Source organism: Phragmites australis, chromosome 5 (genome assembly GCF_958298935.1).
Source record: "Phragmites australis chromosome 5, lpPhrAust1.1, whole genome shotgun sequence".
NCBI lineage: Eukaryota > Viridiplantae > Streptophyta > Magnoliopsida > Poales > Poaceae > Phragmites > Phragmites australis.
The window spans coordinates 11,121,229-11,193,160 of record NC_084925.1 but is presented as its reverse complement, the minus strand read 5'-3'; the positions used below and the strand labels follow the sequence as shown (position 1 = coordinate 11,193,160).

At 44.5% G+C, this 71,932-nt stretch overlaps 3 protein-coding genes across 4 annotated transcripts; 1 reads left to right on the top strand and 2 right to left on the bottom strand.

The window, feature by feature from the left end:
• Positions 1–13,353: 13,353 nt before the first annotated feature.
• On the bottom strand, positions 13,354–16,848 carry LOC133918751 (F-box/kelch-repeat protein At3g61590-like). 2 transcript variants are annotated; one of them, XM_062362791.1, is made up of 4 exons: positions 16,459–16,848; positions 16,316–16,389; positions 14,218–15,415; positions 13,354–13,790 (listed from the first exon to the last, which is right to left on the bottom strand). In XM_062362791.1, the coding sequence occupies exons 3-4, from the start codon at positions 15,381–15,383 to the stop codon at positions 13,781–13,783; spliced, it is 1,176 nt and encodes a 391-aa protein (XP_062218775.1). In that variant the 5' UTR covers positions 15,384–15,415; positions 16,316–16,389; positions 16,459–16,848; the 3' UTR covers positions 13,354–13,780. The 2 variants fall into 2 exon arrangements, with proteins under 2 accessions (XP_062218775.1, XP_062218774.1); XM_062362790.1 differs by lacking the exon at positions 13,354–13,790 and having other exon boundaries at positions 14,015–15,415; positions 16,459–16,847.
• Positions 16,849–32,838: 15,990 nt separating this feature from the next.
• LOC133918750 (BAG family molecular chaperone regulator 6) lies at positions 32,839–39,721 on the bottom strand. Its single transcript, XM_062362789.1, has 7 exons — positions 39,488–39,721; positions 35,756–37,689; positions 35,439–35,636; positions 35,096–35,284; positions 34,590–34,736; positions 34,267–34,500; positions 32,839–34,173 (listed from the first exon to the last, which is right to left on the bottom strand). Exons 2-7 carry the CDS (start codon positions 37,619–37,621, stop codon positions 33,031–33,033), a joined length of 3,777 nt encoding a protein of 1,258 aa, XP_062218773.1. The 5' UTR covers positions 37,622–37,689; positions 39,488–39,721; the 3' UTR covers positions 32,839–33,030.
• A 14,169-nt stretch (positions 39,722–53,890) lies between these two features.
• Positions 53,891–56,367, top strand: LOC133918749 (large ribosomal subunit protein bL21c-like). The gene is made up of 5 exons (XM_062362787.1): positions 53,891–54,255; positions 54,759–54,839; positions 55,645–55,746; positions 55,827–55,901; positions 56,038–56,367. Exons 1-5 carry the CDS (start codon positions 53,950–53,952, stop codon positions 56,119–56,121), a joined length of 648 nt encoding a protein of 215 aa, XP_062218771.1. The 5' UTR covers positions 53,891–53,949; the 3' UTR covers positions 56,122–56,367.
• The last annotated feature ends 15,565 nt before the right edge of the window (positions 56,368–71,932 follow it).

The following is a 71,932-nucleotide window of genomic DNA, read 5'->3' as shown; positions in this document are numbered from 1 at the left end:
GAATCAAACATTGAACGACATTGTCACAAGGATGAACGATATGAGAGCAAGCATTGCTAATCTAGTCACACGGGTGAACGACATTGAGCTGCGGGATCCACAGGAAGAAGATGCTTCTAACAATGATGATCCCAATGCTAGACATGAAAATGATGATGCTGGTGTTTTGGTGGGACAAGATTGGAGGGCACAACTTCAGCGCCGGCCGAACAACAATAACAACTACCGTAACCACCACATGGGAGGTAATGTTCGAGGTAATGATGATCACTACGCTAAGGTCAAGTTTAAGATACCCTCTTTTGATGGTTCATATGATGCTGATGCTTATTTAGATTGGGAAATGACGATTGAGCAGAAGTTTAATTCTCACATGGTTCCTGACATACATAGAGTTAGACAAGCCACTAGTGAGTTCACTAATTATGCAATTATTTGGTGGAATGGTTGGTAAATGCTAGATTAGAACCTACTACTTGGGAGAGATTAAAGCATGCCATGCGTAGTAGATTTATACCCCCTGAGTACAAACGAGATTTAAAAAAGAAATTGCAGCGCTTCAATCAAGGTAGTCGATCTATTAATGAATATTATAATGAACTACACATTGTTGTCCTTCGCTGTGGTATCCAAGAAAATGATATGGATACAATGATTCGTTTTTATTCGGGGTTAAGACGTGAAATTCAGGACTTGGTTGATTATAGAGATTATAATACCATGGATAGGTTGTTCCATCTTGCTATGTTGGCAGAGGAAGAATTGCAGGGACATGAGCCAAAGTCGCGGAACATTGGGAGTTCATTTTCCTCCATATCACAATCGGGCAAAGCCAAATCAGCCTCGTTCGCTCCGGCACAGTCTGCTGCCCCCTCCGATAATAGGGCGCGTGCAGCAACACCGTCACCACCAGCACCACATACAACCGAGGTGAGCAAATCTGTTTTTGTGCAGCAACCAGCAACGAAGACGACTCCTTCAACTGGCTCCATGAGTAGTTCAGCGAGTATTGTGTGCTGCCGTTGCAAGGGCATGGGCCATGTCATGAAGGATTGCCCCAGTCAACGCGCTTACGTTGCAAACCGATGACGGTGGGTACATCATTACTAGTGATGTTGAGGATGAATTTGTGCTTCAAGCTAACCTTGCAGGTGATCATGAGACCGATAGCGATGGTGATGAGATTTTAGGTGCCGCTGCCACTGAGGACTACAAAAATAGAACATTTGTTGTACAATGGGTTTTGAGTGCTCAAATGGAGCAAGCGGAGTAGCTTCAACGCCATAATTTGTTTCAGATGTTTCTCATTGTCAAGGACTGCCGTGTTCGAGTTATAATTGATGGTAGGAGTTGTAATAACTTGGTGAGTTCAGATTTTGTCAAGGAGCTTGGCTTGGCCACTCGCACGCACCCTCGTCCATATCACATTCAATGGCTCAACAACAGTGGTAAGGCAAAGGTAACACACACTGTTCATGTTCATTTTTTCATTGGTTCCTACCATGATTATGCAGATTGTGATGTCGTGCCTATGCAAGCATGTTCCCTTTTGTTAGGCCGTCCTTGGGAGTTTGATACTAACGCTACAAACCATGGTAGAAGTAATAAATACACACTTATGCACAAAGGAAAGAAAATAACCTTGCTTCCTTTAACACTGAATGAGATTGTGCAATGTGATAAAGCGATAGCTGAAAATGCGAAGAGAGAGCAAGATTTACAATCTGAAAATCAGCAAGTTCTAGTTCCACAGGCATTAAATTAAAAGGTGGTGTTATGCTTGTTACAAAATCAGATCTTGCTGAATTGTTCACAATGATGTTCCTTGCGACGCTTTGGTATGCAAAAAGGCTTTATTTTCACTTGATGATATACCTTCCTCTTTGCCTTCTGCTGTCACTAACCTTTTGCAGGATTATAAGGATGTGTTTCCAACTGAGATACCCCCGGGGTTGCCACCTTTGAGAGGAATCGAGCACCAAATTGATTTGATCCCAGGAGCGACTTTGCCAAACCGTGCAACATATAGGACCAATCCAGAGGAGACTAAGGAAATTCAGCGGCAAGTCCAAGACCTTTTGGACTGTAGGTATGTACGAGAAAGCCTTAGTTCTTGTGTTATTCCTATTCTTTTGGTTCCTAAAAAAGACGGTAGTTGACGCATGTGTGTTGATTGTAGAGCCATTAATAACATTGCCATAAGATATCATCCTCCTATCCCTAGGCTAGATGACATGCTTGATGAGTTAAGTGTTTCTATTGTGTCCACAAAGATTGACTTGCGTAGTGGTTACCACCAAATAAGAATGAAATTAGGAGATGAATGGAAAACTGCTTTTAAAACAAAGTTTGGTTTATATGAGTTGTTAGTGATGCCTTTTGGTTTAACTAATGCACCTAGCACGTTTATGAGATTGATGAATGAGGTTCTACGTGCTTTTATTGGTAAATTTGTGGTGGTTTATTTTGATGACATTTTGATCTATAGCAAGTCACATACACAACATATTGATCATCTACGTGTTGTTTTTGATGCTTTGCGAGAGGCACATTTGTTTTCTAATATTGAGAAGTGCATCTTTTGCACCGATCGAGTTGGTTTTGTTGGCTATGTTGTTACTCCACAGGGAATTGAAGTGGATGAATCAAAAATTGAAGCCATCAAGAGCTGGCCGACCCCGGAGACTATTACACAGGTGAGAAGTTTTCATGGTCTTGCAGGGTTTTATCGGCATTTTGTGAGAGATTTTAGCACCATTGCTGCGCCCCTTAATGAGTTGACAAAAAGGGTGTTCCATTCCATTGGGTCCAGCACAAGAAAAAGCTTTTAACACGCTGAAAGAGAAGCTTACACATGCACCTCTACTCCAACTTCTAGACTTTGGTAAGACTTTTGAGTTAGAATGTGATGCTAGTGGAATTGGAATTGGAGGAGTGTTACTTCAAGAAGGTAAACCCGTTGCTTACTTTAGTGAGAAATTAAATGGACCATCTCTAAATTATTCGACTTATGATAAGGAGTTGTATGCTTTAGTTCGAGTTTTAGAAACATGACAACACTATCTTTGACCTAAGGAGTTTATTATTCATTCTGATCATGAATCTTTGAAGCACATTAAAAGTCAAGCTAAACTGAATAAACGACATGCTAAATGGGTTGAGTTCATAGAATCTTTTTCATACATAATTAAACACAAGAAAGGTAAAGACAATGTCATTGCGGATGCATTATCTAGACGTTACACCATGTTGTCCCAACTAGATCACAAAATCTTTGGTTTAGAAACAATAAAAGGGTTGTATGCAACTGATTCGGACTTTAAAGATGCTTTTCAAAATTGTAAAGAAGGGAGAACTTGGAATAAGTATGTGCTGAATGATGGACTTCTTTATCGCGCTAATAAGCTATGCGTTCCAGCTAGCTCCGTTCATCTTTTGTTTTTACAGGAGGCGCATGGAGGAGGTTTGATGGGACATTTTGGAGTGAAGAAAACTGAAGATGTGCTAGCCACTCATTTATTTTGGCCAAAGATGAGACGCGATGTCGAGCGCTACGTGTCACGTTGCACTACTTGCAATAAAACTAAGTCTCGCTTGAATCCACATGGTCTTTATATGCCTCTTCCTGTTCCTAGTGTACCTTGGGAGGATATTTTTATGGAATTTGTTTTAGGATTGCCTAGGACAAAGAGTGGGAGGGATAGTATATTTGTAGTGGTGGATCATTTTTCTAAAATGGCACATTTTATACCTTGTCACAAGAGTGGTGATGCTACACACATAGCTGATTTATTTTTCAGGGAGATTATACGCTTACATAGTGTCAAATACCATTGTCTCTGATCGTGATGCGAAGTTTTTGAGTCATTTTTGGAGGACATTATGGAATAAATTGGGGCTAAAGCTGCTGTTCTCTACTACATGTCATCCACAAACTAATGGATAAATTGAAGTTGTTAATCGCACATTATCTACTATGTTACGGGCTATTTTAAAGAAGAATTTGTAGATGTGGGAAGAGTGTTTGCCTCATATTGAGTTCGCTTACAACAGATCTGTCCACTCCACCACCAAGGTAAGTCCGTTTCAGGTAGTGTATGGTTTCAATCCCCGTGCTCTGATGCTACATAATGTGCTGAATTTATTCTAAAGATGCATGAAACAACTAAAGAAAATATTTAAAAAATGAATGAGAAATATAGAGCTTATGGTAGCCAGGGTAGAAAACATTTAACTTTTGAATCTGGTGATCTTGTTTGGTTACACTTACGTAAAGATTGATTTCCTGAGTTGAGAAAATCTAAATTGATGCCTCGAGCTGATGGTCCTTTTAAAGTTCTTGAGAAGATTAATGATAATGCATATAAGCTTGAGTTGCTTACAGATTTTGGGGTTAGTCCCACATTTAACATTTCAGATTTAAAACCATATGTTGGAGAGGAAGATGAGGTTACGTCGAAGACGACTCCAATTCAAGAAGGGGAGGATGATGAGGACATAACTCATTTAGATATACATGCTACAAGTGATCCTCCGGTGATTGATCCATTACAAGGACCGATTACACGGACTCGTGCACGTCGTTTAACTCATGAGGTGAATTCGTTACTCGCTGTCCATACTACTAATAATAAGGATGGGATGCTACTCAATTTTTGTGAATTTTTTATGCTTAGGAATATGGGAGAAGCACCTATGGAACAGCCAAGTCAGACAGGGCTCAAGCCAACTTCAAGCCGGAGTCGGAACTCGGTTCGGATTCAGCAGACAGCGCCGCACTAAAACGGCCGTAACTTCTTCATATGGAGTCTAAATAAGGTGTTCTTTGATGCGTTGGAAAGCTAAGCATGATAGCTTTGTTTTGGTACTAATCTTAGCTCCAGATTCACGGTGGATTATTTTGTGTCATCAAAACAATGTGTTGTGTCACAATTTTAGGCCATATCGGGCCTTGTAAATGTGTTTGGGTCTAAGCCCAAGTTGTGGATGCCCCCCTGGTCGCCCAAAACCCTAGCACACCCCTCTTCATATATCTAGCAGCCGTCGTCATAGATTTTTTGGGGTTTTGCTTAGATTAATCTGTCATTGAACAGTTTCACCGTCGTTCGGTTTGTGAAACCCCAACTCGTGATCTTAATCATATTTGCAATTTCAGATTGTGTTCTTCCGTGTTCTTGCTTGTGTTCTCGATTCGCTTGCCAGAATTAGTCTTTTTGGTGAGGTCAATCATGCCGCGTGCGGTTGATAACCAACGGAACAGTGGTGTAACGATTGCGAGGGTTGCGTTCTATCCTGATCGGAAGCCTTGGATCGTCAACGTCGAGTCTCCACCAATCGATTTACCATTACCTAACGGAAGATCGGGCCTAATCCCCTCATCAGCTCTCCTCTTGTGTTGGGGATATATGGCACGGTAAAAATCACGAGTTGTCTTTTTACGGTTATCCAGATAGCTTGACAGGACCATCGGATGATGTTTACTGCACGGTGCAATCTCATGATCCACCTCCTCTTTATCAAGGTATGCCTCCCATGAACATCTCCATGTACTCTATTCCCAAAAACAAATTCATATCAACTCCCATTAACATGGTACAACCAACATAGCACATCGAAACAAAAAATATAGATAATATGCATAAAACTAACCATGTCATTGCCAACCACATGCCTGCAGTAGTACCCCACACCGAGTTTGGAGGGCACTATCTCGTATCGAGTTTTGACACCACAAGTGCACTTCCTTAGACAACATGGTTCTATCACCATATTCCCCTTCACTTGATCCTGGACCTCCTCTATCCATTCATCTTCAGGACCATATAGTAAATCCCGAAAGTTACAAGTAGTACCATGAAGCTACATTCAAATTCATGATACAAGTTACATGACACCCAAATTTACCTCAATCAACTTGTAAACAAGCAACCATGCTCAGTTTTTACCTTTGTCATCCTTTCACAATGGAAGTAAGGAGAACCCACAGAAGGTTCACAAAGCACGCTTCACTTCCCACAGTTGCACAATGGAGGATCTGCTGCACGTCTTCTGCTCACTTCCAACTTCTCTTTATCTGTCAGTTTTGGTGGATTCGGTGGAGGAGGGACCCAACAAACAAACTTGTCGTATAGCTTCGGATACTAAGTAAACCATTTCACCTTCAAAATCCTAGGATCATACATCTCAAGCCCATCAATCCATTAGAAGCAGTAGCACATCTTCCACTCCTGTAAATTATTAAAACATCATGTCAGCAAAAGTCATGCCATATGCGTCTACCCTAACCCATAATAAATATACACTCATATGATAATCCTTACACATGTAGTAAGCGCGAGCAACAATATCTTCATGTAGCGACTGAAGAACCACAGTAGGCTTACCGCAGTCATAGGTCAGGACGGGGAGAGCGGGATGAACAGGGGCATCTTTGCTACTAACAATGGGATACTTCTTGTCTATATGTGTCAACTTTTGCTTACGCCACAAATTAGAAGTCATACTGTACAACTACACGAATGCAAATCCATTACGAATTTAACATACACCAAACACTATTACAATCAACACTACCATATATGATTTAATTTCTCACGCTCAAATAATTGCATGCATTAAATTCCACACGATACACATGCGTAACTATATATCCATAGCACGATATATGACATCCAATCTAACCCGAAACGTACAAATTTCATAGATCATCATCAACAAAATCCTAAACCCTAACAACCCTTCAACTAAAAATGCAAGCAAAAAAACCAAAAATACTTAGAGGGAATGGGTAAATTACCTTTCTACGACACTTTCCTGTAAAATCTCCCTCGAATCAGGTTCGATTGGAGGAGGAAAGAGTGGGAGGGGGCATCAAAGCCACTGCTTGTGCTCACGCACGTCTGGAGGATAAAGAGGAACTATAGGAAAGAAGGGCCAGGGCGGCCCCTTGTATGCAGCTGAGTCGCGCCAAAATGATTGGCGTGACAGGCGATCGCGCCAACTCTCATGGCACGACATCAGCGACACGTGGCACGGCGTTGGGGCAGCTGCCAGCGTGGCTCCTTGGTCACACCGACGAGATTGGCGTGACCAAGACGGGAGTCACACCAGACTCTTTGGCATAATCAAAGGAGCTACTTCCTAAAATTTTATATTCTCACATACTGCTATTAAAATATTAGTTTAAAATAGGCCAAAAAACGCATGCCTAGCCTAGGCTGGTACAGGTGCTTACCTCCTTTCTTTTTTTAGCCGTAGCACGAGGTAAAGTGTAAAATCTGAACACTCGTCACACTCAACACATGTATACCTTACACACTCGAGATCTATAATCTATACACGCACGTATACTGAAGAGGATTATAAAATCTTTGACTCCATTAGCGATAGGCACATCTTGTTCCTATTATGATCCACATACGTCTGAGACTATTCAAAATAAATCACTCCTCTCCTCTACAGAGACGTGCAAGGACAGGCTCGAACCCCCACCGCTTCAGCTCATAACGAGAGCATTCCTACCATGCTACCAGCATGTTCAAGCTTACCTCCTTTCTTAAGAGTGCGGGAGAAGCTCCCCGTCCGTTGCAAAAAAGAAAGTACGTACTACTATACTTCTCTCTACTCACCACCACACAAGAGACGGGCAGTAAACAAACTAAAACAACTCTTGTTTGTGGAAGAATTTCTCCTAAAGAATTGTGCATGATTGCTCAACATGTTGTAACAGCCTAATTTTTCCCCTCCCTCTCTCTCGAATTGGACCCACAAGTTAGAGTCGTCCCTAACCTCTTGAATCCCCTTTCTTTTCTATAGCGCCGGTCGCCCATTCTTGAATCCTACCAAGCCCGCACGCCAGAAAAGAAACTAACGGCCAAGGAGTGATGGCAGACTTCATTTCTACGAAGATCTGGGGAGAGAAACAAGGAAATTGAAGCCCGTTTTTCCACCAACGTGTTAAGACTCGAGCCAACCGATTTTGTTCCGCCCCCTCCCTCTATAAATTCAAGATTCCTCCCTCGACCAAGCTTCCACTACATGAAAAAAAAAGTCATAAGTGACAGCTAATAACCGTCGTGGGTGACAGGTCCCGCACCCGTCACTCCGAACGTGTCACTAATAACTAGTCATAAGTGATATGACCCGTCACTTATAAAAAGTCATAAGTGATATGTTTTAGTTATGATCCGTCACTTATGACTGATGAACGTTTTTTTTGTGTTTTTCGGACACGAAAAAAGTCAAAAATATATTTTTTTCACTCGAGTCATCCTAGCGCAGGGGCCATCACCACTCGTCATGTGTCACATGCTATTTTTCACACTATTTTTATACTCTGCATTCCGTAGAAATCGAACTCGCAACCTCCGCTCTCGTGTGTTGTGCCCCCTTACCACCTCACCATCACGTACGTTCTAAAGGAAGCCAGATATTTTATCATTTTAACATTTTTTTACCGATGATCATAAGTGACGGGTCACGATTATGATCCGAAGTGATCTTCGGTAAAATAGGTATAATTTTTGTATACGGACTCCAATTTCGATATTTTTTTAACTCTACGAATATCTACATAAAAGTTACATCTATTTCTCCCTGACTTTGTCTGGTTCGCCAAAAAAAAAATTGAGGCCAAAAATGGCCTGGAAGATTGAGTTCTCACCCGTGATATTTTTGCACTATTTTCGGAACACGCGTTTGTGTCTATAGCTGCCACCCCTTACATCAAACTTGAGCAGAAATATACAATGACTCGTATTCTAGTGCTACCAAGGTGAGAAAAATAAAATAAAAATAAAAAATTATAGCATCATGCTATGTACATATTTACTATATAAGAAAAAATTAAGTAAGTTGCGATAGGAAACTAATTAACTACTACATCTAATGATTGATTAATTAAAAATTCCTTCACCTGCTCTATTTCATCAAACTGGTCATTAGTGACGGGTTACAACTTAACCTGCTCTATTTCACTAATGACTTTATAGGATGACCTGCCACTAATAAGTTGGTTATTAATGATATGTCACAACATGACCTGTCACTTATGACTGTCTAAGGATAACTCGTCACTTATGACTGATAATAAGTGACAGGTCACAACTTAACATGTTACTTATGACTAGCCTAGGATGACCTATCACTTATGACTAGTAATAAGTGACGGGTTACAATTACGACCCGTCTCTATTATCATAATTGACGTGGCATATTACGATCCGTCACTAATTTTGTGTCTCATTTGTCTGTATTTTACGTAATATTCTTTGTACTCCACTATGCCCAAGCCTCCAATTTTTTTCAGATTTCGTCCACCAAAGAGTCCTCGTGCTGTCGTCGGACTTCCTCCGCTCCCCGCTGTCATCGTCGTGCCGCTCCAAGCCTCCCCGACATCGTCCGAGTGCGCGCCCGCGTTCTTTGTCCGCCCCTCATCATCCACTTCTATTCACCATAAAGCTTCGCCGCCGCAACTGAATGCTTGTCGTCGCCGAACCTCCACCAAAGTGCACCGTCGTCATCACGCGTCTCTGAGTTGTCCCGAAGCCCGTAGCTGCCTTAAGCGAGCTTGCCACCCTCATATGGTCAAGCTCCTCCATCTGTCGTCGTCTCTCAAGCGCTACAGAGTCATCACCACCCTTCTCCGGTCGTCCTCCATCGTGCCTGATTTGTCGTTGTCTTCTCTCTCACCAGAGCCAAGGTAGAGTCGCTCTCCTCCATCCAATCTTGGTTGTATAGCGTAGATTAGATGCTAGATACCCCTTCATGTTAGGTGATCTCGATCGTTCGATCCGAGATCAACGGCTCCATTTTAATAAAGTGCCACGTCAGCTCTGTTGCCTAGTCAGTGTGCCACGTGTGCGGCCACATCGTCGTTTTGTTCGACATGGCAGATCCAGTTAGCACTCTCTCGTTGAGTCAGTAAACAAGTCAGCTGATGACACTATCGCTTCGCAATAAATCGAATTTCCTATTAGAAAATAATTCACAATAATCTGATTATTTCGGAAATAGATTTTTTATTTAGAAAATTTCAGAAATTAGAAAATGGTTTAGATGAATGTTTCTAAATGTTTTTAGATCTATTTTTTATTTTTGTAAATGTTATTTAATATTTTTCTAGTGTAAAAATTGTTGCAAAAATGTTAGAATAAATTTTTTTATTCTGAAAAATGGTTTAAAATATAGATTATTCTGATAATGTTTAAAAATATTTTATTTGATAAAATAAATACTTTTAATATTTTTTGTTGCATATAAAATTAGTTTTATTTCCAAAAATGTAAACAATATATATAATTGTTTTAATTAGTTTTATGCTATAAAATAATTATGCTTAAATAAATGTTTTTGATCTTTTAAAAATTATATTAAATTTCAAAAAAATAGTTTTCGTCATTTTTAGCCATTTAAAAATTTGTTTAGCTATAGTTCTCTCATCGTAGCTCGGATTTAAGCAATTCTTGCACTTGGCTAGTCTTAGCGTTTGTTTGTTGTGTTAGTTTCGTTTGACGCTTGTTCTTAGTGTGTTGTTCTCTCTGTGTGTAGACAATCCTGTCCCGGAGCCATTCAAGAATTTCCAAGACCAAGACTTCGGTGACTTTGAGCAGCATTTCGGAGAACCAAGTGTCCTTCAACATATTGCACCTAGTTTTGGAAAATATTTGTTTTATAAATTGCATGCTTGTCAAATATGTGTTATCCCATGGTTAGGATTTACTAGTTTTCCACAATTTTCCTTGTAGCCATAGTTTGGTTTTCATGTTATGGGTAGAATGTACTTAGTCGTGCTTACTCAAGGGTAGCATAGGTAAATGTTGTTTTTGATTAATAATGTGAACCGTGGTGATAACCTTGGTAAAAATGCTTAGACTTGGAAAGTGGAATCTAGGCAAGTGTGGTATGATGGTTGCCATGTGGATGTGTTCTAGGCAGATTGTTGGATTTGTCGGATATTGGTTATCTCCCTGTGTTGGTTGATGATGGTCTTACCCAGACCATGTGAAAGATCAGTTCGTGCAGCAACCACCCATGAAAATAGTACAACCACAAGTCTGGTATGGGATGGGCCTAGGCGAGTAATTCTCTATTCTGTCAGCATTGTGAAGATAATTTGGTGGTGTGGGGACGAAAGGGTGTACTTTTTGAAATTGTAAGGCGCAAGAGGAGGCTTCTGAGGTGGAGGATGTACTCCACTTATGTACGACGGTGAAATCTCAGCGGGTCGACACGTGCTGAGAGAGGTGTTGAAAAGGTTTTGCAGTGGATTACTAGCACACACCTCGGAAGTATGTAAGAGTCACCCGTCGGCCAATGGATGCTTGGCAAAATAGGAAGACACGTCTTGTGGATAAAGTATACTATCTCTGCATAGTAAAAACTGATATATCAGTTGTGCTCACGGTCATGAGCGATATGAACTCCTCACATGATTAGTCAGGTGGTTTCGAATGGTTTGGATGATTTTTGGTTAGTTCGGATGAATCACAATGGTGGGAACTATGATTCGACCTTGGCTTTGAGTAGAGGTGGTTAGAACTTCGGATGAGGAGCAAGGTGGTTGAAACCTTGGCTCAAATTTTAAAAGATCTTTTACATAGTAGCTATGTTATTTTATAACTATTTACTACAAAAATAGTATTTATGCAGATAAACCTCTAGGTTAAGCTATTCTTGATATTAGGGTATACCTAATTCACACATGTGCGGAGTGGAATGCGCAACTTTTCCGATGGCCAAAAAAACTTTCCTTTTTTTGAAAGTTTTCTCTCTGTGAGTTTCCCTTTTTGAAAGGTTTTCCAAAAAAACTTTTCTACTCAAAAGTTTTGAGAGAGAAGTTACCAAGAAAAATATTTTGAGAAAAAATTACCAAAAAAAGTTTTGAGAATGAGAAAAGGTTACTGAGAAAAAGTTTTGAGAAAAAAAAAGTTACCAAGTCACCGATAAATTTTTTAGCACAAACTTCCTCAACAATTTTTTTAACACAAACTTCCTCAACAATTTTTTCAACACAAACTTTCTGAACAAAAATTTTAGCCCAAAAACTTTAAAACTCGTCAGGACCAATATGGCCTAGCTGGCCTCAGCACGCGCGCAAGCACGCGACCAAGTAGCTGCAGATCAACATAGGTCCGTCGGTCGTTCGAACAGGTCATCCACGCGCTCATGCACGGGTCAGAGTGGGTCGCGACTTCTAAGTCAAGCGCACACTCCAAACAGTAATTTTGTTGATATTAACCCACATGTCATACTCTCCACACTTGCTAAGTATTTTATGTATTCAACCTTGCTATACTTAAACAATGTTGCTCAATCGAGGAAGATTTTAAAGACTTCACACAAGATGATGTATTCTAGAATGTGTTCTACATCAATTGCCTGTAGAATCGTCTAGTTGAAGATGAAATCTACGCTTAGTTTGCTACAGTGTTTTGCTTTTTTTTACCCTTCCTGATCCCTTTTATAAGATCGATCAAAGGTATATTTAAATTAATCATATTGTTATAGAAGTTCACTTATGATGTTTATATATATATATATATATATATATATAAAATTTGATCTTAGCATACATATAATTTATATTTAATTTGATTTTAAAATCAGGTGTGACACATGTTCAGTTGCATGTGCAAAGAATCTTTCTGCCTTCACCTGTTCTATACTTAAAAATGACCATGGCAGGTGAATCTATTTATAAAGAGATAAAAATATGGTTCTTGTACTGTGGCGTGTACTGTTTGGCATGCTTATGTAATAGTACCACGTCCAATTGTCCAAGGTGACAAAAAGACAAAACACTGATATGCTTACATAACATTGGTTAAAACATGGAACACATTTAAAGACCTGGAGAACCTTATTCTTATCCCAGGATCAAATGTCAGATGTACCAATCACCAATTGTGTGATTATTATGGCTTTCTTTTGGCAGAGACATTCGAATAAACACATACATACCCACATACACATGTTGCATGCATATACTCTAGTACTAAAATCTGTCTACCGAGAAGAAACTGAGATTCAGCTTAACTGCACACCTCAAAAAACTAAAATTGCATCCTTCCTTGCAACATGTGGGAGCAGTGACAGCAGGCAAGAAGATAGGCAGATGCTGCTTTCTAGGATGGTACTACTGCCAGCTTTAAGTACATAGCTCAGATGGGGAAAAATAATGTAACGTTTCCATCCAAACCAAGAGGCAGAGAGAAAGCCGCCTCAGATGCACATCATGTACTCTGAAGCATGCTTCTCTTTGCACAATCACATGCAATGTATGACAGAGATGCAGCAGCAGAAGCAGGCAAAGATTCTGGTGCAACGTGAACTGCAAAACTGATGTATGGTACATTTCAGAAGTATGATAAGAGAACATTAGGCATTACAGTTACAGCATTGGCTGCAAATGATTTGGAAGAAACTGAAGCAGGCTTAGTACAGTAAAGCAAAAGACAACAAATTCACACAATTTAACAGATTAAAAGCCAGATATTGTACACTGTTCAGTTCCATAGGCAAGTTTTAGTTAACTGTCTCCATTTGCATTTTTTCTATTAATAAAATAGCTGGAGATTAACATACAAGAAAGCGAAACTAAACACTTCGGTGACTCGGTGTTTTGACTAATAAAGATTTTATTTGTACAAAGGAGAGGAGGAAGTGACCATTAAAAGGCTCTGCTGTTCATAAATGGCTCCAAGTTTCACAGCAAGTACTCTGCATCAAGTACTGGTCCAACAACAAAGGCTAGCTTCGCAGCTCAGATGTATCATGTATCTTAGCAATTGCTGTTATAATAAAACAAAACATAATTCAGTAGCCGCAGAAACCAAAAGGCATATGAAGAGAGAGGAAGACTTAAGGACAGTGAAGCATAAAACAGACATTTTTTTTGAGACACAAGAAAGCACTAAGTTTGCAGGCAACAAAAGAAAAGCAAGTCAGAAGCAATAGTTCATGTTTAATTGTAGGTGCCCTCCCTCTACTATCCAACCAAGTCAACAAAAAGATCGGCAAGTTAATTTACCACTTTGATTAGAAGATATACCCAATACACCCAGCAATGAATAGAATATATCTATAAAATTGAACATTTTCTGTGTTCAAATGGCTTCCAATGGTAAGAATTCTGGTGGAAGTAGAACAAATATAAACTAGGAAGCAATGTCCAGCCTTGGCTCGAAAGAAAAACCAGTAAACAGCTGTAGCGGAAACCTCTTCGTCAAAGGGCTCTTTACCGACCACTTCCACAGCTTCTGGTTTATTTCAAAGGTGAGAAGAGCTGGCGACCCATAGCTCTGGATGTAGATAAGATCATCCGCCCCGCAGCTTGCAAAAACGTCATCGAACTCACCAAATCCTTGAAAAAACTTGGGAGGCATTCGAGCAACCTCATTCCACACCTTGTTATGGAGTTCCCAAATGCCAATTCCCTTGATGATACCAGGTCTATCTAGCTTGCCAATGCCACCTACCAGCACGAGCCTCTCACTTAGGTTCATCAACCGACCACATGTAAGAGCACATGGCACTGGTATAGCCATGCTCATCAAAGAAGTGCGGTTCGGTCTTGCAGCGAGATCATACATGACAAGACAATGGCGATGTTCATTATTGTTCACCAAAACTCCTGTGGAGTACACCAAATAGTAGAGGACTCCATCACAGATGACACACTCGTCACCTCCTCTCCATCCAAGCAAAACTCCAGTAAAGGGAGTCACCCAATTACCAGTGACCGACTCATACAAATGGATGGTAAACTCCCACTGATAATGCTCCGATGGGACCTGGTTGCTCCTTGCAACAGCCACATTGTATTGATGAGAACTCCTGTCCACGGAAAAGGCAAGAGCACTGTAATCAGCTGTTTTGCCACAAGGAGCATCACTAAGCCTCTTCCAGTCCTTAGTGATGGGGTTGCACACCATGATGCGGCGCCTGTTCTCACTGTCCATCAGGCACACCAACCCAGCCGACGAGGATGTAGACCAGTTGCTCTTCTCAATGCAAGGGAAGTCGAATCCATACCACTTGCGGAAGCTCGGATCATAGACAAAACCTGAAACCAATTCCTCGCTGCAAGTAAACATGAAGTACCATGGCTTCTGAGGCACCATTTTGCTCCATATCTGCCTCTGGGCGTGCACAATCTCTTGCCACCTCTTGCAAACAGATCCAGATCTTATGATACTCGCAACAGGTAAGAATGAAAGAATCTTCTCCAAGAGATCATCAGGGAGAGCAGAGTCCAGCGACACTGCCACATCTGCATCCCAATCATTGTCGCTGTCTTCAGTAATCGGTCTGTATTCTATGACCTGGGCACCAATGTAAGAAGAAGGATACAGCTCCCACTCTTCTGATCCCATTGCCAGCATCCAGTGAATAACACAGAAGCTAATACAAGATCCTGCAAGTGATAACATAGCAATAAAATAAGAAATGATGTTATATCAATATGGAAATCTCTAATGCTGAGATACTCAAGTAGCTTCAGCTCAAAAACATTTTTTGTTTTCTGAGAGTATGGGGTGCATGTACATAGAACAGCAATTTTAAGGCCAAGTACTCAAGTTTAGCCTCCATATGCACATCAATGAAAAATAAAAAGGCAGGTGGAATGGAATGCAAATACGATCAAAACATCTTAGTGGTTGTCTATATCTCAGAAGTGGATTTCACCAGCTTATCACAGCTGACAAGAACCAAACACCAAAACCGTTGCCATTTTTTTAACAGACTAAACTCGCCTAAATGAAGGGGAGAATAATAAAACCTGACCAATCTAACCTTTCAACGACACAAAAGACTGTAATATTAACAAGTAAGGGAGCTCTTCTCGATTCTTTTTTTTTCTTTACAAGATTTTTTCAATCCTAGTGTTTATTATCTGTCATGATAATTATACAAAGGAATGTGAAAAACAGCTTATTAATGAAATGGATCTGAGGGGGGGGGGCGATAGTGGGAAACTGGACACTAACGTCTCCATCACAAACGGAACCCTTTTTTATCGAAGAGAAAACATGGATTTTTTGGCACCACATTCAATTTGCCGCGGAAAGGGCCACATCGCGATCATTTAAGGCATAGACAAATAAAGCAACCAACGCAGCCAAGATAGCCAAGAATACCACTATCTACCTAACAATTTTTTTTACCAAAAATGCACCAAGAAACGCATGCCCAATAACTATGAATCTTTAACGCCCGCACAAAATCAAGCACTAAATCACATATTAATGAAAAAAATCCAGCCCGTTCTAGTTCAACAGAAATGAGGGGAGGATGAGTTCTTGCTCGCAGTTACCACTCCTCAAAAACAGAAATCGAAGAAAAGGTCCTCCCTTTCGGAATCCACCAAGCCGCCGGGCCCTCCAAATCCTTTCAGGAAATCAAACAATGATTCATCGCCGACGAAACAAGAAACCAAAGGGAAAATCAAATCTTTACCCCAAATCAATAACCAAGAAGAGAAAGCAAGCAGTGGGGCCCGCGGCTTCAGGCGGCCGGCGATTGATCGTATTAGCCGCGGAATTTCGCCAATCTGGTAGGGGCGAGGGGGGGTTGGAAAATGAGAAGGTGATGGGCCTTTCCGCCCTTCTACTCCAAGAGATGGAACAGTAGGCTTCCTCCTCCCCTACATTAGGTCAGGGCCCCCATGCCCATGGTGTCTACCGGGTGGCCACAATGGCGTATATATGAGCGAGGCAAGGTAGAGTGAGAGAGGGAGGGACGCAGAGAGAGAGGAAAGGGGAATTGCTTCCTTCAACCGAGGGGGTGCTCAGTGGAGGGCGGAGGGATGGGCCCACTGAGATGGCCTCACCTGTCAGTCACGTCAAAGGAACTGGTTCCGAGTGGAGTAGATCGAGTGGAGTAGAACGAGGGAAGAAAATTTATATGGAAGGTGCTTTAACTCTACCGGACATCTCCACCTGAAAACCAGAAATCCTGATTAGCACTCACGCGCTCGCCCCACTTTCTATTTTTGGAATTTTTTCTGATTTTTTTAAAAAATCTAAACAAATTTTTCTTGTTAACTTTTGCTCAAAAAATTTTCTTAAAAACTTTTTCGTGAATTTTTTCTAATAACTTTTCTCGATAATTTTTTAAAAAACTTTCTAAAAAAAGTTGCAGAGTGATTTTTTAAAAAAGAAAGTTACAAGTTACTGTTCCAGCATGCTTGCGTCGATTAGAATGGCTTCCTGACAATGCTAATTCTAAAGGTTATTGTCGTACTATATGCTCACGGTTACTATCATACTAATTCTACTTGAGTTGTTCAGTACACTTGTCAAGTTTTTTCTTTTTAGTGAAGGGTTAACTTTTTTCTCTTGCGTATATATGAGCATACGTTAAGGGTGGGATAACCATTTAGGTCATTCGCATATTTACCACAACTTCGATATCTAATTGCTTGTTTGTTCCAGGGTTTTTTCACTTTGCATCATTACCGCTATATCTTTCAAATTGAGCACTCTTATCGCCGGTCGCGCGCCTCTCCAATGCGCGCGCCGCCCAGGAGCAACACAAGAGCCATCCGCTGCCCTGTCTCTCCACGCACGCACCTCCTATGAGCACTGCAAGAGTCGTACGTTATCCCCAACAGAAATTATTGTATTCTTTTTTAATTTGGTAAATGTGGCAGGACCACACGGCGGCAAAAAAGAGGGGTAGATAGCGCCTCCGATTGCTCAAAGTAAGGGCATTCATGCAAAGTTGAAAAAAGATGGTAATTCGCCAACTGAGCTTTGAAGTAGAGGCACAGGAGTAATTGTCCCTAACCATTTTGTCAACTATATATCTAAAATATTACTGTTTGTGATCGCAGGGAGCAAGGAGCAGTGAGCCATAAGGTCTACATATACGTAAGTGTCTAAGAAAATCTTTAGTATCAAATAATAAGTTCCAAAGGAATTGGTGTCCACATTTAAATGCTAGTATCTGATTCCAAAAATTTTACATTTGTCCACCTTTTCAATTAAAATTTAAAAATAAAACCCCGATGATATTTTTCCTCAAAACAGTAAACCTTTTGGCCACTGACCATGGCAGGGTTGCTGCCTGCTACGCCATCCTTGCCTTGCAATGCCACAACTATTCTCAGGCTTGGTAGTGTTATCTTACCATGAAAATAGCATGGCGGATTGAAAACATCTATTTTTTAAAAAAATAAGATCATGATGGGTTTATTTCAAATTTTACTAACAAAAGGTTCAACAAATAAAGTAAAACCCCGATTCCAGCTCTTTCACATATTGCCCCATGCCTTAGACATGGAGTAGAGCATGTACAACATCGTCATTCTAGTTGTATATTTTTTCTTAACATATCAACACAGTTCTAGGCATACGAAGGAGAACAAAGAGATGATACAAGTTACCTCTTAGATGAGAGATTTTTGGATGATCTGTCTCCAAATATTAAATGATATCATTGTACATGCTCTAAGTGAAGTTAGATAAAATATGTATTTAAGATTTCCTTAGACAACTTTAGCCGCCGTTGATATCTTGACTAGGGGTGCAGATCGATTATTTTTGCAACAGGGCTTTCCTATGCATGAATTTGATGTTCCATCAACAAAGTAGGGCAAAAACCAGGGAAGGCTACAAGGGAAAGTTGGATGAGGCCTATTTTATGATTGGTGGGGGAGGCACCATGGTCATGGGCCACCTTTACCTAATTAGCCCTGCTCCATCTGCATCACTCACACAAATCACAACTAAATTGTTTATCTCATGACCCATCCCCCTCATCGCATTTCTTGCTTGTTGCGGCCTCCTCCGATCCGTCTCTATCCTATGCACGCTTGAATTGCATGCTTCTCCTTTGTAAGGTCAGGAAAGGTGTGAACTCACCTGTGTCCGTGGGCCTCAACTTTGTTGATGTAACATCATATAGCACGAGCACGCGCTTTGATCACTGAATGTGTGCATGTATTGTTCCTCTCGGGTGAACAGGTTTCACCTCAAGAATACTAACCAACTAAGCTAGTTCGTAGGTGATACTCTATTGTGTACACCCAAGGAATAGATTTGCTAATACCATGATAAGAAAAAAAAAATACTCATGTTTGTGTACACAAGTATTTTGCAATTATAAAATGGTTCCTCAAATCCAATGAATTTTCTCTATTCCAATTATGAAACTAGATCTTTGTAATAGAAAAAAATGTCTTGTGTTGCATGTAAAAGGTCTCTAAATGGATTCATAGTCTTGTGTTGCATGTAAAAGGTCTCTGAATAGATTCACAGTCAAAATATCCGACCACAATTATTGGTGATTCCTACATCTAAAAGGAATTGCAACCAATGGGCTTTCAGTGCTCTTTTATTTAAAAAAAAAGTTCACTTTACTCCTTAAAGTATTGCAAGAGTCTACTTAACCCTATAAAGTATCTTTTTGTCTATTTACCCCTTAAATTTGTAATACCGACTCACATCGCCCCTATATCGGTTTCACTGGGTGGTTTCATGATGTTAAATGTTGGGTTGCCACACAAGTTGCCACAGCACCCCATCTGTATGTCCTCAGACATCGTGAGCTCCATGCTCATTATCAATGCCTTCTTCCACGTCGCCAGCTTCATACTCATTATCAACGTCTACTTCAATGCCGCTATACCGTCATGTTGTGTTCTTCAACCATTATCGTGACTTTCACCACACCATGTACAAGATCGAGCACATCATGTGCACGCAAAAGGATGCATACCACCGCTACATTCATTTGTTGATGTGCCAAAAGAAGGACAAGCAGCAAATCAAAGAGCGAGGACGAGCAACCCCTTTGTGCAGCCTTTCTTGGAGCAGCTCATTGAACAGCTGACGTGCTCTTGCATGCTAATCATAGCACATGTGTGCTACATATAAGATGCTAATTAATTGCATGTTTGCACTCGATATAAAGGACAAAGATTTGTTTATTGATTTGGTATGAGTATGTGTCTATCTAAGGAGTGAGGCGGAGGCGAGCGAGAGGGCGGGAGGAGTTGCAGCTCCATGCAGGGAGCAGCAACAAGATAACCCCGATGCCCTCCCTTGTCTTCCTATGCAAACCATTAGAGCCCTTACATGAACATCTGAGGAGAGAGAAAGGGAAATATCACATAATATGGCAGTTCACATGGCAATATAACATTTCACATCATCAAAAACCACTTAGCAAAAAGGGTACAGGGGTGATGTGAGCTGGTATTACAAACTCATGAGTTAAGTAGACCAAAACATACTCCATGGAGTCAAATGGACTCTCGCAATACTTTAGAGAAGTAAAACATACTTTTTTCTTTAATAGTAGAACCAAGAAGCATGTCGCTAAAGGCTAACTATAATAATGACTATGCTACCATAGTTGCTCATGCAAGAAAAATCTTAACATTTTCCAGCCCACTGATGTAAGAATCTTATACCGTCACAATCGCTTGCCATCTAATTGGCATGAGGGACCTACCAAGAGCATTTGTGACTGACAAAGACAATACTTCAAATATATCCACTCTTGTTTCAGTTTTATATTGCGTTCATTATTTTTTTCACCTATTATCTCACTTACTATATCTATCATTACATATACCCAAGACATAAAAGTAAATGGGCAATAGTTTTCTACTTATACTAATAAAAACATAAGGATGATACTAGTATAGGGGGCTATTTTGATTATAAAAACTAATTTTCATACACCTATCTAAATAATATTATGTATGTTAATGGTCGAAGCTTCAAGTTTAACTAAACATATTATAAATTATGCAAAAATAGGTGGCAAACTCAACCGACTAAAATGATATATTAATGCTTATCTGCTTCTTCTACCATAAGCATATCAAAGCCAAATTGTGGTAGGGACAATGAATGAGTCAATAGCAGTAGCCAAGGAAGCTTGCGCAGCTTGTTTTTCACACTGGATGCAGTGGATGCAAACAAAGGGACAAACAAACTAGGTGCTTGCCTTGGATTGTTGCATAACAAAACTTGCATCCATCAGCTAGAAGGCGGTATGGAGTGAAGCTGTTGCCTTTGGACACTCCAAAACCTGATGCATACAATCTGTCCCCATGTGCTAGCACATCACATGCCCACAACTTACTCAACCTTATTGCTGCCCACTGCACTAGAATCTAGCAATCTTCCATGATATATATAAATGCACCCTTTTGCATCTGCCATTTTTTCCTCTCATGTCACTGTTCCAAAATGACTAAAGAGGACATGTTAACCCCAAGGGTGGTAATGAGGTTGCTGTCTTTCCTATTTTGAGATTGCTTGTAGATGCGGCAATGTGTGGCCTGTCTTTCTGTCTTTTTGGAACAAGGGTTTAACTGTTTGAGGCATACTACTTTTTAAGCTATTCAATCACCACAGCACACACTCCAAAACTCAGGTTTACCATGCCATCTTTACAAAAAAAAAAATCAGGTTGCATTTTTTGAGGAATAAGAACATGCATGCTGACCCATTTCATGTTTATGAATTGAAGCCACCTGACAGCAACATTATTCTTGTGGTGGCAAAGCAGTAGGATCTCAACTAGGTCCCAAAAAATAATGAAAGGCATGCTAGTTGCTAGGTAATGCACTAATGAGAATGGCCACTATGTTAGTGTCCACTACTGTGTATATATGTATGTGCCATGTGCCGGTAAGCATGCTTCAGTGCCTTTTCATGTTGCATGAGAAAGCTAAGATCCTGCTTTCCAACTCTGATCTGGAATGAGTTAGATAAAGACAAGACCTAGAATGTTACTGCGAATTACAATCACACGAAACCATGGTAACTGCAAAGTTCTTAGACAAAGCATTTGAGTCGTCCACCAAAATTAGTATAAAAGTAGAGTTCAAGAATGCATGGAAAGGGCACAACTTTTAGGTAGTGGATACTCCACTTGCCTGAACAACTTATAGTACATTTTTTTGTTTCATACTCTACTGCAATCTGCTCCATATTTCCCATATATATCTATTCATGAGAATAGTATCTAAGTGGTCTCCTTGCAAGTACCTGATAAATACTTGGTGCAAATAGCCTGTTTGGTTCAAATGGGAAAAAAAAAAGAGAAAATAGTATAATGCACAAGGACATTAATATTTTTTTTCTCGAACACGCAGTAGAGCTGTGCGTTATTGCATTAAGAAGGAAAAGTGACCCAGTTTATAAGGAAAATCGGGTCCGAAAACCATAACAAGCGGAGCAATACAACCAACGGAGCCTACAACCTGGCGAATGCAACAACAGCATACACTCGGCACCTGAACCGCCAAGCATCATCCTCACCAAATGATGCTGCCCCGCCAACGCTGCGGCCAGCTAACACCTCAACCAAAACAACCTGACAACTCCATAAGAGGAGCCCTGCTCCCACGTCTAAAAGCAACTCGGCCGGCAGCCATGCCGAACCACAAGCACAAAGATGGGGCCCTGGGACATCGGAGCACCGCCACTGTCGTGAAGTGCCGAAAGGTGAAGGAAAGCCCTGTCAAACAGTAGAACGAAGGGGACAACAATGGAGGATGGTGTGCCCTACAAGGAGTGCTGCTGATTATAACAAAGAATATAGGGATTCTCTGAGACAACGCCTTCAAGAAGTAAGCGGCAGAGGAACCATCGTCGCTTGTCTGAGAAGCTGGATAGGGTTTTCACCCAGAGAGATCCCGTGGGGACGCAACATCACGACGCCTCTAGGGAGGTTATGACGCACGCGGGTGTCACCGTCATCAGCAATGGAAAGACGCCTGCCAGGGCTTTCGCCCAAAATTCCCGAACCACGAAAGAACCTGAAGAACACATAAGCTCGACAGGTCAACCAGACACCTGCAAGAGAGCAACCAACAGTACGAGCACAAGCACAATGCATTGATCAGAAAGGGACAACCGGGGGTGGAGACCCTGCTAACAACAACACAACCCACGATCACTGGGTAGTACCAAAATATCAACAACAACGATGATGACCACCATGGTCGCCAGGGAAGAGACAGCCCACAGGCGGCCAAGAGAACCACGGACAGCTACGCCACGAAGGCAACCAGCGAGCCAACCCAACCAGACGCAGAGCCACACCGGTCACCGAGCCTGTCAACCCCCATAGAGAAGGGCAGCAGAGGACCGGCGGTCACCAGGGAGATCGACATCGAACTCCACAGAGCAGCCAACGGCTAGACGATGACTGACCCAGGAGATGAGCAGGCTGCATCCAGAAGCAAGCCCCCCCCCCCCCCCACTGCGAGCAACACCCGACGAAAGCACACACGACCCTGCTAGAGCCAAATGAGTGGATCCACCACCGTCGGTAATAGACCCGGTCTTAGAGCACCTGGATCCGGCCGGCCAAGAACGGGAACGCCCGGGGAAGCCACCGAAGAAAAACAAATTGGGGTGGGGGAGGAGAGAAAAGGAGAGAACGAGGGGGAGGAGAGGAATTGCGACTTCTCGACTTTGGGCTGTCGCTGGCAGCCGCTGCCGGCGTCTGCTCGCCGGCAGCGGCAGCTGAATCTAGCTTGCAGAGGGAGGCTTTTGGTTGGAGGATGGGGTCGCCCCCGAGTAGCGAGAGCAGGGGACGCGGGGGTTTGTTCTGAATCAAAGCTCTGATAGTGCCTCTGATCAGGACATTAATATTAAAAGAAGAATCCTGATAAAAAGAATTGGCTGTCATCCCCCATCGCATCCCTCCTCCCATCCCACCCACACAACCCACTTCCCTATCTCCCTCCTCTAGGTTCCTCATCATTCAGACCCAATCTTGGTTGTGTTGATTGTTGAGTTTTTAACGAGTTCTCTTGGTGTTGGTGCGACAAAATAGACATATGGGGACAAATGAAACTAAATCCTAACTGTGCCACTACTACATCAACATCATCAACGGCATGCTTCTCGTGCCTCACCACTTTTTTAGGTGGAAGTTTTTTTTTTAATTTGAGGTGAAACATTCATTTTTTTATTTGAAAGTTCCACTTATATTTTATGTTCAAAATCCATCTACCTATTGTTTCTTCAATTGAAAATTCAAATTTCACACCGCATTATTGTCAATTGAAAGTTTCGGTCTCTAGAGGAAACTTCCCCTAGTCAAGGGAAGCAAAGATTAGCAATGATCATCCATTAGACATCTCTTGTATCATAGGCTTGGCTGTGTAGCAAACTAGTATATCACCTGCGCTGCGGGTTGCTTAAATAATATATTAGCTCACCAATAATTCTAGACTATATATAACTTCTAATGTGTGTCATAGAAATATGACTTTACATAGAAGGGTGCATTTCCACATAATAGTGTATAAAGTTTCACCTACTTGCACCCTTTCAACGAAAAACTGTCTAATCAAAGTCTTTTAAGTATTTAAGATCTGATGGTAAATAGTCTAGTTAAGCCTTATCTTACACTAGTAGTTTTGGAGATGATATGTCAACCAACGCATCGGTTGGAAGAACAGGAGGTAAGAAATAGTCTTTAGGAAGAGTTTTCAGATGGAAACCCTGTATGGGAATATTGATAAATATTTGTCATCAAGAACACTTCCACTTTCTTCAACAGGAGAGGCTTGTAGATGGATATCAGCATCAACTTACTGTCCTCATGTCATTGTCTAGAGTGACATTAATCTTAGCCATCTAGGACATTTGCAGCTCAGGGTTCCAAAGATTCGTGATCAAATTCTTGGATCAAAGAGAAGGATTTACTTGAAAATATTTTTCACCTTTCTTCTCTCCTTCCTCGAACCATCAATTGGATTATCATGATAATGTTTTTTAAAAAAATATGTCATGATAATATCAAGCCTTGTAGATTAACTAAATATGTCGATGCCCTTACCAAAAATATATAAATAAATATGTGAATCGGAGTATGGGATGAAGGTACATATATCACCAGGTATAATACTTCAAAGCTGTGTGACACTATACTGGATAATAAAAGAGACAATTCCTTATGTGCCACTAAATGTTAATGAAATTCTCGATTTGTAACTAAAAAAATCATAGTCTCTTTTACGCTATCTCTTAATTTTTTTTTCCTTTCCCTATGTGCCATCGCCATCATAATAGAGTGACAATGGTGACAAAAAAGGGATGAAAAAACTTAATTTTTTTATCCCTTGTATTCCACTACCATCACCTCTGTTATGACAGTAATGACACTTAAAGGGTGAAAAAATTAAATTTATGTTAGGGAAGGAACCATGATTTTTTCAATAGCAAATCGAGAATTTTGTTAACATTCAGTGGCACACAGGAAATTATATCATGATAAAATTGCAATCTCATGATACTCCCTTCATTCAGAAATAGTAGTCATATTTCTTTTTGAAAAAGTCAAACTTTGTATACTTTGATTAATATTTAATCAAATTATAAGAATGTCTGGTGTATAAAAATTATACAACTAGGTTCATAATTCAAAATAATTTCACACTATATAAGTTTTATAACTATAAATAATATATTTTGTAAGAAAACATTAATCAAAATCTAACTTCGAAGACCGAGCCTAAAAGAAATAGACATACTATTTCTGAATGGAGGGAATATGTCTGTGCAAACTTATTGCTAGTTGAAGTGTTCCATTCTTGGCCAATTGAGCACTTAGCCAAGGAAACCACCAGTGTATCAACAGCAACACATGAACAAAGAAGCTCTCCTACGTGTTCTCTCAATAATATTATCATTAGCACAAAGAAGAAGATTTAAAAATTACAACCATATCCCAATAAACAGATAATGTCCATCATATTGCTCAAGAGTCAAGACACCAGCACGCTCATGCTAGTGTAGGGCCTCCATGCTTCTCGGAATCCTGAATGATGGTCCACAGGGTTTGGTCAGTTTGGTAGTTTACATTTGTAGTCAAGAGCATGAGAGGATGGCATGAATGACAATGTGTTGATGAGTGTGTTCCAACAACAGGATATCTTATGATGTTTGCCATGCTCTCCCCATTTTTGTTTGAGGTTTCTCTCGGTTTTCTTCTATAGCAGGACCTACTTGCCAGTTGCCATGGAGGAATAAACAAGATGAGTGCATAACCCATGATTTGGTTTAGTTGGCAAAGCAGTTTTTTCCCCCTGGGAAGTAGGTAAACTGAATACAGAATTATTCAGGATTGCGCTCTGCTGTACCTTTTGCTTTGACCTGCATCTGCCATCTTACATGATTGATAAGCTTTTCGAGGCCTTTTTTTTTCACGAATACACAGGAGAATTATGCATCTTTGTATTAAGTAGAAAAAAAAACAGTTTTACAATGACCGTGAATTGGTCAAACGCGAAGGCGTGGAAACATTATGCAGCTATTACATAAGAATTGCAACCAAGTCCTAAGCAGAGATGCTAGTTAGAAGACCGATCCATGCAAGCGCAACCGTTCCTGGAGACCAGCCAAATTCTCGGCCCCGACATCACTCTAGCGTGCAAACTCGTCCCGAATAAGGGTCACCAAGGCGTCGGTCATTGCTCGGTGACCATTGAAGATAATGTCGTTTCACGATAACCATATACGCGATGAGGTTAGAAGGAATAGGGAATCCAAGCCTTTGCGATATTCTCTTGCCGCTCGCTCCCGCAGGTGTATCCACCAGTTAATAACAGAGCGCTCGTCCGCCTGAATGTGGGCACCTAACACTCGCCACCATATTTCGCGCGCTAGGACGCAGTGAACAAGAAGATGAGCAATGGTTTCCGGATGTTGCAGACAGTGCACGCAAGAATCATCCTCCTGAAGGCCGTGCCTTTTCCTTCAAACGGCAGTCCACAGACGGTCATGTAGCCCCAGGAATGCGAAGAATTTGACTTTGGGTGGTGCCCAAGATTTCCAAAGCACCCCAGCTCCAGCGAGGCAAGTTGAACCTTGGAACAACATCTGGTAAGTAGCCTTGGCTGAATACACACTAGAGGAGTTCCATCACCATATCGCACGATCATGTCCCTCATTCAAATGGAAATGCTCGAGCATAGACCACAGCTGTAGATATTAGGTGATAGCTGCGATGGAGAGAGGGCCGGAGATGTTAGAGACCCATCGGTGATTAACATTCCCTCCTTAACTGATCGAGAGCTGAGATAAGAAGGAGCGATGCAGAGAATAAGATCCGATGCTAAAGATCAGATGGAGCGGCCCTCAATCCAGACATCTGACCAGAAAAAAGTGGAGTTTCCATCCCCAACTTCAAAGGTGACATAAGCATCGAAGAAAGCGGTGACATCACGCTCATGGTGGAGAGGGAGAGCAGCCCACGGCTTGGAAGGGTCACAACGCTGCCACCACAGCCATCTCAAGCGTAAAGAAATTCCGGTTAGACGTAGGTATTGAATCCCCAAGCCACCGTATTGGACTAGTCTGCAGACCTTCTGCCAAGCCATGGTGCTTCAACCTCTAGACATAGCTTTCTTACTAGACCAAAGAAACGCTTTCCTAATATTGTCGATTTTCTTCATGACCCACGGTGGCACTGTGACAGACATGAGTTTATGTATTGGTGTCGAGGAAAGGACCGATTTCACAATGGTGGCGTGGCCAGGTTTGGAGATGAGCTTTTCTTGCCAAGCCGGGAGCTTTTCGGCCACCTTGTCCACCACGGGCTGAAGATGGTTCTTACGGAGTCAGTCAGCCGTGAGAGGTACCCCAAGGTACTGGATGGGGAAGGAGGAAAGGCCGCACGGAAGAGACTCATTAATAATACTGATGTCCTCATCTGAACAACATATGAGGACTGCCACACACTTGCTGAGGTTAGTTCTTAGTCCCGAGGCTGCTCCAAAGAATTGCAGGATGTCAAGGTGCCCTTGGATGTCCCGAGCTGTAGGTGAAAGGAAGATCACGGCATCGTAAGCATAGAGGGAACAACGGTGCACAATAGATCGATGGCCCATGGGGTCAATGATTTGAGTGTCACCCGCCTTGATCAGAACTCAGTTGAGAATGTCCATAACCATCACAAAGAGGAAGGGTGAGAGGGAATCCCCTTGTCGCAGCCCATGGGCATGTCGGAGGGGCGACCCTAGAATGGAATTTAGGAGGATCCGGGTGGAAGCAGACCCTAATAAAGCTTCAATCCAAAAGCACCAACGGAGGTCGAAACCACAAGTGCGCAGGACTTCCAGGAGAAATGCCCAGCTCACCGAATCGAAGGCTTTGGAAATGTCTAGTTTGAAAAGGATTTTTGGCTGCTTGGATCTCTTAAGCAATCTCGCCGTTGAGTGGACAAACTTGAAGTTATTGTGGATCGATCGGCCATTGATGAAGGTGCTCTGACTACTAGAGATGAATTGGCTCATCCACGGCGCAAACCTTAGTGCCATCATCTTGGATATAAGCTTGCCGAAGCTATGGATTAGGCTAATTAGCTGAAAATCCAAAGGTGAGTTTGCTCCCACCTTCTTTGGCAGAAGCGTGATAAGGGTGTTGTTCACCCGATGGAGGCTGCGTCGATCACAGCTGCCAAAAGCGCAGATGGCAGCAGTGACATCGTTCTTGATAACCTCCCATGCTGTGTAGTAGAATTCCGTCGTGAAACCATTGAGGCATGGGGCTTTGTTGAGTGGCATGCATTTGATTGCCTGGAGGATCTCATCCTCGCTGAACGAAGTATCCAAGGACTGTAAGTCAAGCGGAGAGATGTCTAGGCCAAGCAAAATCAATGTTGTGGTCTCTTCTTGGGGTGACTCCCAGCGTAGAGGTGAAATGATTCAGGAGCACACCCTCCATCTCTGAGTGCGAAGATACCGTGCCGGCCTTCGAAGATAAGGATGGAATGGAGTTCTTCCGAGCACGGTATTTGACGAAGGAGTGGAAGAGCCTAGAATTGGCATCGGCCTCCCTTAACCAAGCGAGTCTGGAGCAGTATCGCGCAATGGTGCGCTCGAGTGAAGCGAGACCGAGGCAAAGGACCTTGAGGTGCCTACGAAGCCCGGCCTTAGTAGCAGAGAGTGGCATGAAATCCGAGGCCGAGTCTAACCTGAGGATCACCTCCCGAGCAAGCAACAACTGCTCCTTGATATTACCTATGCGTAAGCTACTCTAATGCTGCAGGAATTTGGTTGTGCCCTTAGAAGTATATCAAGCCGGATGAGGGGTGGCTTGTTAATTTCAGCCAGCAACAATGTCCATCCTTCTCTCACCGCATCAATGAACCCGAGTAGCTTGGCCCAAAAATATTCAAAGTGAAATGTCCATCCTTCTCTCACCGCATCGATGAACCCGAGTAGCTTGACCCAAAAAGATTCAAAGTGAAAGCACTACAGATGTCGAGAGGGGATCGAAGAAGATAACAGTAGGGGACAGTGATTAGAGCATTCCGATGACAAGGCTTGAAGCAAATCACAGACTCGCCTGCGCGTCAGGCAAGGCCGGCAACCTGTGGCCAGGGAAGAGGGCTTGAATAGCCTGTAAATGCTGGTTTGATAGAGGTTGCTCAAAGAATTTAAGATAAGCTTGACGTAGCTGTGGTGAGATGGTCTCGCTGTCCTTGAGCAACCCAAGTTGGCACATGAGCAGAATTTCTCCACGCTTGGAAGGCCTGATACGAGAGATGGCGGAGCTAGAGGCTAGCCGAGCGCTTCTCTGGGGCACTAAGGCTGACTATCGTCATGATGTTGTTCCGCTAGGTGGCAAAGCCAGAGGGGCTAGGATTTCCCTCACCAAGCGCTGAAGAAAGTCACCGGCCATCGGCAAAAGCGACGTCGGCCAAAATAGCCTAATCAGGCGTCAGACCACCATCGCAAGCCAGAGTAGAGCTGTCATTCAGGTGCAACGGCTTAATGTTACTTTGGGTCATCCAACAATTCAAGAATTTTCGATTGCGGTTGGAAAACCACGGCGCAAAAGGCTGCCTCCCCGAGTGGGTATTGGACCGGATTTGGTGGCCCAATGAAGACGGGCAAGCCATGGAGCGGGCCGTGGCCGGTGGAGATCTAGGGGAGCATTCCACAGCCCCAGGCACGAACTGTTGGGGGTCTGAGCGCTAGAAGGGATTGCACTGCTCCCCAAGGGGGGTGCAGAGATGTCTGCAGAGCTTGGCGCATGTCGCTGCCTCCTCAAGTAAACAAGCACATTGTGTAGAGCAGCCATAGGTCTCGCTAGGATTTGGGAGACATGTTTGACGGAGGCATGGAGCTCTACTGTCAGGGGGTCGAAGGCGCACAGAGTAGCGAGGTCATGGGGCATGATGTGGATAGGGTCAGCCGCCCCTGCCCTGGCCTGTGATGCGTTGAAAGCTGACAACGCAAGGTCAGAACCTGTAGGCTGAGACGTGCGAATAGTGTTTTCCTTGGGCGGTGTGACATAGAATAATCTGAAGGAGATGCGCATGGACGCCGAGGCAGGGGGAGGATCCTGGCCGCCCAACAAACGCCTCGGGTCGGTGTAATTGGTGGCGATGGTAAAGGCAGGAAAGAGATCCAGGGACCCCGAGGTAGACCGGAACGGCCCATGCCACCGGCGAGGACTCCATCGGCGCCGCCGCCCCATCGCCTAAGGAAGCCGCGTCGTCGCTACTGGAAGAGGACGGGACGCGGAATTCCGCCAGAGATGCGAGCTTGATGGAGACCTCGTAGGTTAAGCACCTTACCTCCATGATGTGTGGTGGAAGGTTGCCAAAAAGATGTTGCATAGTCAGATCGTTGTAGCGAACAACGTCGAAGGGCTCGGACACCTTCATGATTACACTGTCAGGGATGCTCTCCAGCAAGTTGCACCAGGCAACAACGTGGAACTCGGTGAGATCAGCGCGCTCCGCCACCGCGGACTCGTCTTCTAGCTGGGCTACCCAGTAATGGTGGCCGAGAAGGTGCTGAGCCATTGAGGTGGACCATGTGTGCGGCAGGAAACCCTTGAGGGAGACGACCACGCGGAAAGCCAGTGACACGCCTGTAGCATTGGCCAACCTCGTCCAAGGTCTAAAGAACTAGCGATAGCTTGGTGGTGCAGGATGGCCGCAAAACGCAAGAATGGTATCACGTGCAGCCAGAGACTAGAAGACCACCAGAAAGTTGTCGGGGAAGAAGCGTTTGATGTTGAAGTCTTCCACTGAGATGCCGAGGTCGCCACTAATGTAGTTGGACAACACAGAGGCCTGGAGGCCCTAACGAGCACAATCAGCATAGGCGAGAAGGGACCAGCTATAGCGCTACTCCTCGGCTGCAAAGGAGCTTGTCGAAGGCACGACACAGCGTTCAGGAGCCGGGACATTTCTGTGGGCGACAACATCTTGGGAGGATCTCGGTGGCGAGATTAGGCCCGTCGGCGCCGGGGGAGAACCCGACGGAGTAGGACATATGGCCGTGGAACCAGTCGTGGTAGGATGAGGAAGGCGGTGTGACAGCTCTGGTCGTCGAGCCCTTAGGAGTGGCGAAAGCAGAGACAACACGGCAGATTAGGCGATGGTGACCTCCAGAGTGACCTAACGTTGCTGAAGTCGATGGGGAGGATCAAGGCCGCTTGCAATCTTTGGCGTGATGCCGAAAGCCCTTGCAACTGAAACATCTAGGAGGTAGACGGCAGTCCGCACGACGATGACTCCAAGAGAAGCAGTTGAGACAACACCTGCCGAGGGTCGCCGACAGGATGCGCTTCGGTCTGACAGAACATGGGGTGTGATGCAAGCGAGTAGGGCGGTGGTGCCCGCCTAGCCGTGGCCATGAACCTGGATGGAGGAGCATGGTGGTGAACGGAAGGCTCATCCTCCCGAAGGATGGACTTGCCTTTTAGCGCAGGACTCAGCCTTGAGACATGGACGAGGGGCGCGGCGGGTGACGACGACGGCTCAGTCGAGGAAGTAGAGAGAGGTGTTGTGTCGAGCCAACGCTGAACCTTGGAGCGACCTGCCAAAGAGGCACCTAGGAGGAATGGTGGCGCTAGAGGGGAGAGCGGAGAGAGGGGGGCTTGGGGTACGGGCACGGGCGCGAGGTGGGAGGAAACCGGCAACGGCTGGTGGGTGGACGCCGAACTCGGGGTGAGCGTCGACTGGGGCGGGGGGGGGGGGGCGCTCTCGGGCTCCATCCTTCCTCAAACCGAAATTCCCCTCCTCATACCAAATAGCTGTACAGCTAACTAGAAGAAACTGGAATCTTCGAAGCCTTTTCGGTCAAGCTGTTATGATCACAACAGCATGTACTCTAATTTTAAATCCTGCAACTTAGTTAAGCTATATTCATGATTTAGAGCAACTCTCTTCATAATTTAAGGATGTCATACCTGAACCTGTGACTTCACAATAAGCAACCCATGAGATTTTGTGATCTGAGGCAAAGTTTCAGTAGGATCTTTTGTTTGGGCACAAATAAGAAGAGATCAATCATTACAAGATAAGACACCATTTTCCCAAAAGACAAAATAAAAAATATATATAATCCACTATCTATTCAGGTCCCAGCTCAATTCAGCAAAGAGACACATAGATGGACTATTACTAAACAGAACGCAGAATCAGCTGGCCAAGCACACAGTTTGACCCCACAAGCCCAGCTCCCACTTGCATGTCAACTTTTCTGCAGAAAAAGGACATGCAGTGAGCTAAACTGCAAAAGTGAGCAGGCAAAATGGAAACAACACACGAGGGCCACCTGCCTTCCAAACTAGTAGAAATGATACGGCATGCGTGAAGGAGCTTTCTTCGCATCTGTGATAAATTTGCAACACAGTGACAAAATCTTCCATGAAAGCATTTGAAAACACCACCTGTATCTGTAAACTGTAGTGCAACACCAGCAGTCCAGCATAATATCTCTCCAGTTTCAGTATTTGCCTAATCAGCATATTCTAATTTTAACCAGAGATACAAGCTTTGCTAACCAAGTCCATACTAATACCAGTGATTAGCCCTCATTTGGCCCAACAAACATGAGATCAACTTGGATGTATTACACTACAAACAAAATACATCACATATACAAGATCTTGTTTTCTCCAGGACATAGCATATAGTGGCACAACACAGCTGTATACATCAAAAGTAGTACATTGCACATACAACATGGGTACAAGCAGTAACATGGGATCCGTACAACACAATCTCGAACTTCAGAGATGATCTTCAGTGGACTTTGGCCGTCGCATGCCCGGCTGGCCTATGCACCCTCACCTTTGGCCTCTTCTTGCGCGCCAGCTTCCTCTCAAGCACCTTGACCTTCTCGCTTAGATCTGTAATGACCCCCATCTGATCGTTGCCAGATGCAAGAAGCTTATGCAGCAGCTCTTTCAGCTTCTGGTTTTCTTCAGCCAGTCCCTTCTCATCACTGTCCTTCAGACTATCAGGAGTTGCAGAGGCAGAAAAGGCTTCTTCAGAAGCCTTATTCTCCGTCTGCACGTCCACGTCTTCTTTCGGGCTATCAGCCTCCTTTTCAGCAGAATTTACTACTGTTGCGTGTACTGGTGTATTGTTCGGCCGCACATCAACCTCTTCAGCAGAATGTGCTCCTGTCGCCCCTGCTGGAGCTTCTTTCAGCGCCTCATTGCATTCATCTGTCTCAGACACCTGCGCATCTACGCACGAACCAGTGATGCCATCCTCATGCACACATGATAATCCACAAGAGTCCAGTTCTGGGAAGACTGTTTCAGCCTTTGTATCGTCTGTCTCTTCTCCAATGTTAGGATGACTCTCCTGAATGTCAGGTTCCTTCCTTGATGCCTCAAGAAGAGGATCTTCTCCCTTTGCAGAACCTCCAGTCAGCTTGTCAACAGTAGGTTCGATTCTCTGATCCACATGTGGTGAGTCGTCCTTGCCAGAAACTTCACATTGCACTGCATCGTCAGACTCCTCCAAAGCAGTTTGTTCTCGGGCAGAGTCAGACTCTGATGTTGGTTCCAGTAAGGCAGCCTGATCAGGCTTTTCTGCATCTGCAGAAGCAGCAAGTTTTGTATCATCCATTGAAGCCTCTGGTGTTTCATCTTGTTCTTTGGTTAAATCCTGCGTGATAGCCGCAACCTGTTCCTGCATGTTGATACCCCTGACTTCTTCTGGTTGATCATCTGCATTAGACATAACAGAGTCAATTGTACGAGTTGGATCATGCTCATGTGGCTCTGCATCCTTCAAAGATACTGATGAATCCTCCACATTAACAATTGGGGCACTTGATTCGTTGTGCTGAGCTTCAGCAGGGGGGACATCTTGTTTCAGTTCTGGGCTTTCTACACCTACAGCATCCCGTATCTGACCTTCCACAGAGCCGTCCTGTTTTCATGCCATACAGTGTAAATATCTTCTTCACAAATTCAATCATTACAGAGGTCATCATCTAAACTCTAAAGAAATAAGAAAACTCACTTTATCAGTTACCAGTCTACTATCCAGAGATGCTGTAGCTGTAGTGGCCTTGATGTCCTCAGTGGCAGCAGGAGAGACTCCTGTATTCGATTCTTCATCAAGGAGATTCTGCCCAGTAGAAGCTGTGCATTGTTTCATCCCACTAAAGTCCCCTGATGAAGCAGCATCGTGCAATGGTTCCATGGAGTCCACTATTGGCACCTCTTGTCCTTCATCCTCCACTGCTGTTTTCTCCTGTTGAAAACAACATTATCAATGCACAATTGTAAGGTAAGGCATCTTGTTAAACAATAAACGGTAGTATGATGCAAAAGACAACTTACTTCTTCAGTCACTTCTTCCATTGAAACAGAATTTGATTCTTCGATGTGGCACTCCTGGTTGTGAGCGGGATGCTCCGGCAAAGCTGCATCACTCATCATATCCATCGATGACGCTCCTTTAAATTCAATGTGAACCGCAGCTTTCCCCTGTTGAACATGAACACAAGAATCCTACTTGTTAATTTAAGTCAATTATTTTACAAAGAAGTCAGATGCAGACAACATGGCAACAGTCATGATTTGATATTTTTGGGGAAGTATTTTGAAGTTTGCACTACTTTTTTTTTTTTTTAAATGTACTACATATATTTTTATAACATTTTACAGCTAATGCAAAGTACATATTTTTGGTTAAATGTGGGCACACATGCTCTCACGCTCATCAAGGCAATCCCATCTTATCAAGGTTTCAACAGCTAATGCAAAGTACATATTTTTGGTTAAATGTGGGCACACATGCTCCCACGCTTATCAAGGTTTCAACAGTACAGAACAGGTTAACTTACTTCTTCATGTGCTACTTCCATTCTGGTGGTACATGACTCTTCTTTTTTATTCTTCTGCTCACTGGAATCTGCATCTTGCATCACCTCCACGGAAACTCGAGATGGAACTGTGTCGCACAGCTCCACAGAGTTGACTGAAGATGGTCCTTTTGCTTCACCCAGTCCTAGTACTACTAGAGCTTTCTCGTCCTGAGATTTTAAGGTAAAATTAATACATTAGGTAACTTGTTGCATCATTAATGTGTAAACTGCAATTTTTTTATTTAACAATTGCAATATGAGGCTATAGAGCATTATGAAACAATTGACACTTACTATTTTTTGAAGGAAAATTTAGACTTACTTTATCAGAAGCTTCAGATGTCAAGGTAGGAGCTGCAGTTTGGATAACGCTCTCAGCTCTATTTGGTTCATCTTCCTCACTGTTTGTGTGATTAAACTCACCAGATAGTAGCTTGCATAAAGTATCAAGCTTCTCCTGCAAGCAAATTAGCTCTCGAGCAACAGACTTCCTAGTCTCCCTTACACTTGGATGCAAGCCCTGTATCAAGATTCAAGTGTATCAAAGGTTAGAACCAGCCCAGCTAGATGGCACAGAATTATATGCGCACTGAAGATGTCTATGCCACTCCAAAAAAAAATGAAATGAAAACAAGATACCTGGATTGTGTCAAGCTTCAGGAGTAAGTTCATAATAGTCTCACTGATGGCCACTTGCTCTTTCTCTGTTGGCTTCTTGGAAGAAGTTTCAAGGCTTTGCAGCTGGTTCCTCACACTTTGCAGCTGTTCATGCACATCCCTGATCTTTCGGAGCTTATCCAATGGTTGCCATCTTCGGACATCATACCCTCTGTATGCAGACTGAATACGAATTGATGCATCTTGTTCTGATAAATTGATTCTGCATATCCTGGCATCATCTTTTGCAGATTCACTTTGAATTATTATCTCATCCTCATTTGTGCTTTTGTCACCTCCCTGCAAGCTCTCGGCACCCGCATTTTCTTGAGTGTGACCTTCATGTAAGTTCTTAGCACCCACATTTTCTTGAGCATCAACACTAGTGCTACTGGCTTGCACCCGCTGGTCATCTTTACTCGTGGGAACTTCTTCCTCCTGTGCATGTTTCGCAGAAGCAGCTTGCACTGTTTCATTGTTAAACCCCATTCCTTTCTTCATTTCATTTGGCGATTTTTCTTTCACCTTAGACATAGTAATATGCTTCTTTGTATCCGACTGTTTAGGCTTCTTCACGTCCTTCTTGGCCCTGTCAGCATCCTTCCTGGTTGGTGGGCTGGGAGACCTCGACGAACCATTTCCGGATTTCTTTCTTGGCAAGGGATCCACTCGCAAGCATACAGGGGGCAATTTTGAATGCTTAGCTGTTGATGACTCACCATGATTTGTTTTCCCATTTTCTCCTTCCTTTTCAGCATTGCTGGCCTTCTTTACCTCTTTCTTTTCATCCACACCAGGCTTCTTCTCATCACTTTCTTTCTCAGTCATGACTGGAATGGTTCTGAGAGTACCGACCTTTTCATCAATCACTTTCTCCGGCACCACTGGAATGGTCTTGTAATTTTCCCTTGCAGGTTTCCTCTCATTGTTTAGTCTCTTAGGCACAACTGGAGTGGTTTTATTGTTTCTCTCAGCAGTTGCAGGTTGGCTCTTCACTGCTGGTCTGTCACCGTGATCTCCAGGGCCATCCTTCGCAGCCGGTTTCTGACCATGAGGATCATTTTGAAACCACGACAAGGGAATAATCTTGATCTTGGGTGATTGAGGAGCTTCTTCACAAACCTTTGGGCTCTCATCCATCTCCTTCAACTCGGGACATTGAAATTGTTCGGACTTCTGATTGTCTTGCTCTTGTTGCTTCACATCTCCTATCCCCTTGCTACTCACAGGAGGAACCCATCCATTCAAGAACTGAGGTGTTAATTCATAACGCCTTCCATTCTCCTTGTCTTCCATGTTGCCAGACGGAAGCCATAAAAGTGGATAGTGGTTGTTTGGATGGCGAATTATACTGGCACTATCAGCATCTTTGTGCTCACCTTCAAGCTTGACATCAGGCCTTTCTTCCTCGATTTTCATGTTGCTCTTATCCTCATGGCAAACATGATTTGGACATCCACAGCAATGGCTCTTGAACTTCTTGTCATCATATGGCGTTTGTTCAACAGTATAAGGATGTGGGCGGGCAAAGTAAGGACATTCATTCTGATGCTGTGGAAATGGCACATGATAATATAGATGTGCGGGTGGAAGTTCTTGAGGGAATGGGGGTCTAAAATTGTAATAACCTATAGGGTAGGTGTGGTTGCAGCAGCAATGGAACTCAGAAGGATGCGGGTGATGTATACCAGCATTGTATGGCCATGGTCCATAGCTCGGTGGCCGATATGATGAGTCCAGTGCCCGGGGGTGACTGACTTCCCATCCAGGTGGAGGGTAGTGTGGGTAGGGAGTATGATTTCTGTAGTGGGAATAGTATGGATCCATGTATTGGTTTACTGGATACATTATTTACTAGTCTGTAAACTAATAGGATAAATGCCTAGACCTGCAGAACAGATACTGCAGAGTGATACCTGCAACAATGCACAAGAAACACAAGTGAGTTTGGATACGGAGTTATTAGTAGAGAGGATGAATAACAAGAACAAGAAAAACCAACATGTAAGCAACATACTAATTTGGAAAAAGAGAACTAATGACCACTTATATATTTACGTAGTTTTTGGTATCATCTGTAGATAGCCAACAGCCACCAATAAGTCAGAAAGTGTGGAAGAGGGGTTATATTAGCACTGAAATATCGAGGCTACGGCAGATGTGGTACAAACAAACAGTTTCAGTTAGTTGTTATATACTTATATACTCGTAGGAACAGTTTTGGATTGTCATGTTTTGGACAACGGGAGCAGTCCAAAGATTTTCCAACCTTAACAGCATAGCTAAGTGCTAACCTTGGTTGTCCTGTTTTAGGAAAGGAATTAAATTGTTTGTCACCATGCCACCCCTCACAACCACAATAGTATACGAGATATAAAAAAAGAGTGAGAAGGAAAAATGACACGTTGTGAATAGTCCTGATTCCTGTAGACAGCTTTGAATCCAAATTTTGTACTCAGAATAATACAAGTACAACATCTAAATCTAATCTCATCCATACTAAATCCGAGCAGTATTATACAAGAAAAGAGCCACATCATTCATCTCTTTCTACCGGTACGATTTCCCATCAAATGGACACAAATGAACCTAAAAATTAGCAGCACGCAATGACCAACAAAGTATCTGGATTCTTCGCCTCTAGACTAAGTCATACCTTTTAAAAAAGTATTAATTCATACTATTGAGATGGAGCACCAAACGTTCAAGTGAAAGACAAATTTAGATTAGATAAATCACTGAGAAAGAAGAAAAGAAGTGCATGTTCTTCCCTCTCCACATCCCTCTATCTTCACAAATAGTAAAGAGAGGACAAGCTCAAATTTTCAATTACACAGGACGTTGATGCATATCTTATCTGTTGACTTTTGATCATTAGCTCAAATATAATTTATCAGATTAAGGTCTGCTTACGTTTTAAAAATTTGGAACACCATTTGTCATGGATTTAAGATATTGTCCCTAATTGCTTCCACAGGCAAGCTCTTCTTCCTCTTTGCAGAATTAAATTTGCCATACCAATTGAGCACTTCCAATACTGTCAACGAAATTGACTGCAATGCTCCGCTTAAAATTTCCCTATAGACATTTTGACGACACAATTTCCTCATAACTAGATTAAAAATGACAAAAAAAATCCTGGTTAACTTTTGGGGATTTTTTGTGGCAAAGTATGCCTAACTCGCCAAATCCACTCTGCATATGAACATAATTTTACGAGATTAAAGGTGATCAAGAACTATGGGTGCGTTTGGAAGCAAGAAAAGTTTCATATTATAACCGGAATGAGTGAAATCCCTGCAAAATGGTGTTTTTGGCAAGTAAGTCGAATCTGAAACGGATAAACGTTTCTCTTATTTATAGTACGAGGGAGAAATAAGCAAAAGTGGTTTCTCTCGTTTCTTAATCATTTCTTTCTCATTTACAACTCTCATCCTCTCTCAAGAATCAAAATTCATCCAACTAGCCAAATGCATAAAGTGATTCTGATTCATCGTGCAAACGTTTTTAGGAAGACTAAAACCGAAACGTTTCTAAGAATACGAAACCCTACCAAACAGGCCTAAATTCGTCAAATCCCACACTGTACTTCCTAAGACGCATCTCATCACCTGGACCCTAAATCAACGAAACCAAGTGGCTATACTAAACTGTGCGAATTGATGAACCGAGATCGCGAGGCGAGGGAGGGAGGGAGGGAAGGGGGCAACTCACAGTGCGGGGAGAGAAAAGCAGCAGAGTGCGGGATCAGACGAGCCACCACCAAGCTTGAAATCCACGGGGCCGAGTGCCGTCAGCTACCAGCGGGCGATGCGGTCCGCGAGCCGGGCCGTCCTCCTCCTCCTCTTCCTTCTCGCGAGCGCTTTTGGTTTCCTTCGTGTGCTCCTTAATTTCGAGGGAGAGCCGAGCAGGACGGACTCGCGGAATTTATGCGCGGGAAGAGGGTTCGGGAGGGTTCGCGACGCGGCAGGGGAGGATGACCCACTCCGCTGAGAGGGCTCGCGCGCGGTCCTTCTCTTCATTCTTCTGGACGGTTCCAGCGTCCCTTCCTCCCCTGTTCCCGCACTTCGGGACACGGTTCTTTTAAAAAAAAAATTGGATACCTATCATTATAAATATCATGATTCATAGATATATCATTATAATTCGCCGTTTTAGAGTCGATGAAATTAAAAAATGACATTTTATATGTTTTCTAGCGTACCTAGCACATACGTATTTCCGTATGGATAAAATCTTCCCTTTCGGATGTGTGCAGATCTGAGTATGAATTAATAGCATCTTTCAGATTCTGTTAGGATTGATGACTTGTTTAATCGGTCTGGTGGGTAGGAATTTTTTCACTCTAGATATTAATGTAGAAGAATTTGTCAGGAGAGATATTGATGGTAGGAAAACTTATATGAAGGGAAAGACTATCAATTGGGTTGTCGACATAGAATCATTTTCGTTAGATGCACTGATGAAAAGTTTATTCACTGAGTTGAAATGGGGGATGAACTAGGCTGCCACAGTATCGTTCTTTGATAAGGTGATGGGTGAGGATATCAAGCTGGTAGATGAAACATAGATGATAGGAGTATTTGACATGTACAAGGACGAGATGTGTGTGTAGCTTATTGTAGGAGTATTTGATAGTGCTAAATGTGTTGAATTTGAGCGCAACCTGGTGCAACCTGTGTGTGTATTGCCACCTAGAGTACCACTACCAACTGAAGAATCAAATCAAACAGACCCTTCTACACCCAGGAAGTATAGTCTTGTCATACCAAATGTTGAGCCTTTAACTTAGAATGTTAGCTCACAGCCACAAACACACCCACAGACAGACAAGAGATCGTATGCATCTAAAGTGGCAGATTCTGGAGAACCTGCAACCAAAGATGCAGGTGCTTCAAAGCCTAATTTATTTGACAATTAAGAGGAGTATATTGGAGTGAATGATGAGCATATGTATATTCCAGTTCCACCCTCACAGCCACCTGAAAATCCTGAACTAAATGGGGCAGCTGCAGAACCTTTTGAGCCTGTAGAAGCCTCTACTGCTAAAGGGGTTGGTCCTCCTAAGGCAGAGGTAACTAATGCATAGCCAGAGGAGTTGCTGAATGTGCTACATGATCTTGAGAACCCATTAATAGCAAAGAATGCTTTATTTCCTGACATCATAACCTTCAGAAAAATAATTAGACACTATGCAATTAAGAGATATTTTGAGTTTTGTAATTTGAAGACAGATACCATAGGGTTCATTGCTAGTTGTTCCCATGAAGGGTGTCCATGGCGCATCCATGCTTCTAGGATCCAAGATGGCCGCACTATAAAGGTGATTAAAGTTAAATCATGATATTTTGCATGTCAGTTTGATGTTTTGTACTAATTTTTCTAATTGATCTCTTCTTTGCAGATAAAAGTTCTTCCATTTGAGCACAATTGCCCCACTACCAAGTTGAGGGAAGGGAAGATGGCCACTTAAGGGTGGGTAGCTGATAGACTAGGGGATTGCCTAAAGAAGAACCCTGAAAAGAGTCCTAAAGATGCAACAAAGAAGCTAGAAGAGGAGTATAAGATTAAGTTGAAGTAATCTAAGGCTTGGTCAGGTATAAAGCTGGCACTCAAACAAATTCATGGTACCTATGAGGAGAGCCACCGGTTGCTGTTCAACTGGAAAGCTGAAATCACGTTCAATTGTAGAGATTGATTTGAAGAAGGTTGGTAATAAGATGTATTTTCAGAGAAGTTTTGTTGCTCTTAAGCCATGTGTAGATGGATTCCTAGCTGAATGTAGACCTTCTTTAGTTGTAGATTCAACTAGCTTGCATGGTAGATACACTGGACAGTTAGCATCAGCCACATCTGTAGATGGTCACAACTGGCTTTATTATGGTGCATATATTGTGTTTGACTCAGAGACAGATGAAAACTGGCTTTAGTTTATGAAGTATTTGCATAGAGCTATAGGGGCTCATATAGGTTTAGTTATATCCACTGATGTCGTCAAAGGACTAGAGAAGGCTGTGGGTGTTGTGTTCCCTCGAGCTGAGCATAGGGAATGCATGAGACATTTGTATGGAAACTTCATGAAATATTACCCTGGACATATCTTCACTCAGCATTTGTATCCTGCTGCAAGGAGTTACACAAAAGACAAGTTTAGGTGGCACATAGAACAAATTTTTGCTACTGCTCCAGATGTTGTACAATATCTAGAGAAACATGACAACATGATCTAGTACAGGTGTGGGTTCTCAGAAACCAGCAAGTGTGACTACTTGACTAATAATTGTGCTGAGAGTTTCAATAACAAGATCAAGCCTTATAGCGGCCTCCATCTGCATGAGTTGGTGGACAACATAAGATAGATGGTTATGGAGAAAAGGTGGCTCAGGAGGAAGATTGGAAATATGTGGGAAGATGGGATACTTCCAAGTGTAATTAAAGCGCTGAATAAAGCAACCCAGTCCTTGAGAGTTGTCAAGGTTGAAAGAAGTGAAGAAGATTTTGCTGAAATCACACTTGTTGATGCAGATAATGTGACCAGAAGGCACACAATTGACTTGAAGAATCACAGTTGCTCATGTAGAGTATGGCAAGTCACAGGAAAACCTTGCAACCATGCCTTGGGGTGGATCTGCTCTAACATAGGTGTTGAAATCTCTGAGTTTGTGCATGAATACTACTCTGTCAGGAAGTTTAGGGTAGCATATGCAACAAGAATTGAGCCAATGCCAGATAGATCTCAGTGGACTCAGGTGGATCTTGGCTTCACTGTGTATCCACCCAAGTAGAAAAAGTCTAGAGGGAGATCTAGAGTGCAAAGGATAAGAGGTGTACTTGAACCAGGGAGAAGAAGGGTGAGGTGTAGAAGATGCAAGGCTTTTGGACATTTTGAGAAGACATGCAAGGTGGCTAAAGCAGAATCAGCAGAAGAAGCTACTGAAGAGACACCTGAACAAGCAACTAAAGCTGAAACTGAAGATATCCCTGCAACAGCAATTGAAGCTGATGAAGATGGTGTTCAAACAACACCTAACAAGAGGTACTGCCATTTCTTGTGTTTCTGTCAATAAACACCTTCCATTTGTACTTGACACCTAACATTTTTGCATATGTACTGCTTTTTTTAGGAAGAGAACAGGAGAAGGAACTTCCTCCAAGAAGAAGCAGAAGACCCTCAAGAAGAAAAAGACACCCAAGAAAAAGAAAACCCCAAAGAAGAAGAAGACACCCAAGAAGAAGAAGGAACAAGCTGCCACTAGTGCACCACCTGCTAGGGTTGTTAGGAGTCTATCATATTATCTGGGCATGTGAATTTGTGTTATGGTTGTTTAGATCTAGGCATGAGAACTTGTGTTATGTCTTGGTTTTATTTTGTGGTCATGTGAACTTGTAATCTGGGTATGAGAACTAGTGTTATGTCTTGGTTTTATTTGGTGATCATGTGAACTTATAATCTGGGCTCAAGACCTTATATGTGGACAAGTCAGTTTATGTCATTTCTGAACAATATGTTACATGTGCTATTATGCGGTCATATATTAAGTATATTGTATGAATGAATGAATGTTTGAGTCTGACGGACATCTCAGGTTGTATAAATGAATGTTCAACTCGCCAGTGTTTCTGCCTGGTTGCAAACAAAACAGGTACAACATACTTCAACCAGAATGTCAGTTAGAGACCAGATCTTGGTTGCACACCACTAAACCCAATTTCTTACCATCTTTACAGCTGCATCAACTCATAGATGCTGCGAACTTTGCTTATTTCAGCTATGATTATCCAAGTGTGTCAATACAGACCGATGAAGAGAGTTACAAGCTAGCATGTTTGACAAATTTATTCAGTGTATTCTGTTATACCTCAAGGTGCAGCTGACACATTCACCATGCTCATCAAAGCACAGCATGCTTTTGCAGGACTCATTTTGTCTCATTATGATAAACTTTGCTACAATAGTTTCACTTAGAACACAATATCACAAAAAAGGAAATGGCATATAGGCACATATGAGTTGAAACCAGGAAGAATAGCAACTGAGTTCAAATGGCATACATGCATACATATTGCAAAGTACTCAATATTTCCATACGGGCATACAAGCATGCACGACTCCTTTCTTAAAATTTCCATTTTTTCTCATACAACTCACTTGCAAAGTACTGTCAACATCACTCCTATCATACAACTAACATGACAATTCAAAAGCCAAGTTGAGATACACTACACATCACTTGCACATCACTGCAATAAGAACTCCCAGCGTACAACCCAAACATCAGTAATAACACACGCATTATCTGCTCCAAGTCCTTTCTTCCCTATGCACACCATTGTGCTCAGCAACACTATATGTTGCTTCATTTCCATTATTTCATTCGTTAGTTGGCCAATCTGATGCTTCAACTCCACAAATTGTTGATTCCCATCTCCAATTTCACCAACGCGGCTGTTGTTAACATAGCAAGGAGCACCAGCTTCTTCCAATAACCCCTTGTGGCGCACAAAGGACCTGTACTCGTTCTCCCACTTCTAAAAACCGTAAGCCATCGGATCATCCTACCACGGGAAACAGAATCAAATCAAACACAAACACCATTCGGATATAATGCCAAAATCAGCAAATTGCATCGAATCGATCCAATTAACCTGCACATTGTTCTCACACTTGTAGAACACTCTCTCATAACTCGCAGTTTGCTTGCTCTTTAGCTTAATCACACGAAACCCACAATCAGGGCAATCAACAAGGGGAAGCTCCTTCCCGTCGCTACCGGTTGCGCTAGAACCTGACGTCACCTTCATAGGACTACCCCAAACCCTAGAATGGGACATGGTTGCGCTGCAAACTGTGCTGAAGGCCGTCAAGGATCATGCCTCCATAAAACTCAGATGAGCTCTGCCTCCATCATCAGTGAGAGCTCGCCTTGCACTCAGCTGGAGACAGAGTCGGTGACGCATTGCTGGAGTCCTCGCAGTCTACTCCATCGCCGATAATGAGCAGGTCGCCTTTGTCGCCAGAGTCACCGAGTAGTCGCCGCCAGAGACGAGCTAGGTTTAGTTGTTAAAGAGGGTGGGGAATGGGGACTCGGTTTGGAGACTGTGACCATAGCCAACATACACGGCGTGAATAGGGGCAATTTTGTCCATACGAAAGTAAGTATGTGCCAGGTACGCCAGGAAATGTATGAAATGTCATTTTCCCAATTCCATCATTTTTGTAATGGCGCGACTCTAAAATCACAAATTATAATGGCATATTATGAGCTGTGACATTTATAATGGCAGATATCCAATTTTCCTTTTTTTTATATAACTCATGTAGCGTTTAGATGTAGATTGAGAATGGGAAAAGGATATGAGGATGTGAGTTTTGGTCTTGTCGAGGGTGTAGGGATTGGTGACGTCCTAAGAGGGGGGTGAATTAGGACATTTAGAACTATTTTGGGTCCAAAAATAACACAAGATAAACCTATATCAAATTCTATCTAGATGTGCTCTAGGTTTATTTAGTGTGCCTACTCTACCGATCAAAGCGTTTGCAACCTATCTAAGAAGGTAAATTGTAAGAATATAAATGCGGAAACGTAAATAAGGTAGAGAGAGCAAACTCAGCACAAGGATGTTTATCCCATGGTATCGATGGCATGAATACCACTCATAGTCCATGTTGGAGCTCCACAAAAGATATGCTCCTAGTCAGCACTCAGTCACGGCTCTTGAGCCACCAAGTCACAAAGACAAGACATCCACCCGGATAAGCAACCAAACCACCAAGGAAACATCTCACCACTAGCTTCTCTTCCGGTTCCTTGCCGTCGTGATCACTTTAGAGCTTGAGCCACCAATGCAAGGGTCTTCGTGTCCCCGTGCATGCTTCTCGTCGCCGCTCCACACCAAGTCGGAGGGTTAACAAGTTTGCCGATGAGTCACCAAGACTCCAAGACACCGGTGTACCAAGAGATACAATCTTGGATCACTCCTTGATCCAATCACTAGGCAGCAATAACCTAGCAACATACTCTCTATGCTTATAAGCACTAATCACTCTCTAATGGTGTGCTTAATCACCTTAAATGATCACTTTAAGCACTTTGGTGGCTTCGATGTCTTCTCAGGTATACATGAACTTTGTAGGACTCCAGCAACCTCAATGACTAAGTGGGGGGGAGGGTATTTATAGCCTCCAATCTGCGCACTAGCCGTTAATCCAACGGCTCAGAAAAGTTGTTAACACCGGATGATCCGGTGAGAACAATAGTACTAACATCGGATCATCCGGTGAGTACATTCTCACAAACTAGCTGTTGGAACCCCTACTCAAGCCTGTGTGAACACTGGACACTCTGGTGTATACTTCATCTCCATCACCGGACTATCCGGTTAGTATATACTTAGCATGTGAGCCAACTGCATCCTCTTTGTGTAAATTGCTCTGGTGTTAGTATCCAATGCACATCACTTCATCACCGGACTATCCAATACCTTGAACTTCGTTCTGCCTCTTTGCATTGTTCATTGTCTGATGTATTATCTGGTGTAGCCTTTCTTCATCACTGGACCTTCCAACGTGTTGATCTTCGATCTTCCATGGTTGCAACCTTCTCTGGTGGAAATACTCTGGTGTGTATCTTTCTCTGATCACCAGACTATCTGGTGGGTTGTTACATTCTGCCTTCTGGATAGAAACACTCTAGTGTTACCATGCTTTGATCACTGGACTATCCGGTGAGGTAAATCTTCGACTTCTCTAATTTGACCAAACTTTGTCCCGGCTGCGATGACTTCTTTATGTGTTGCATCCATGAGACCTACTAACATATATTCTTGACAAACATATTAGTTCTATTGACTATGTTATCATTAATCACCAAAATCACAATCATAACCTAATAGGGCTATTTTTGCTATAATCTCCACATTTTTAGTGATTGATGACAACCCAATCAAAGCAAATGGCAAATAAAAATGATACTAAATATAAAGATCATAAATGAGTACAAAGTCTTACCACATTGCTTGGATGCATGTTCTTACCACTTAGTCCCCTTTTGTTGTAACTGCCCCTTTTTCCATCGCCACTATTTCCCTTGATCAACCCATGCAAGAGCATCTTCTTCTCCTCCTCCGTTGTCGACATCGGCATTCCTAGACATCTTGCTAGTTGCTACAATCTCCTCTGTATTATTTATCTTGCAACCTTGCATCTTACTTTGGTCATCAAAATTCTCCCATTTGTCAACAATCTCCCAAAAAGTGTTATAAATACATGTTGAACTCAGGGGAAAATATTAGAGTACATGGGAGAGAGCTTCACAAATCATGATCAATAAAAGGATACCAATTGTATGCAAATAATGATTGTGTTTCGACTAGCCCCGATTAAATTAATAATGATTGTGTTCCAACTAGCCCCGACTAAATTAATAACGATTGTGTTCCAACTAGCCCCAACTAAATTTGACTAGCCTCGAGTAGGATTTGACAAGTCTCAAGACACCTCGACTAAAGCATGTCCTTGACAAGATATTCAACTACATACTCGACTAGTAGATTTACTCAACTAGATACTCGAGTAGGATTTACATATGTACTTGATGGCGACGTGAGATGCAGACGCCCCCATTGTAGCGAAAATGGCCCTACTAGGTCATGATTGTGATTTTGGTGATTAATGACAATATAGTTATTAGGACTAATATGTTTGTCAAGAATATATGTTAGTAGGTCTTATGGATGCAATACATCAAGAAGCCACTATAGTCGTGACAAAGTTTGGTTGAATTAGAGAAGTCCTAGGAAAAATATACTCACTGGATGGTCAGATGCTGAAAGAATTGTACTCACAGGAGCTTTGTGTCCACAGACAGCTTTACCTCACCAGATGGACTGATGTCAAATGGGTAGAAGTAGCGGAGCATTGTTGACAAAGGGGAGAATACAGATGACTTCACCGGATGGTGCGGTGATCACCAAAGGATCACACCGGACTAATTCTTGCAGAGAAGAATCCAAGCATAGAAGAACGAAGATCAACTCATCGGATGCTCTAGTGCCTATGTTGTACACACTGGATGCTTCACACCAGAGTATTTTCTACAGAAGAGTTTCCAAGAGTTAAAGATCCAAGAATACCTCACCGGATGGTCCAGTGATAGGTGCAGTGTACACTGGAGGCTTACACCGGAGCAATTTACACAGAGATGTGCAGAGGCTCAGATGACTCAAATGTACTCACCAAATAGTCTGTTGATGGAGATGATATATATACCAGAGTGTCTGGTGTTTAGGATGACTTTGAGTGGGTTCTAACGGCTAGTTTCTGAAGATGTACTCACCGGATGATCCGATGTTAGTACTACTATTCTCACCGGATCATCCGGTATTAACAAACTTTTCTGAGTCATTAGGTTAACGGATAGTGCATGAGTTTGAGGCTATAAATACTCTTCCACTCAGTCATTTGAATTTATGGCTGTCCAAAAAAACCCATATACACTTGAGAAGACATTCAAACCACTAAAGTGCTTAAAGTGATCATTCAAGGCGATTAAGCACAAGATTAGAGAGTGTTTAATGCTTATAGGCCTAGAGTGAGTTGTAGCTAGGTGTTGTAGCTTAAAGAAGAGATCAATGAGTGATTCTAGCTTGTACCAAATGGTACGTTGGTGTCTTGGAGTCTTGATGACTTGTCGGCAACTTGAACCGAAATTGCTTAAACTTGTTGAGCCTCCGACTTGGTGTGAAGCGGTGGCAAGACACGTATACGGGGATGTAAAGACCCTTGCCTTGGTGGCTTAAGCTCCGAAGTGATCATGGCGGCAAGTGACCAGAAGAGAGACTTGTAGTGAGGCCTTATCTTGGTGGTTTGATGGCTCATCCGACTTGAGGCTTTGGTGACTCAAGAGTCAGGACCGGGTGCCGTCCAGTAGCATATCTTTGGTGGAGCTCCAACGTGAACTAGGGGTGCCATTCATGCCATCGATACCACGAGATAAAAATCCCTTGTGCCGAGTATGCTTTCTCTATATTATTTACATTTCCGCATTTACATTCTTTCAACCTACCTTTGCGCATTTATCTTTGAATGTACTTAAAGACGCCTAGAGCGGGGTGAATAGGCTTTTCTGAAAATTAAAACTAACCAGTGGATTAAACAGATACCGGATACTCCAGTGAAGGTCAGATACTTCGGTCCGTCCGGAGTATCCGGTCTAGTCCGGAGTCTCCGGTCTATTCAGGAACTCGAGAACAACTGAATTTAAGCAAGTACAACTAAGGTCTAAACGGTGATACTAGTTCTAATATCAGCACAAAGCTTAAACAACAAAAGATACTAGCAAGATGATCACAAAAACTAATTATATAGGAAAAATCCCAAAACTACACAACTAGTTTAAAATGCACAAATGATAAGACAAGAGATTATCCCGGAGTTCGGCCACCTCACAAAGAAGTGCCTACGTCTCCGTTGAGGAGCTCATAAAGAGCCAGGTCTTTTCCAACCCTATCTTCTTCTAGCGACCACAAAGATCAAGCTATAATTTCCTTACTCAAGTCGATGTCAATTACAAACTTCCCCTGGCACTCCACAATGATTGGGTGCTCTACGGGCGACGTCTTGCCATCTAGGAGCACAAGGCTCCAAGAGAAATGATCACAATGTATGCTCGATGACGAACTCAATGCTCAATTGACTCAACTTCACTCCAAACACAATCTCTCAATTTTTGGCGCAAAACTAGGCACTAGAGATGTTTGGAGGGATTTTAAATGCTCTTGGGAGGCTTTATGAAGGTGGAGCTCAGAAACAATAGCACGCTATAAATGCTTGGGGGTGTGAGAGTATTTATAGCTCACCCTCAAAAACTAGCCATTACTGTTTTGACATACCTACCTCGGAGTATCCGGTGAACACCGGAGTCTCCAGCCTGAAATCCAAAACGGCGTCAGAACAGTGTCAGAACTGAGTCAGAACTAGCCGTTACGGTTCTGTTAAACTGTCGGAGTCTCCGGTGAACACCGGAGTCTCCGGCCCAGACTTAGTTACCACAGAGAGAAAGTCCGGAGACTTGCCGGACTCTCCAGCCTCCCCAAGTACCGGAGTATCCGGTGAACACTGGAGACTTCGACCTTTTAAAATAAATACTAACCGAGCGACTCTTGGCGGAGTCTCCCTAGGAGACTCCGGCCAAAAATATTTTCCTATCGGAGTATCCGGTGAACACCGGAGACTCCGGCCTTTTTCTATCAAAAATAAATGCTTAACCGAGCAACCCCTGGCGGAGTCTCCCTCGGAGACTCCGGCCAAAAATTCACCAACTACCGGAGTATATTCGGAACCGAGACTCTTCTGGCGAAGTCTTTCTCGGAGACTCCGGCCTAAACATTGAGGACCGGAGTATCCGGTGAACACCGGAGACTCCGGACTCGGTAAACTCTGCCAATATTTCCCGGTGTCCGTGGGTGAATGTGTCTCTCAACTATTGGTTCTAAAGGATTATTTTGAGCATTGAGACACCATGAAAGCTGACAAATGCAACCCTCTTAATAGTACGGCTAACCTAGACTCAATTTCAAAGATAGAACAATGAAAGCTAACAAATGCAACCCTCTTAATAGTACGGCTAACCTAGACTCAATTTCAAAGATAGAACAATTTAAATCCTATTGAGTACTACTCATTGCTTCTCTTTTCTTTTCGAGGGACGTCAATCATCGTGAGTCTTCATAATTGAGACTAAGACCTGTTTATAGCTTCGATAAACATATTAGTTCCTTAATCGTTTTTTCATCAATAAGCCAAAACCCACTTAGGGGGCCTAGATGCACTTTCAATCTTCCTAGAGTAGTTTGCTAGGATTGACTATAGGTTGCTGTCGGTGACATAGGAACCGGGGGTCCCCGAGTCCCGAGGTCAGGGCAGCAGAGTGCCACGTGGCGCCTTCCCTCTGGGACTTCTCCCCAAGGTCCGAGAAGACCAAGTTCCGGGAGAGGGTGCTCGGGGCCATGAACAGTGGTCCCCGAGTACCCGAGGACCTGAGAAGTACAAGTTCCGGGAGAGGGCGCTCGGGGTCATGAACAGTGGTCCCCAAGTACCCGAGTTCCCTGATGACCCAAGCAAACACAGTTCCGAGAGAGGGCGCTCGGGACCATAAATAGTGGTCCCCGAGTGCCCGAATTCCTCGAGGACCAAGAAAAGGCATATCCGGGAGAGAGTGCTCGGGGATATGAACAGTAGTCCCTGAGCACTCATAGTTCCCCGAGGACCTGAGAAGTCCTTCGTCGGTGGTCCCCACGAGGGCTCAGCGGTGAGGTGTCAATTGGTGAGAGGCCCGATGCTGCATTTAAGAGGGAGCATGGCATGTCACTTCCAACCACTCCCCCCACGCCTACTGTCGGCGGGTCCCATCGCGCGTCATCCGGTGCTCCTCGGGATATCATCGCAGGGCTCGAGGCATATCTCCTGCCACCCTGCTGTGTCAGGCTCGCTCTGACCGGGCAGGCATACGGGGTTGCTCGGTGGCTGCCTGGTGGGCCCTCCCCGCTACACCCGCTGAAAAGCAGGATGATGACGACAGAACCGGACGGGGGCGCGTTTTCAACCCCCGGGGTCACATCAAACTACAACCCATGATGGTTGCTTTCCATTTATGGCGCCTTGGAACTCGCACTTTCCTTTCTGGGCACGCCAAATCCCCTCCGACGGTATAAAAGGAGGCGGTGCATCCCGACGGCGAGGAAGGGTCTCACAGGTTCAGAAGACAACGACTTCTTCAGGACCGAGACAAGCTGACGAAGAACAAGAAGCACGAAGCTCTAGACTTAGACAAAAACCCCTGTAACACAAGAGATCCTCAGAGAGTCATTTCCAGAGCATTTATAGCATACACACAGGAGTAGGGTATTGCGCTCCGTGCGGCCCGAACCTGTCTAAAATCTCCTGAGCATTTATTTCCACTAGCATCCGATCATCCATCCCACCTGCATCTCATTTACTCTCATTTATTTCACGTATGAGGTAGATTCAGAATCATCCCCCTGGCCGAATCTCAAAGGGGGTCCCTCCGGATCTCCGCTTGTGGAGTTCATCCTCCGACAGTTGCAAAACTCTTTTGTGTGGTAGAATAGACACACTAGATAAACATAAATCACATTTAGATAGAATTTGAGATATATTTATCTTGTAAAGTTTTTGGAGCCATTAGTTTCTAATTGTTATAATTCACTCCCCTCTTAGAACGTTACCGATCCTCACACCCGTGGTGTTGATGCTCGATGCAGTAGATGATGATGAAGATGAAGTAGTCGATGCAGATGCCACCGTGATGTTGATCCAGTAGGCGATGATAAAGACGAAGTAGTCGAAGTAGATCGCGATGATGCAGATGAAGCAGATTGTGAGAAGTCACGATGATCGCTTCCAAAAATCTTATTCACCCTCGCCTGGTGCAGGATCCTAAGAGCGACAGGTTTCAAAGACCTACTCTCCCATTCATCGGTACACACCGGTGCAGCGGGATGGAGTAAACTACGTGCGATAGCGCAATAAAGAAAAATTGGCAAAATCCTAATTGTGTGTGGTGTCTCGCGTCTCTCCTTTGTGTGGCGACTGGCAGATCATGATTACGTGAACTAAAGGTGACATTCATATCATCGATATAAAGGGAGAGTCGCGCGATTGAGACGCACCATGACCGGAGACGGTTACGCCGCTACGATCAGAGTCTTGACTAATACGATTTTCATATATTTATCCGTTTATCCACGCAGCAAAAAGAAAGAAACCACAAAAGGAGGTCGAATCTGTGTAAGCAACTGGACCCGATTTCGGTGAACCATTCACGCATGTGGTCTGTCCTTGCCCCCGCTCCAGTGAGACGAGCAAGCGCGCATATGTTCTTCTAATCCTTTTATTCACACATACTAAATAGATAGAGAAGAGAAACTATATCTCCATCTATTTCCATTAGTAAGGCAGAACTAAAGAATACACGTCCCTTCACATGATTAAGCATTTAAGTTTTATTTAAAATTATATAAATATAATGACTAAGTTCATATATTCTAACATGTGACCGCCGCCCTTCCGATTAGGAAGACTCAATAGCCTCCCGATTCGAAGAGGTAGTGCAAGAGTGGCAGAGGCAGGGGTATCCGGCGGCCTCCCGATCCAAGGAGTCATCGCGACACCAGGAGAGGAAATCATGGGGATGAGAAGGACAAAGGAGCCAGAGCAGCACGGGATCGTTAGGTGGTGGCAGGGATTTTAGCTAGAGGGAAACGCTAAAAATATGGAAAGATCCGGTGATTAACTACAATATTAATTAAATCGCATGATTTAGGAGGAAATTAGTAACATTGCATCACAGTCCTCTAAAAATAAGGAAACAAGCCGGTTATTAACTGCAATATTAATCAAATCACATGATTTAGTAGGGAATAACTTTGCATCTCTGCCCTACGATCAAAGATGATCGGTGGAGATAAAAAAATTCCCTACCAAGCCCAAAAAATTCCCTACCAAGCCCATCGTCAATTGCAGAGTTTATAGTAGTACAGATGATTGTAACCCTTTTTTTTATCTATTATAAAATGATCCTAAGCCCATCGTCAAGAGCCCAACGCTGTCCTGCTGATAATGACAGACGAAGTTACCTTAATGGGTCGGAACCTGACCGAGTCTTAATTACAACCATTTAAAAAAACGAATTTACTACGTTTCAACCAATTAAATTCAAAGTTTTATTTTACACAACGGGTTGTCTATCCAATCATTCTATGTACGCTTATCTTTTGATCTGTATTTAATTAGAAATTTTTATCTAATATACATAGAAAATTATATATATTTTTACTATAGAAAAATATTATTTATTTATAAATTAATTTTTTTACAACTATTAAATCTTCATCTAATAGTTACTATTATCAAGTTAAACATTTTTTTATTTTCATTCGATTCAAAATTAACAACTCCCTTAAAAAATCAGCCTAAAAAACTCAGCTCTCGTCTCTCTTTCATTTGCCCTTTTTTCTTCATGAGCACTGGCTGATCTGAACCGTTCCGTCCCAGATGAACGGCCCGCGATACCTTCCTATCCACAATATTATCCCTTCCTCTTCTTCCTCCCCAAAGCCCCGCTCACTCCACTCATCCGTCGCTCCCCGCCGCGGCCATGGCCACCGCCACGCTCCCCCTCCGCCTCCTCCCCTCCAAAACCCTATCCCTCCCCGCCAGCTCCCTCCCTTCCTCCCGCCGCTCCCTCTCTGTGGCCTACGCTCCCCGCCGCTGGCGCCTCCTTGCGGCCGCCGAGGAGGCGCCCGAGCCCGTGGAGGTTGAGTTCGTGGAGCCCGAGGCGGAGGCCGTCGAGGAAGCCGGGGATGAGGTGGTTGAGGAGGAAGCGGCAGTTCCTGAGCCTGTCGAGGTGCAGCTTGCGGCCGCGGGCGCCGGGAAGGACGCCGACATCTTCGCCGTTGTCATGGTGGGTTTATTGGCTTTGCCTTTTGCTCCCTCGCCCCTTCGCTCGCCCGCCACTAAATCTGCGATTTTGGTCCCAGTTGTTGAAATTGAGTTCGTCTTTATGCTGCATTGGCTGTAATTTTCTTAATGGCACTCGAGCATGCAGTCGCATACCAGCCTGCCTTGTGGTAAAGCAAGCATTTTAGGCTTGTGTTATGCTGCATGGCAAATAGCTAGAATGGTGGTGTGAGTACTAACAGGAATGTGCACTCACCACTCATCAGTGTGTACGGCCCACAGTGTTAGCATGATGACGACGACGACGACGACAATTGCAGAATTTCAAATGATTCACTAGCAGCCTTACAATGACTGTTTTTCTTCATTTTTAAAAATGCTGAAATATGCAATAATTCATCTCCTGGTATGCCATGCTTGTGTGTTCTTCTTCGCGTGCTTGTGTGTTCTTCGCATGAGCATCCTGAAAAATGGTGAATCTATTTTGACTACTTTCCTGATTTGCAGATTGGTTCGAGGCAATACATTGTGATGCCAGGCCGGTATATATACACACAGAGATTGAAAGGTGCCAATGTCAATGATCAGGTTTGGTAATCGTCCTTCTCTGCATAGTCTGTTGAGAACTCCTAACTGCTATTTGTAACATAGTGTAGGTTATGAGATGTTGCTTGGTTCCTCTCCAGCAATATTTGGATAGGGCGATCCTTTGGAGAGTCATCTATTTATCTTGCTGCATTCGTGTTCTTATAGCAGCAATTGAGCTCTAATTATTCCCTCCAGAGCTAAAAACTGTAACTTAATTCATCCCTCTTCCATTTTCTTCATGCTGCTTTGGCGAATAGGAAAACTTTTTGTTGCATTTTTTTGATATGTTGGGAGCGCAGAAAAACTATCTTTCCATACCTATTTCTTTTGTCTGTAGTCTGCTTCCTCTCGTAGATCCCAATAGTACAATGTATCTGGTGTGAATGCATAGAAGAAATTACACCATGATGGTATCATCAGCTCAGGTGATACATATTGCAGATAGTACACTCTGCAATTATGCAATGTGATATCGAGGTAGTACTAGAAAGCAAAAGAATCATTATCGTCTAATAGTGAAAAATATTTTTAATGTCAGCTGGTGTGTGAATGTGTAGTTTTTGCTTAGAATCCGTTGTATTTGTTGGTGAGATGCACTTGTCTGTTATAGCAAATACATTACCTTTTTCCTTCATAGGAATTAATAGATATGCCCTCAGGAGCATGTTCAGTGCTTCGGTCCTGGTGTATATATTAGCTTCATTGAGTCACCCATTAATGAAACTCCTCCAATTCAGCGCCTTCCGAAGCACTGCTCTTTTTTTTTTGTCAGAAATTTGACTGCCTGATAATGTTTGATTTGCAGATCATATTAAACAAGGTGCTACTTGTGTCAACTAGAGACAAAGCTTACATTGGCATGCCAGTGGTGACCAATGCTGCGGTTCATGCAGTGGTCGAAGAACAGGTATGTCCTCTTCATATTGTTGGATAAATGATGGATACATAATAGTTGACACTGGTTTCCCCCCATTGTTTGGTCCACAGGGACGGGATGATAAAGTTATAGTCTTCAAGTTCAAAAGGAAGAAGAAGTACCAGAGGAAACATGGTCACAGACAGGTATGTTTTCAATAACATCCTCAATTCCTCATGAAAGGTGGAAGCATAATGATATATACTGAATTGATTTTTTTACATTTCAAACTCCTAAACAAATTGAATACTTCTATGTTTACAATTTCCTTTTATATTGCAGCCAAATACCAGGTTAAGAATCACGGGCATAAGTGGATACGAAGAGTACCCTGCTGACCCTATACTTGACCCTGTTGCAGCTTAAGTTAAATTGGAAGTTATGTAGTTACAAACGGTTGGTAATGCAGTAGCATGCAAGTCTGCCTTTTGTGTCTTCGAGGAACATTTTTCAACAAATTTACTCTGTTTACATGTTCCAAATGCTGCCAGTCAGCCAGTGGTTCCAATCCTCTGTTTATTCCACCAGCTCTCTTGTTTATTTTGAGATTGTGTATGCTAGCCAATTGTATTACCTGACCGCTCCTAAAGAAGAGATTGTTTTTACGTACAACATGGCCATTTTAGCTTTGGTTTGGACAGCGTGCATGGTGGTTGACACACACAGTGCAGAAAATTATTAATTTCGTGGTCTTGTATAGTTTTGTGTTCATTATCATAAGATTTTATGACCGATTATGACATCCAAAGCTAAAATCAATGGTCATGGTTTGTGCAGCAATATTGTCACTGTAAATCCTTAACAAATAACAAAAGTATCCCTGGATAAGTATGTTTTAGTAACACTTGGCATTAGAATCTTTCTTCAAATTCCGACTGCTTAGTGATTGTGATTCAGTAGAGTTGCCGTTGTGGATTCTAGTTGTTTCAGACTTAGCTAGGCAAATCCCAACACATTCTAAAAGTAAAAAAATGTAATTATGTTAAAAGAGTCCAGAATTGAATTTGACCACTCCAATCCACCATTCAAGTTACTTTCCTGATGGAAAAATTGTTAGCTGTGAACGAGGTCATATACTCATATCTACTGTGGAGTCACGGAAATGGTGGATCCAGGGGCGAAGCTAGATGGAGTTATAGTGGTGCATAGGCACCAGGGTAAATCAAAATTTCAATAGTAATCAGCTTATTTTGATCACATTTGTACCATTCAGGTTAAAATTTTCCACTATAATGTACCACAATTATTTTGATTCTAGCTTCACCATTGGGTGGATCGATAAATATAGAGAGGATGCAGATGTGAAGGAAGTACTAGCAAATTTGGGTTCCGTGGCTATTATATGTTTAGAAAGATCAAACTATTGAATCGATAATATTTATGAGCAAATGATGCTCGGAACAGAAAAGGCAAAAGGGCAGAAAATGGTTCCATAGCCCATAGGTCATGCAGGTATCCACATCCAGTGGTTGCTTCTGTAATGCGAGCTCTATTTAACAACCCATATATTCTTCATCGTCTGACAAGTTGGTGCTTACAAATGCATTTGCCGGAGACCAAAACGTGGTTAGCTACTTCATAGTCAATTTTAGGTCCTGGAGGGCATCGGCAGATTGCTTTTGACTGAATGTACCAGCTTCTGTACTTCATTGGAAATGTCAAGCTGATGACGTAGATCATACTGCTTTTGTTTATTTAGGGAGGTTCTGCTCCCTCCCTGTGACGGTAGGACAAAACAGCAATATGAAAAACATTTATAAAATTCTCCATTCTCGATGCTGGACCTCTGAAATCTCTAGCTTATAGGTAAGTGCAGGAGTGTTTCCTAGTTACAGGTCTTCTGTGAAATCCTGTGTAATTTGAAATTTCATCCAAGTTTGCAGGGGCAGATCCAACGGTACGACGGAGAGGAAGAAGAAAAGGCGAAAGAGGATGAAAAAGATAAGGTCATGTTTGTTTTCTGCTTCTGGTTCTGCTTCTGTTGCTGTTAGAAACTAGAAATTAGAAGTCAGAATAAGGGTCTGTTTGTTTGAGCTTCTGCTTTTGGCTTTTCTGAAAAGCTGTTTTTGAAAATAGGTTGTTGGCTTCTACAATAAATTTTTGGCTTCTCAGCACATAACTTCTCAGAAAAGTCACTCTCAGCGAGCTTCTCAGCTTCTAGTTCATTTTCCTCAGAAACAGTTTCTGGCTTCTCCAGAAGCCACTTCTCAGCAAACCCGTTTGTTCTGGCTTCTAGCTTCTAGGCTTCTGAAGCCAGAAGCAGCTGGAAACAAACAGGCCCTAAATGAGGTTTCGGAGGAGTGGCTTCTGAAGAAGTCAGAAGTCTGCTTCTGAGTAAAATAAAATAAAGCTGAGAAATTTGTTGAGATATATTTTTCTGAGAAGCTATGTGCTGAGAAACCAAAAATTTATTGTAGAAACCAACAGGCTATTTTCAAAAACAGCTTTTCAGACAAATCGAAATCATAACTTTTTAGAAAAACTTAAAAACAGAAAGTTAAACAAACATACCTAAAATAGAGAGATGATGAGCCCTCTGCCTGGCTACCCTGCATCTGCCACTACTGCAAGTTTGCAAAATGCTTCATCAAGAAGAAAGACCTGTTGTCATCTGTCTCTGCCTCTGCAATTTCCTAGTCTTCCTTCTCTTTGTGGATTCCCGGTCATCATCCACCCATGGGGAAAAATTTTCCTGCAGCGCCCAATAATCTCTGTGCCCATGTGCTCCCGTGTTCGACCACTCGAGTTTACTCGTCGCGGCCACAGCCGCCACACATGCTGATGCTGATGCTGCGCCGTGAGTAGATTCCACGTCGGTCAGGATGACGACGAGCGCGCCCACCGGATCTCTCATTTCTTTTCTTTTTCCTTTCAAAACCTTACGTGCTTTTTGTTTATTACTACCAGAAAAGGACTGGTCACTATCTTTTTTTCCCAAAAAAAATTGGTTCTTTAGCCTTTTCTTTTTATTTTTGAAGGTTGATTGTTCATCGGTTTAATACTCAAGTCCAAATAGATAAAGGTGACGTGTACGACTAGGATGTTGAATTTACACTTGGGACTTTCTGTCGTATGGATGTTCTATGCTGCCGGTTACTAATTTTTTTGTTAATTTTTATACGATGTGCACGTATTTCAAAATTCAAACTCCATAACCTTTGATCAACAATAAGTCTTTATAATTTGTGGAATTTGTGATTAAAAAAAGCATGCCATTAGATACGTGTTTGGAAGTACTTCATATGATTATTTTATCGCCATGAACAACACAATATAAGAGAAAAAAACGGTCAAATTTTAATTTTAGAGAGCACACCTGATCAACTGCACTTTATACTTTGAGATGGAGGAAGTACGTACTTGGTATACTAGTAAATATCGAAAACTATATCTAAATGCAACTAGGGGCATTTAATGCCAAAATAGTAGGATGACTGCATAGGTTAGTGCGCCGGTTTCCTAGATGCAAAAATGAAAGGGCAAATCATCGCTCGATTTTTCTTCCCTGATGCTGTAGTTGATGACCTTTTCTTTCACAATCCACACAACTTGATGGATCTTCCAGCTTCCGCTCGATGCGTTGTTGTGCTTCCTCGTCACCATCCTTTCATCACCTGCCATTGTCAGGGTTAGGCCTAGTTTTGTTGCGAGAAATTGTGCTTCCTCGTCACCATCCTTTCATCACCTGCCATTGTCACTGTTAGGCCTAGTTTTGATGCGAGAAATTGTGCTTCCTCGTCACCATCCTTTCATCGCCTACCATTGTCACTGTTAGGCCCAGTTTTGATGCCAGAAACATTCGGATTATGGCCAAAATTAGTGCGATTTCTGTCTAACGATGCTTTTGTCAAGTGATTTGAATTTAAAATGAGAGAAACGTTTTTCTTTTTTACACTGTAGAAGATAAATAGATAAAAGATGGTTTCTCCTATTTCTGAATCACTTATTTCTGATTTACAATTGACACCCTCTCTCGAGAATCAGAATTCATCCACTAGTCAAACGATTACATAAAATGATTCTGATTCACCAAGGATATGTTTCGTTCCCCAGGCGAGAGTCCATAGAGCTATATCATATAAGCAAGCTATGCGGGGTCATATTTGCTAAAAAGAAGAGTTTTTGGTTGGTTGTATCTGTCTGGATAAGCTAAGCTGAGGTTTTTATTTGGTTGACTTAATCTAAGGCCGCATGAGTAAATGCAAAAGTTAAGAATGTGATTGTGTCGGTGTATTGAGTAAATGGGTACTCCGGCTAACAGGTCTCACGAAGGGTGTAAATAGTCAGGGAAACATGCCTCCTAAAAAGTTGATCGGTCGTGCGACCAGGGTAGGGTTACCATGATCAGTGCAAGGCCACCAACGACCAATCTCGCTATGTCTTCACATAAACCCACGACCAGCCCCACTGGTTGCGGGACCGGATTAGATGCAACCCATCCGAAGCGCCTTTATTGGCACCTGCTCTAACGCTTCTCTTTACCAAGCACCAGCTCCAGCAGATAAAGTCGTGGATGGTGTAGGGGGGCATTGTCCCGTCCCGTAGTATTAAAGGCTACGAAGTGAGACTTTACAGGCTGGCGCAGCGTCGCACGACAGATGGGATGTTGTCAGCCACCCGACAGGGCAAATGGACGGGGACGACGCAGAGAGGCAAGTGGACGGGGACGGCAGAGGCAAGTGGACGGGGATGGCGCGGAGAGGCAAGCGGACGGGGACGGCGGATGCAAGTGGACGGGGATGGCGCAGAGAGGCAAGCGGACGAGGACGGTGCAAAAGAACATTGTTTCGTCCCAACGCATTAAATGTGGCGAGGTAAGGCTCTACGGGTTAAGCACGATAGCGCACGCCAGCACGACATACAATGCTGTCAGAGCAAGTTGGCATGCCTGATCCTCCGTAATGATGATTTGAGTTAGATATTAGAATGAGCAGGGGCCATCTGTGTAGGGCCCACATGTAAGTTCTCCCCTCCATACTATATAAAGGGATGAGGATCCCGTTTGTAAGGTAGAGAAATTAATTCTGGCAAACTGCTAGAACACCGTCTGTAACCAAGTGAGATCTACAATAACACAAACACAGGACGTAGGGTTGTTATCCTCCGGGAGATTCGAACCTGTATAAACCTTGGTGTCCCTGAATCCACCATCTACACACAGACACACCCAGTCCCTGAAACACCGTTCACGTACCCATTGTCCAGCATATCCCGGAATCACTGTTAGGAATTTACCCTCGACAGATTGGTTATTCATATAAAAATGATTTTGTGATACTGATAGTGAGCCCTCCCACATGAGCGGATGCAGAACTTACATCCGTCGAACCAGGCTACGGAGTGAAGCTCAAACTCCTAGACCATAATGAGGTCATATATTTACACCCACTGGGTCAGACTGCAACAGTTGATACATGCAATCAAATGGGCTTCTTTGAGGATTATACGTATCCATTGGGTCAGAATGGAGGAGATATGAGGAACCAGAGATATCTTAGAGAATTTTTTTTGAAAGAAACTAGAACCATAATGCTTTTGGAAGAATCCAGAACGGTACCAAACAAGCCTTTAGGATGTGTTTGGTTCTCCGGATGAGGTTTTCTAGAGCTGTATTGTATAAGTAGGCTGAGATGAGTCATATTTGTTGAAAAGAATGCTTGAGCTGAGTTTTTGTTTGGTTGACTAAATTTATGACCGCATGAGTGGATGCAAGAGTTAAGACTTTTATTAGTTACTTGCATGAAGATAATTTTATGATATTAATAAATTAGTCCATCTATATGAGCAGATACAGAGCATGCATCTGTCGAGCCAGACTGTGAATCGAGCTTAACTCTCAGGCTAGAAAAAGGTTGTATATTTACATCTGTTAGGTCATACTGAAATAATATATACATACAACTAAATACGTTTCTTTCTAAAATTATACGCATCCACTGATACCACTAAAAATTCGAACGCCAAACACACCCTTAATCCATCGTCTCCGGTCAAAGTCATCGCAATGAGATAGAGGCGTCAAGCCCAATTGGTCGATGCCCAACGACGTGGCAAGATGGTAACACAACCACCAGAGATTTGTGCGTGCCCTAGGATGCACTCGACGCTGCACCAAGGTTCAAAAATGCGTCAGTTACCGCTCAAAATGCGCAGTAATGGACCCTCCCGGTCTGGCTCAGTTTCATAATGCAATCGGTAACCAAATTTAAATTCAAAAAATTCAAATCAATTTTGAAGAAACTTAAAAAATTAAGAAAAAATCCATAAAAAACTAGAGGTAATTCTAAGACTATCTGTGAAAAGAATTTTTTAAAAAATGTCATTTACATCACCAAATAGCTGCTCAAACATTGGTAGTCGGTAAAAAGGCCAAAACGGGTCGAATGCACAGTGAAATCGGCCCATTTTGGCCCAGCTCAAATGGATAAGGGCAGCCGGCGTTCAGCTCGTGTCGGTGCACAGCTCACTTTCCCCTTGCGTTTCTCCACAGCAAAAAGCAAAGAAGCATCGCCTGGCCGATCAAATCTGCGGTAGTCCTGCGGAAATCCAGCGTTGAAGCTTCGATTATCGAGCGATTAGCGTCGATAACCAATCGTATCTGAGCGGTTACCGTCCGCCTTCGAAGAGCAGCGCGGAGTGCCTGACGTCGAGAGATTTTCAAAGATCCCTATTCGGTAATCGCCTATTTACTAGCGATTTTTCATGTAATTCGTTTGTTAATCGTGCTTAGATGGTCGATAGTTCGTTGTGTGGTCGATCATGATGATTTAGTGCTTGATTCGCTCGGTTATCGACCATTTACTAGCGATTTTTCATGTAATTTGTTCGGTAATCGTTGTTAGGAGGTCAGCAGTTCGTTGTATGGTCGATTAGGACAATTTAGTGGTTGATTCGCTTGGTTGTTGACCCTATTGCGTCAATTTTTAGCCCGATGCGCACGGTTGTTACATTTTATTGGCAAGGGTTGTTAATATTGGTCAAGTTAATTATTTCTTGAGACATTTATGCATGACTAGCAATATGACATCACATGTTTATCAATTTAACATGCATGGACATAATTATTAGTAAGTTAACTATTGAGCTTTCTTCTTCCAACAGAGACAATACAAACTAATCGATGACGGATAGAGATGCGGTGTGGTAGCATGAGGATAATTTGGCCCCGAGGTTTAAGTGCAATTACTACAATAAGGAAAAGAAAGGCAGTGGTGCCACAAGGTTGAAAGGACATTTGGCAGGGCATGGATAGAATGTTATATATTGTGATAGGGTGCCTTCAGATGTGCGTGATTATCAGATGTGAGCTGGATAGGGCAAGAAATAAGAGGAAGGAAAAGGCTAAGGAGAGGTTTTGGAGGCAAAAGTCAGCAAGAGTTCAGGTAGATTTGACAAGCGATAACAAGGACACGGAAGAGGAACATGTGCAGTATGTCATGGCTCACTCTAGGGAGGGGAAGAGTTTAGTAGGAGGGCAGGTGAGTCCTATGAGTATGGAGGTGGCAGTGGAAGTGACAGAGGAGGCACTGTGTTAGAGAGGATACTTAGGAGAGCATCTTCAACCAGGGAGCCACCACCAAGTGTTACTATATTTTAAGCATCGATCATCACTTTGGTAAGTACTGATGGATGACATGTGATTGTGTTTTTAACTTTTGTCTGGATAATTCGACATATTTATTAATTTAAGGTGCTATATATGTAATATATGCATATATTCGATGAAACAATTATATGATCATGCTCGTATTGCTATTAGTATCTATTTCTTTTCTTGACAATGTCCAAAATATAGCAAAGGTCATGCCAAATTTTTTTGAAATTAAACAAAACATAACAAATCTCATGCCATATTTGTTACTTTTTTCTAATTTTTTGGTGATTTTTTTGTTTTTTTATTTCTAGAAATTCACATATTAGGAGTTAATCTGGTCGTTTACCGCTTCAAATCGCTCGGTTTTTTTTATCAAAATCGCTTGGTTATTGCGTGTTCGATTTTCTTAAAAAAAAACGTTCAGTTTATCGAAAAAATCGCTCGGTAACCGTTCTAATTCAACCGGTTGCCGAACGGCGAATCTGTCATTTTTTAATCCAAATTTCAAATTTTACCGAATGAATTTTGAGTAAATTTTAGTCAAATTTCGAGTGGTTATCACGATAACCGCGATTTTTTGGTAACCGCCTGGGTCCGGTTACCGTTTGCAAAACGAATGAAAACCTTGCGCTGCAACCGTTGCTTTGAGGATCGTATGTTGTTCCTTTTTCTAGAATTTTTCTCGGTTGAACTTTGTTTCTATCAGAGTTCAAAGTTGATCGACCCATTTTCATTTGAGGCTTCAGTTCATTCGAGTTCAAAGTTAATGAACGTAATCAAAGCTTAAGTTAATTTGAGTTTAGAGTAGAGAGATTTGTGTTCAAAGCCTCAGTTAAATTGAGTTTAAAGTTGAAATACACGCTCAAAGCTTTAGTTAAATTGAGTTCAAACTTCAGAAATCTGTGTTGGAAACTACTCCTACTTAGGAGAGAGGGATTAGGAACTTAGATACTGTTTGTTTGGTGATTTTGTTTCTAGCTTCTATAGTGCCAGAAGCTAGAAGTCTAAATAAATGATGTTGCTGAAAAGTGGTATGTGAAGAAGCAAGAAACCTGTTTACGAATATATGAACTAGAAGCTAAGAAGTTAATAGTAGTTTTTTTTAGAAGTTATGTGTTGAGAAGTTAAAAATTTATTATATAAGACAATAACTAAAATTCAAAAGCAGTTTGTCGGTGTATCAGGAACCAGGGGTCCCTGAGTCCCGAGACCGGGCCGGCCATCCGCCACGTGTCACCATCCCGCGAAGACCCCCCTACACGATGAGAAGAACTTAAGTTCCGGGAGAAAGCGCTCGGGGCCGCAGCCTCTGGTTTCCGAGCACCCCAGTCCCCCGATGACCCACAGAGTCCAAGTACCGGGAAGAAAGTGCTCGGGAGATAGTGCTCGGGGCTGCACGTGGCAGCCCCCGAAGACTCGGTTCCCCGAAGGTCTTACCGGAGTGTTCGGGAGAGAGTGCTCGGGGCTGCAACCCGAGGACTCGGTTCCCCGAAGGTCTTACTGGAGTGCTCGGGAGAGAGTGCTCGGGGCTGCACGTGGCAGCCCCCGAAGACTCGGTTCCCCGAAGGTCTCAACGGAGTGCTCGGGAGAGGGTACTCGGGGCTGCACGTGGCAGCCCCTGAGGACTCGGTTCCCCGAAGGTCTCACCGAAGTGCTCGGGAGAGGGTGCTCGGGGCTGCACGTGGCAGCCCCCGAGCGCCTGGTTCCCCGAAGGTTCACGCAAGATCGCCCGACGACCCAAAGGGTCCCATCGGCGGGGTGTCCGCCAGTCAAAGGTCCAATACCGCATTCAATAGTCACGCGCGGCCTGACATCCTGACGTCCTGATATTCTCAGCTGCCCACGCCCTAGTGTCAGACCCTGCCATGCTTTGGCAGGGGGCGTGGGTCCATTAAATGCACGGGTCCCGTCCCGTTTCATCCGGGTACCTCGGGATAACGTTGCCAAAATCGAAGCGCTCCGCCTGCCACCCTGCCCCGGCAGAAGAACAAGACAGGGTGGGCGCACCGGGCACCTCTATGGCTGCCCGGTGGGCCCTCTTAATGGCGCCGGAGGACATCCACAGTGGCGGGTGGTCGGATGCACGCCGCATTTTTCCACCGCCCCTGTCACTTCGCCAAGACGGAATGATGGCACCTTTCTCCGTGGCACCTTGGCACTCGCGCCCCCTCCTTCCCATTCAGGATAAGTCGAGGTCAGCGCGCCTATAAAAGGAAAGGATGGAGAACACATAAAAAGAGAGCCCCAGTCGATGATTCGAGATTAGAAGCCAGAACACGTCAGGCAAGACAGCATAAACAGGAGACATAGAAGAAGCGTGACGAACACGATAGAACAAGAACATCGCAGACAAGCTCGAGCAGAGCTAGAACACGGGAGCCTCAAGCTCTCTGTAGACAACACACCCTTGTAACCAGGCACATCCTTGAAGAATTCCATTCAAAGAAAGATATTGCACTCACACAGGAGTAGAGTGTTACGCCCCCGTGCGGCCCGAACCTGTCTAAACCCCGGTGCATCTATCTCTTTTGCACTAGGTCGATCTTCCCCCACCACCAGCCGCTGCATTTATTTTCGTTTTCATTTATTTCCCCGACGAGCTCGTTCAGGATCATCCCCCCGGTCGAATTTTTAAAAAGGGGTCTCTCGGGATCCCTGCGACAGGAGTTCACTCTCCGACAGCTGGCGCGCCAGGTAGGGGGGAATATCCCTGGATTTGTTTGTTTGCTTTTTTCCACAGGAAAAGATGGCTGGTGGGCACCGTCTCCAGCGTTCCGGCTCCACTTCCAGTGACGGAGTGCTGCCCGACGCTCGGGAGAGCCTAGTCGCTGCTGCGTTCCATCAGTAGCCGCTATCCACATGCGCGGTTTTTCCCGCTCAAGGGGATCAAGGCGCTGGGCCCAACAGGGCCGCCGCCGCCGCTGCTGATGCACTTTCCGACCCCCAGCAAGAGGTCGGGACCCCGGCCGCTAGGTCTGCCTCTGGACCGTGTCAGGTGCCATCCCGGCGCAGGCTCGCATTCAGCGAGGCCGGCCCAGGGAGCGCGCTGCTTGCAGCGCATGCTCTCCTCAGGTACCCGCCCATCCAGGCCATGCCGAATACTCCGGAAGGCCGGTGGATCCGAGATGTTGTCGCTTTGGTTGGCACTGCTCGCCGCCAGGTGCAGGCCGGGAGTCCTCGCACCACCTCTCAGCGTGGCGCCGCCAGAGCCGGCTCCTCAACGGGCAACGTCCACACGGGCTGAGGGGCCTCCAGGCGGAGTGCCGTCCCCCTGGCCGTGTCCGAAGCCCGGGACCTCCGCTTGCGTCTTGACGAGCGGAGGGGCCACGAGGATGCCCGAGTTACTCTCGAGCGCCAGCGGGAGACCCGGCAGGAGGTCGGGGCAGAGGACCAGGCTTCCTCTCTCCTGGCCCAAGGCCACCGGGAATCCCTGGCTCGCCGCCACTCGCCACCAAGGACCCCCGCTCGCGCTGCGGGGTACGGCACCGGCTGCCGTGCCTTCACCGCTGAGCTCCGCCGGGTCAGGTGGCCTTCCAAGTTCCGCCGAGCTGCCGGAGAAGTACGACGGGTCCATTGACCCCGTCGAGTCCTCTAGATCTACACAACGGCCGTCCAAGCGGCCGGAGGCAGCTAAAAGGTGATGGCAAACTATTTTCATGTTGCCTTGAGGGGCTCTGCCCGCTCTTGGCTTATGAACTTACCCCCAGGGTCTATTAGCTCCTGGGATGACCTTTGCCACCAGTTCGTGGCCAATTTTCAGGGCACGTTTACGCGCCCCGGCTTGGAGTGCGACCTCCACGCCGTCCAACAGCAGGAAGGGGAGACGCTGCGGCGCTTTATACAGCGTTTCAGCCAGGTTCGCAACACTATTCCGCGAGTAGCCCCCCATGCTGTTATTGTTGCTTTCCGGCAGGGCGTCCGCGATGAGTGGATGCTCGAAAAGCTGGGTACGCACGAGATCGAGACCACTGCGGAGCTCTTCGCACTGGTCGATAAGTGCGCCAAGGCTGCGGAGACCAGGGCGTGGCATGCTCCTCGCCCCGCCACCAACCAGCCAAGTTCTTCCCGCTCCGACAAGCGGGAAAACAAGAAGAGAAGGAAGCGCGAGGCCGCTCCTGTCGAGCTGACCTAGGGCCCCGCCCATAGGGCGCCGCAATAGCCCGACCACCGGCAAGAGCGCCGGCCGGTCGTCGACCGACGTCCCGCAAGGGCCCCTGCTAGGGCTCCTCCTCGGGCCTCCGGGCCCACGAGGGCCCCGGCACCAGCTAGGGCACCGGCTCCTGCAAGAGCCCCGGCCCCTGGCCGGGCTCCTGTTCCAGCAAGGGCCCCCGCTCCCGCGGGGCCCGAGCCAGGTAAATGGTGTTCCATACACCAGACCAGATGGCACGACCTCACGGAGTGTCGTACGGTCAAAGGACTCGTGGAGCAGCGCTAGAGGGAGCGCGACGAGTCCCGCGGAGGAGACGATGCTGAGGTTGCCCCCGACAACGCCGAGCTCGGTTTCCAGGAGCCCGAGCATGACGTCGCCTTCATCGACGGAGGCGCGTACACGCCTCCTCGCGCCGTGGCATCAAGGTCATGCGACGCGAGGTGTGCTCGGCAACCCCGAGCGAGGAGGCCGCAAGGCCCCTAAGGTGGTCGGACGCTCCGATCATGTTCAGCATGGCTGATCACCCCGCCAGTACTACAGCCGTGGGGCGACTACCTCTGGTAGTATCCCCCACTGTCTGCAATGTTAAGGTCGGCAGAGTGCTGATCGACGGTGGTGCCGGCCTCAACCTCCTTTCCAAGGGGGCCTTTGAGAAGCTGCAGGTGTCCTCCAGGCGCCTAAGGCCGTCGCTCCCCTTCTGCGGAGTGACCCCCGGGCACTCCCTGCCCCTCGGGCAAGTCGAGTTGCCCGTGACGTTCGGGAGCCGGGATAACTTCCGCACAGAGTGCGTCCTCTTCGACGTTGCGGAGCTCCCTCTCCCCTACAACGCCATCCTCGGGCGTCCGGCGCTCGCCAAGTTTATGATGGCCGTGCACTACGCATACCTCACGGTTAAGATGCCGGGCCCCGCGGGCCCCATCTCCGTGATCACCGACTCCGGCGGCACCATCTCCTGCGCTGAGCAGTCATACATGGCTCTGGTCTCAGCGCAGGCCGAGGTCGATGGCTCTCCAGGGGGCCCGGGACCCTCTCCATCCAAACCTCGACTCGCTGCCGACGTCTCTGTTCCGACGAAGGAGGTCGTGGTGGGCGAAGGCGCTACCCAGGTCATCCGAATCGGCGGTGACCTGGGCAGCAAATAGGAAAGCGCGCTCGTCGCCTTCCTCCGGGCCAACGCAGACGTGTTTGCCTGGCAACCGTCCGACATGCCCGGGATCCCTAGGGAGGTGATCGAGCATCACTTGGCAGTGCGTCCGGACGTCCGCCCGGTGAAGCAGAAGGTCCAGCGGCAGGCGCCTGAGCGCCAGGAGTTTATCCGCGAGCAGGTCAGCAAGCTCCTCGACGCCGGATTTATCCGAGAAGTCCTCCACCCCGATTGGCTGGCAAACCCAGTCATCGTCCCGAAGGCCAACGGCAAGCTCCGCATGTGCGTGGACTACACCGACCTAAATAAGGCTTGCCCTAAAGATCCCTTCCCCTTACCTCGTATTGATCAAATTATAGATGCAACTACGGGATGCGATCTTTTATGCTTTTTAGATGCAAACTCTGGGTATCACCAGATTCGCATGGCCGTAGGGGACGAGGAAAAAACTGCTTTTACCACTCCGGTGGGGACTTATTGCTACATGTCAATGCCTTTTGGCCTACGCAATGCTGGATCCTCCTTCCAGCGCGCTATTCGTATTACCCTTGAATCGCAGGTTGGCCGCAACGTCGAAGCTTACATCGACGATCTCGTGGTCAAAACCCGAGACCGCGCCACCCTGCTCGAGGACCTTGCCGAGACTTTCAACAGTCTCCGCTCTACCCGCCTCAAGCTCAACCCGGAGAAGTATGTCTTCGGGGTGCCGGCGGGCAAGCTCCTTGGTTTCTTGGTTTCTGGCCGAGGAATCGAGGTCAATCCAGAGAAGATCCGGGCCATCGAGCAGATGCGACCCCCGGCTCGACTCAAGGAAGTCCAGCGTCTCGCCAGCTGCATGGCAGCCCTCGGGCGCTTCATCTCTAAGCTCGAGGAGCGAGGGCTCCCCCTCTTCAAGCTTCTGAAGAAATCCGGTCGTTTCGATTGGACGCCGGAGGCCGAGCAGGCCTTCCACGATCTAAAGAAGTACCTCACTTCGCCACCCGTGCTAGTGGCTCCCTCTCAAGGTGAGCCCCTACTGCTCTACATTTCGGCCACACCTCAGGTCGTGAGCATAGTGCTGGTGGTGGAGCGCGACGAATGTTCAGGGCTGGGTGCTGGGTCCCAGCTCCCAGAGGCCCCCGACCACTCACATGTCCTCGCGACTCCCCCTGGGCAGGGGGTCGAGCCCGAGCACACTGCTCCTCCCAACCAGGAGTCGAGCCCGAGTGCCCGGCCAGCCCCGACCGTGCCGCCGAGCCTGGGGGCTGCGGCAGCCCCCCGGGTGGAGCCGCCGTCCGGGCCCGCCGGGTGCAGCGACCGGTGTACTTCATCAGTGAAGTCCTCCGAGAAGCCAAGACAAGATATCCCCAGGCTCAGAAGCTGCTCTATGCCGTGCTCGTTGCTTCCCGGAAGCTGTGCCACTACTTTCAGGCGCACAAGGTCTCGGTGGTTACCACGTATCCACTAGGACCCATTCTCTGGAACCGGGAAGGCACTGGGCGCGTCGTCAAATGGGCAGTTGAGCTGGCGGAGTTCGACCTATACTTCGTCAGTCGCCAGGCAGTCAAGAGCCAGGCACTCTCCGACTTCTTGGCAGAGTGGACGCCCATCCCCTACATCGTCGCAGAAGAGATCTCTGCCTATCCCGGGCACGACGCGCCCGGGTACTGGGTCATGCACTTCGATGGCTCCCTCTCGCTGAAAGGTGCAGGGGCCGGAGTGGTTCTCACCTCCCCAACAGGTGAAGAGTTCCGGTACGTCGTGCAGTTGCAGTTCCGCGCATCCAACAACATGGCAGAATATGAAGGTCTCATCGCCGGCCTTCGGGCTGCGGTGGGGCTCGGGATTCGTCGCCTCCTGGTCAAAGGGGACTCCCAACTGGTCGTCAACCAGGTGTCCAAGGAGTGCCAGTGCACGGATCCTTAAATGGCGGCGTACGTGGCGGTCAGGAAGCTCGAGAGGCGCTTCGATGGCCTGGAGTTGCGGCACATTCCTCGCCGCGACAACACTCTAGCTGATGGGCTCTCCCGCCTGGCCTCCTCACATGCGCGCGTTCCTGCCGGGGTCTTTGAAGAAAGACTCACACGGCCTTCCGTCCTGCCTGCCGAACAGGATGAAGGGGAAACCTCGAGCTCAATTCAGGGGACCCCGGCGGTGACCTCGAGTTCAAAGTTAATGAACGTAATCAAAGCTTAAGTTAATTTGAGTTTAGAGTAGAGAGATTTGTGTTCAAAGCCTCAGTTAAATTGAGTTTAAAGTTGAAATACACGCTCAAAGCTTTAGTTAAATTGAGTTCAAACTTCAGAAATCTGTGTTGGAAACTACTCCTACTTAGGAGAGAGGGATTAGGAACTTAGATACGGTTTGTTTGGTGATTTTGTTTCTAGCTTCTATAGTGCCAGAAGCTAAAAGTCTAAATAAATGATGTTGCTGAAAAGTGGTATGTGAAGAAGCAAGAAACCTGTTTACGAAGACATGAACTAGAAGCTAAGAAGTTAATAGTAGTTTTTTTTAGAAGTTATGTGTTGAGAAGTTAAAAATTTATTATATAAGACAATAACTAAAATTCAAAACAGTTTGTCGGTGTATCAGGAACCAGGGGTCCCTGAGTCCCGAGACCGGGCCGGCCATCCGCCACGTGTCACCATCCCGCGAAGACCCCCCTACACGATGAGAAGAACTTAAGTTCCGGGAGAAGGCGCTCGGGGCCGCAGCCTCTGGTTTCCGAGCACCCCAGTCCCCCGATGACCCACAGAGTCCAAGTACTGGGAAGAAAGTGCTCGGGAGAGAGTGCTCGGGGCTGCACGTGGCAGCCCCCGAAGACTCGGTTCCCCGAAGGTCTTACCGGAGTGCTCGGGAGAGAGTGCTCGGGGCTGCAACCCGAGGACTCGGTTCCCCGAAGGTCTTACCGGAGTGCTCGGGAGAGAGTGCTCGGGGCTGCACGTGGCAGCCCCCGAGGACTCGGTTCCCCGAAGGTCTCACCGAAGTGCTTGGGAGAGGGTGCTCGGGGCTGCACGTGGCAGCCCCCGAGCGCCTGGTTCCCCGAAGGTTCACGCAAGATCGCCCGACGACCCAAAGGGTCCCATCGGTGGGGTGTCAGCCAGTCAAAGGTCCAATACCGCATTCAATAGTCACGCGCGGCCTGACATCCTGATATTCTCAGCTGCCCACGCCCTAGTGTCAGACCCTGCCATGCTTTGGCAGGGGGCGTGGGTCCATTAAATGCACGGGTCCCGTCCCGTTTCATCCGGGTACCTCGGGATAGCGTTGCCAGAATCGAAGCGCTCCGCTTGCCACCCTGCCCCGGCAG

Bases quoted from the DNA above. Each gene is read 5' to 3' on its own strand.
- LOC133918751 (XM_062362790.1), bottom strand. From the start codon at position 15,383: ATGCTGGCAATGGGATCAGAAGAGTGGGAGCTGTATCCTTCTTCTTAC.
- LOC133918750 (XM_062362789.1), bottom strand. From the start codon at position 37,621: ATGTATCCAGTAAACCAATACATGGATCCATACTATTCCCACTACAGA. The intron at 35,285-35,438 runs GTAAGTCTAAAT...TTAAAATCTCAG, and splicing joins CATCTGAAGCTTCTGATAAA to GACGAGAAAGCTCTAGTAGT. The intron at 34,501-34,589 runs GTAAGTTGTCTT...TGTTTTCAACAG, and splicing joins TGGAAGAAGTGACTGAAGAA to GAGAAAACAGCAGTGGAGGA.
- LOC133918749 (XM_062362787.1), top strand. From the start codon at position 53,950: ATGGCCACCGCCACGCTCCCCCTCCGCCTCCTCCCCTCCAAAACCCTA. The intron at 54,256-54,758 runs GTGGGTTTATTG...CCTGATTTGCAG, and splicing joins ACATCTTCGCCGTTGTCATG to ATTGGTTCGAGGCAATACAT. The intron at 55,747-55,826 runs GTATGTCCTCTT...TTTGGTCCACAG, and splicing joins ATGCAGTGGTCGAAGAACAG to GGACGGGATGATAAAGTTAT.